This window comes from Pantherophis guttatus, chromosome 2 (genome assembly GCF_059756535.1).
Source record: "Pantherophis guttatus breed Tessera chromosome 2, ASM5975653v1, whole genome shotgun sequence".
Lineage (NCBI taxonomy): Eukaryota > Metazoa > Chordata > Lepidosauria > Squamata > Colubridae > Pantherophis > Pantherophis guttatus.
Window position 1 is genome coordinate 2,080,103 of NC_142064.1, and position 60,948 is coordinate 2,141,050.

The 60,948-nt window shown below is 47.0% G+C and overlaps 2 protein-coding genes and 1 long non-coding RNA gene across 4 annotated transcripts; 2 read left to right on the forward strand and 1 right to left on the reverse strand.

Moving 5' to 3' along the window:
* Positions 1-15,415: 15,415 nt before the first annotated feature.
* Positions 15,416-38,068, reverse strand: GALT (galactose-1-phosphate uridylyltransferase). The gene is made up of 11 exons (XM_034441951.3): positions 37,937-38,068; positions 37,270-37,439; positions 33,758-33,833; positions 31,402-31,450; positions 29,897-30,026; positions 29,323-29,379; positions 22,259-22,381; positions 22,037-22,169; positions 21,018-21,101; positions 19,187-19,341; positions 15,416-17,427 (listed from the first exon to the last, which is right to left on the reverse strand). The coding sequence occupies exons 1-11, from the start codon at positions 37,965-37,967 to the stop codon at positions 17,362-17,364; spliced, it is 1,074 nt and encodes a 357-aa protein (XP_034297842.2). The 5' UTR covers positions 37,968-38,068; the 3' UTR covers positions 15,416-17,361.
* Positions 38,011-44,792, forward strand: SIGMAR1 (sigma non-opioid intracellular receptor 1). The gene is made up of 4 exons (XM_034441954.3): positions 38,011-38,479; positions 39,038-39,238; positions 41,209-41,301; positions 41,390-44,792. The coding sequence occupies exons 1-4, from the start codon at positions 38,311-38,313 to the stop codon at positions 41,614-41,616; spliced, it is 690 nt and encodes a 229-aa protein (XP_034297845.2). The 5' UTR covers positions 38,011-38,310; the 3' UTR covers positions 41,617-44,792.
* An 8,261-nt stretch (positions 44,793-53,053) lies between these two features.
* Positions 53,054-60,580, forward strand: LOC132709767 (uncharacterized). 2 transcript variants are annotated; one of them, XR_015732016.1, is made up of 7 exons: positions 53,064-53,483; positions 56,157-56,330; positions 56,771-57,488; positions 57,784-58,204; positions 59,413-59,562; positions 60,105-60,170; positions 60,289-60,580. It is a non-coding gene; the product is annotated as an uncharacterized LOC132709767 (long non-coding RNA). The 2 variants fall into 2 exon arrangements; XR_015732017.1 differs by lacking the exon at positions 57,784-58,204 and having other exon boundaries at positions 53,054-53,483; positions 56,771-57,613.
* The last annotated feature ends 368 nt before the right edge of the window (positions 60,581-60,948 follow it).

Here is a 60,948-nt window from a genome sequence, read left to right on the forward strand (position 1 = left end):
TTAACCTAAGCCAGGGGTGTCTTAATTAGTATCTGAACAGTGGAATGCCAAAGCTGAATATTTCATTTAAATATATATATATATGAAACGAGCGGATGCAAACCACTTCCCTGCACTTGTGAAGAAAACGACATGGATGTCTCCATGAAATCATTGAGTTGAGCCAACTTTTTTCTCTCCTACTCTCAACCCCTGCTGGATTTTTCCTTATTATCAAATTTATTAGCAATCTCAAAGTTCGAAAAACAACTTTGAGTAGATTTACAGCAATATGTATGGATTATTTTTTTGTATCTGCCCATAACACTTGTATTTATACATACAGTAATCCTTGAATTACAACCGGCCAGCTAGTGACTGTTCAAAGTTACAAAGGATCTCCTTGGGGTACTTACAACTTGGTTCCAAAGTTCCAATGACAGCCCCCCCCCCCTTCGTGGACACACGACTTGCATGTTGGGTGCTTAACATCTGGCCTAAATTGATAAATGTTTGCAGCAACCCCCCGTCACATGGCTGCATTTTACAGATTAACAACCAGCCTTTACTTCCTGTTTTGGACAAAACCAGACCGTTGGTTCACTGAACGCCTGCCACATTCGCTTAATGACAGCCGCAAATCAGATCACCTTGTGGGTAACTTGATTTACAATCCTCCTGACTTGAGACCATGATTGGCAGCCTGAGTTGAGGGTTACCTGAATGTGTGAATGTTACATTAACAATTAGTGGAACAGAAGTTGCCACCAGAAGTTGTAGGTGCTTCAACACTGAAGGCTTTTAAGAAGAGATTGGACAGACATTTATCTGGAATGGCAGAAGGTCTCCTGTTTGAGCAGGGGGTTGGACTAGAAGACCTCCAAGGTCCCTTCCAATTCTGTTATTCTCTTATCTTTTATATAACAATATAACAAGTTATTAGTATTTGAGTAAACATTGCTTTAAGTGTAACTATGTTCCACTACACTGCAGCAGGTACAGGTAGTCCTCAGCTAGCAACCAAAAATTGAGCCCAAATTTTTTGTTGCTAAGTGAGATAGTTACGTGAATGTTTATTTTATTTATTTATTTATTTATTTTGTCGCATTTCTATGCCGCCCAACTCCCAAGGGAATGTGGCCCCATTTTAGCTTTCTTGCCACAATTATTCGGTGAATCACTGCAGTTCTTAAGTTAGAAACATGATGGTTAAGTGGATTGGCTTCCCCATTGACTCTGCCTGTGAGAAGGTCGCAAAAGGCGATCACGTGACCCTGGAATACTGAAACAGAAACAGAATAACAGAGTCGGAAGGGACCTTGGAGGTCTTCTAGTCCAACCCCCTGCCCAGGCAGGATACCCTACACCACTTCAGACAAATGGTTATCCAACATCTTCTTAAAAACTCCCAGTGTTGGGGCATTCACAACTTCTGGAGGTAAATTGACTCCCTCTTCTTTGTGGCAGCCCCTCAAATACTGGAATACTTCTATCATGTCACCCCTAGTCCTTCTTTTCATTAGACTAGACAAACCCAGTTCCTGCAACCGTTCTTCATATGTTTTAGCCTCCAGTCTCCTAATCCTCTTTGTTGCTTTTCTCTGCACTCTTTCCAGAGTCTCCACATCTTTTTTGCATCGTGGCGACCAAAACTGGATGCAGTATTCCAAGTGTGGCCTTACCAAGGCCTTATAAAGTGGCATTAACACTTCACATGATCTTGATTCTATCCCTCTGTTTATGCAGCCCAGAACTGTGTTGGCTTTTTTGGCAGCTGCTGCACACGGCTGGCTCATATCTAAATGGTTGTCCACTAGGACTCCTAGATCCCTCTCACAGTTACTACTACTGAGCAAGGTTTTTTGCCTAAATGTAGAACCTTGCTTTTTTCACCATTGAATTTTATTTTGTTCGATAGCACCCAATGTTCAAGTCTGTGGAGATCCATCTGTATCTTCAGCCTATCTTCCGGAGTGTTGGCTATTCCTGCCAGCTTGGTGTCATCTGCAAATTTGGTGAGTTCCTCATCTATCCCCTCATCCAAGTCATTGATGAAGATGTTGAAGAGTCCTGGACCTAAAACAGAGCCTTGGGGTACCCCACTGCATACTTCCCTCCATGTAGATGCAGTTCCATTGAGGACTATGTCAGGGGTGGGTTCTACTTACCTTTACTACTGGTTTGCAACGGGTCCGCATATACTTCTGCACATGTGCAGAAGCTTCTGTGCATGTGCAGAAAATTCCTGATGATGTCTGGGTCGGTGGGCAGAGCCTTCCGCCGGTTTTACTACCGGTTCTTGCGAACCGGGGGCAACCCACCACTGGACTATGCATTGAATGCAGTTGGTCCACCAGTTACGAATCCAGCTGGTGGCTGATGCTGTCTAACCCACACTTTTCTACTTTATCTAGTAGTAGGTTATGGTCTACTTTATCAAATGCCTTACTGAAGTCCAGGTAAATTATATCGACAGTATTCCTCTGGTCCACTAAGTTTGTCACTTTGTCAAAAAATGCAATAAGAATAGTCTGGCATAATCTGATACTGAATAAATATGAGTCAGTTACCAAGGGTCTGAATTGTAATCATGGGGATGCTGCAACAGACGTAAGTGTGAAAAACGGTCATGAGTCCCGTTTTTCAGTGCCGTTGTAACTTCAAACGGTCACTAAACAAACGGTTGTAAGTCAAGGACTAACTGTAACTCTGTCAGGCCCATCTGTGTCTCAGACCAGATTGAAACCTGTCAACCCTAAGCTAACATTTATCATCTATATTAGGCTGGGCTGATTCTTCTCATTTCATTTCATCCATTCATTCGAGACAAAAGAAGGATAGGGAGTTTCGACTTACCACAGAGGTTTCACTTAGCAACATAAATTTTGGGCTCAATTGTGGTCGTAAGTTGAGCATTACCTGTACCTGTACCGGCTATATTTTGGAAGCAGTCCTGTTCATTCAACCCCCTAAAATAAATGCTTCAAAAATCGAAGATAAGTTCATTATCTGGATCTGCCTTTTGCAAACAGGGGGTCGTAGCCATTCCCCCAGGCCAAACCTTTATGGGGAGCTGTGGTTTGTGTCATCCCCAAAATGCTTCCTGCTTTTCAAACCAATTTCCCCCACTGCCCGCCAGAATTAGACAACAATCTGGCACAACCTAATGGCAAATCAGCAGGAACAAAGCGTCCTGTCCAGGGGTGAAATGCTACCGGTTCAGACCAGTTCTCCTGAACCAGTAGTAAAAAATGCTACCAGTTCGGGCAAACCGGTATTTCTGATGATCAGCTATGACACGTGATTTATATTAGTTAGAATCATTGGATTTCCTGCTTTCTAGCTAATCTAAATTGTGCGGCACAGCGGATTCCCCCCCACCCCCACTGTTCTAATTACTTTTGCAGACTCGGAAGGCTTAAAAATGTTCCTTTTTTAGCGCTGCGCGGGTGCGCCACAGGAGCACGTGTGCACACAAAGCACATGGTTGGTAGCAGCCTTACAGAACCAGTAGCAGACTTCAGTGGATTTCACCACTGGGCCAGTCCATTAATTCTGGTACGATTCTTCTAACCTCAAAGACCATCCTTCTTTGTGAAGCAATTCAGGCAAAGAGAAAAAATGAATAGCAGAGAATATTTGTAGTTCAGGATTGATCTGTCAAGTCTTTGATGCTCTCTGAGTTTCGTGGGTTTTTTTGAAAATGTTATAAGGAGGAGGAGGAGGGGGGAGGAGGAAGATGACTGTGGGTCCTTGGCACTCTCTGAGTTTGGTTGTCTTCTTGCAGACGTTTCATTACCCAACAAGATAAGATCACTAGTGCTAGAAGGCGGAGGAGTTTGTAGAATGGAGGAGGGAGGAGGAGAAGGAGGAGAAGAAGGAGAAGGACTGCAGTGTCTTTGGTGCTGTCTGAGCTTGGTGGTTTTCTTGCAGATGTTTCATTACCCAACTAGATAAGATCACCAGTGCTAGAAGACGGAGGAGTTTGTAGAATGGAGGAGGGAGGAGGAGAAGGAGGAGAAGAAGGAGAAGGACTGCAGTGTCTTTGGTGCTGTCTGAGCTTGGTGGTTTTCTTGCAGACGTTTCATTACCCAACTAGATAAGATCACCAGTGCTAGAAGGCGGAGGAGTTTGTAGAATGGAGGAGGGAGGAGGAGAAGGAGGAGAAGAAGGAGAAGGACTGCAGTGTCTTTGGTGCTGTCTGAGCTTGGTGGTTTTCTTGCAGATGTTTCATTACCCAACTAGATAAGATCACCAGTGCTAGAAGGCGGAGGAGTTTGTAGAATGGAGGAGGGAGGAGGAGAAGGAGGAGAAGGAGATGGAGATGGAGATGGAGAAGGAGAAGAAGGAGAAGGACTGCAGTGTCTTTGGTGCTGTCTGAGTTTGGTTGTCTTCTTGCAGACGTTTCATTACCCAATGAGATAAGATCACCAGTGCTAGAAGGTGGAGGAGTTTGTAGAATGGAGGAGGGAGGAGGAGGAAGAGGAGGAGGAGAAGGAGGAGGAGGAGGAGAAGGACTGCAGTGTCTTTGGTGCTCTATGAGCTTGGTGGTTTTCTTGCAGACTTGGTTTCATTACCCAACTAGGTTACATCCTCAGTGCTTGTAGGGGTTTGCTCTCACGTTATGGTCTTCTACAACTTTGCATTTGTTCCCTGGTGACCTCAGCTCCTTGATGGGTAGCCTATTACATTTTATAAATAAAAGAAATAAATAAATTTATGTCGCCCAGGGATTCTTAGTTTAATTAGGGATTTGCCCTAATAACCCCTTATTCTGTCTCAAATAAATCCCCTCCTTAAAAAAAAAAACAAACCCAAAACTAGAGTCTATTATTTTAAGTCCCCCGAACTGGATCTCAAACTCACAACCACCCATGACCGATCTCTCTGTTCCCCACTCTCAAGGATCTGCCCCAACTCCCACTCCCCAGTTTGAAAACCCCATGCTCATCGAACCTATCGAGATGTTTTGAATTTTAATTCCAGTCTTCTGGAATAGCTCGTGTGTCATTTGCAGACTTGAAATGCATTCCCTTCCATCATCTCCTCCGAACAAATAACCCGCATGATTGAAGAGGAGGGGGCTCCGTTCACAGCCCACTCGCCACCCTGCCCGAATCACACGAGATTGATGAGAATAACCCATTTGGACGAGTTCTCTCATTTTCCCTCTCATTCCTCACCCTGCAACAGGGAGATCTCTGATTTATTATTATTATTTTTTTTCTGGTTTCTTTCTTTTTGTTTTGTTTTTTTAAAGACAGCTAATTTAAAAATGAAACACCGGTGGTGCGAAAACAACTGTAGTCATTTTTGTTTTGTTTTGATTTGGTTTTTTTGCAAAAATGTCGGGGAAAAATAACTTCCCGGCTTCTGAAGAAACGGCATGTCTTCCAGGCTCCTGATATCGGTCGGGTCAGAGAGTTATATATATGGAAATAAACATTGTGGGGCTCTTTTAATGGAGACACCAGAGCCGCAGCCGATTTGGAAATTCAGGAACAGCAGGGGCGCCGAACAGGTGGGGAAAGCATCGCACCTCAGCTCTGCAAAAGGGAATCGAGGCAGCTAAAGGTCTTTATACAAAGGTCACAACGCTTTTGTCACAATGCGGTATAAAACATTCGGCACATGTACACACGAACGCATACACATACACACACCGCTGCGGGATATAGGCAGAGGTGGGCAGCACATGAATTAACAACCAGTTCGCTCCAGCACCGAAAATGTGAACACATGTGCGGCCTACTGTGCACGTGCTTTCCTCACACGTGCGCTTGCACACATGCTCACGGCTTAAAAAATGCAGCTAAATAGGATGGCATAGCACTGGGGTGGGTGGACGGGATGGGCCCACCCGCAGGGCACAACTACCAGTTTTCCCGAACCGGCTGAATCCCAGCCCTGGATACAGGTAATCTTTAATGTGCAACCCACAATTGAGCCCAGAATTTCTCTTGCAAACTGAGACAATGATTAACTGAGTTTTGCCCCGTTTTATGGCCTTTCTTGCCACCATCGTTAAGCGAATCGCTGCCGTGGTTAAGCTGGTAACCCAGTTGTTAAGCGAATCTGGTTTGTCCCATTGACTGTGTTAATCAGAAGGTCGCAAAAGGGGGATGACGTGATCCCGGGATAGCCATCGTCATAAATACAGGTAATCTGCCATATACAGCAGTTCATTTAGCGACCATTCAAAGTTATGACAGAACTGAAACATGTGACTGTCGCAGTTTTCACAGTTATGCCTGCTGCAGCATCCCCGTGGTCACGTGATCAAAATATTCAGAAGCTTGGCAACTGACTCACATTTATGACGGTGGCAGGGTTCCTGGGATCACATGATCCCCTTTTGCGACCTTCTGGCCAGCAAAGTCCATGGGGAAGCCGGATTCACTTAACAACCAAGTTCCTAACTTAACAACTGCAGTGATTTACTTAACTATTGCAAAAAAAACATTATAAAACTCACTTAGCAACAGTTGCGCTCAATTTGTGGTCGTAAGTCGAGGACTTGCGTACATGCCAGCTACAAGCGTCCAAATTTTGATCACGTGACCACAGAGTTGGCTGCAACTGATGGTGAAAAAACAGTCATTTTTTTTTTCAGTGCTTTTGTAACTTTAGTCATTAGATGAAGAGTTGTATGTTGAGGACTAAGTGCATTTAATGTCCAACCCTAGAAAAATCAGCTGTTTGGGACCTGATTTAATGCAGCATCTCTATTTTCTGTCTTATGGGTCCCATCCACTCCATCCAGCCTGATGTAAATTGCCAACCGAGCACCAGTTGATGGTTTTAGATTATGGCCAATCACGATGGCCATTAAGTAATTTCCTCCACCCAGAAGAAATGGGTTGAGAGCTACATTTAACTCTCCCCATCCTCATTGAGATGCATTCTCCGTCTTCCAGTTAGAGGAGGAGAGGTTGTGCGTTAAGAGAGGGAGGGAGGGAAGCTTCAATGGTGAACGCAAAATTTCATGCATTCTCCTACAAAGGAAAAATGAAAGTTTTCTGACGATGAATCCTCTTCCATCCTCTGGACATTCGGGCGCGCAGTAGACGCACAAATTTGTGCGGTGCATTTTTTAGAAAGCAAAGACTCTAGAAAGCCCAGGAAAAGGAGAGAACCTGTTGTGGTTAAGGTGCTGGCCTAGAAACCAGAAGTCGGTGAGTTCTAGTCCCGCTTTAGGCAGAAAAGCTGGCTGGGTATCTTTGGGCCAATCACCAGGAGACTGTGAGTTCTAGTCCCGTCTTAGGCAGAAAAGCCAGCTACGTGTCTTTGGGTCAATCACTAGGAGATGGTGAATTCTAGTCCCACCTTCTGTTTGTAAGTTTGTTTGAGTGAATTTGGGCCCGCAGGGCCTGCCTGGAAATATCAAAGGTCCAGGGCCACAGTGGCCCATTTTCAGCCTCCCCGGCCTTCAGCAGCACTCTGCTGGCCAAAAATGGGCCATGCTGAGGCCTCCTGAGACCTCCGCGTGGCCCATTTTTGGCCGGCAGAGTGCTGCAGGAGGCGTCCCTCCCATCTCTCCCCCCCTCCCGTTCCCGACCCCGCCGTCCCCGCTGGCCCGCGGAGGAGAACTACAATGCTGATCTGGCCCTCAAAGAAATCCAGTTTGACACCCCTGCTCTATACCATTTCAGACAACTGACTGTCCGGTCTCTTCTTGAAAACCTCCAGTGATGGAGCCCCCACAACTTCTAGAGGTAAGGTTGATTAAATTCAGGTTAGTTATTCCCACTGCTAGGAGGTTTCTCCTTATTTCCAGGTTGCTTCTCTCCTTGATTAATTTCCATCCGTTACTTCTTCTCCTGCCTTCAGGAGCTTTGGAGAATAGCTTGACCCCCTTTTCTTTGGGGCAGCCCCTCAAATATTGGAAGACTGCTATCATGTCACCCCTAGTTCTCCTCTCCGTGAGACTAGCCATGCCCAGTTCCTGCAACTGTTCATTGAACAATTTCGGTTCAATTGGATGTGAACCCCAGAACCTCTGCTTCTGTACAAACAAGACTTCTGTCATTCCTCAATTCCTCAATTGGCTTCTTCACTCTGGCCAACAGCTCACTGGGGGTAGGGGGCAAGAGCAAGGACCCCCCCCCAAGACCATGGGAGGGACCTTTGGCTGATCTGACCCCCCCCCACCACCACCTGCTTCTGCTGGGCCTTTGCTGCCCCCACCGGTGTTTCCACACCCAGCATCTGGACAGGTGATCTTCAGGAGCGTAATCTCAATTACGAGCCTTTAAAAATAAATCTGACCATTTAGATGCAGAGAAGGGGAGAGAGAGAGACATAAAAAGCGGTGACTCCCATTAGCAGCCAGATGACTTCTAAGTACGCCGTTCACGGCCTTTGCAAGCTGTTGGCATAGCAGGATCAGGCCAGTTTGGGGAAGGGGAGAGGCAGGAGAGGACCTTGCAAGGAATCAGCTGGCAATTTCCATTCATTAGACCCCAGGGCAGGTCTTCCAAAAGCATTTTATTATTTATTTATTTATTTATTATTATTATTATTAAATTTATATACCGCCCTACTCCCGAAGGACTCAGGGCGGTGAACAGGCACAAAATAAAATACATAGATACAAAAGTTAGGAACATAATTAAAACCAGATTAAATAATTTAGCCCGAGACAATTAAAAATCCCAATAACTTAAAACAGATTAAAATTTCGATTTAAAAGAATTTTAAAACAGGGGAGAAAATTAGGCCAGGCCGGCTTGCTGGAATAGGAGAATCTTAAAGAGCACGGCGGAAAGTGCGCAGATCTGGGATCCTCCGTATCTCTGGGGGGAGCTCGTTCCAGATAGTGGGTGCCCCCACAGAGAAGGCCCTCCCCCTGGGGGCCGCCAGTCGACATTGTTTAGCTGACGGCACCCGGAGGAGCCCCTCTCTATGAGAGCGTACCGGCCGGTGGGAGGCTGTTTGTGGTAGTAGGCAGTCCCACAAGTACCCAGGTCCTGAGCCATGGAGCGCTTTAAAGGTGGTGACCAAGACCTTGAAGCGCACACGGAAGACCACCGGGAGCCAGTGCAGCTCGCGCAGGAGAGGTGTTACATGGGAGCTCCACATCGCTCCCATAATTACCTGCACGGCCACATTCTGGACCAGTTGGAGCCTCCGGGTGCTCTTCAAGGGGAGCCCCATGTAGAGAGTGTTGCAGTAGCATAAAGGAAAATATTTCTGCTTGGTTCTCCATAAACCTCCTTTGGGAAAAATGGACTTATTTCACCCTAAAGCTCAAGGCCTATGGAGATTCTCAGCCATCCAGGTCATGGTTGTCCCAAAGGTGCTTTTTCAAAAAGGCAACTGGACTTTCTCGGGGTTTTGGGGCAAAGGTCAAAAAAGCCAACACAATCTTAGACTGCATAAACAGAGAGAGAAAACCAAGATGACGTGAAGTGTTTAGGACTGCTTTATAAAGCCTTAGTGAGGCCACACCTGGAATCCTGCATCCAGTTTTGGTCGCCACGATATAAAAAAGATGTTGAGACTCTGGAAAAAGTGCAGAGAAGAGCAACCAAGAGGATTAGGGGGCTGGAGGCTAAAACAAATGAAGAACAGTTGCAGGAATTGGGTATGTCTAGTAAAAAGAAGAACTAGAGGGGACATGACAGCAGTCTTCCAGTATTTGAGGGGCTGCCACAAAGAAGAAGAGGGAGTCAAGCTATTCTCCAAAGCACCTGAGGGCAGGACAAGAAGCAACGGATGGAAACTAATCAAGGAGAGGAGCAACATGGAATTAAGGAGAAATTTCATGACAGGGAGAACAATTAATCAATGGAACAACTTCCCTCCAGAAGTTGTGGGTGCTTCATCACTGGACGTTTTTAAGAAGGGACTGGGCAGTCACTTGTTTGAAATGGTACAGGGTCTCCTGCTTGAGTAGGGGGTTGGACTAGAAGACCTCCAAGGTCCCTTCGAATTCTGTCATTCTGTCTGTGTGTGAATTTCTCGTCAAGACTTTCATTGACATTTGTTGCAGTCATCTGGTTGTTAGCACTCTTTCTGACAGTCTAAGCTGGGGGTTGGACTAGAAGGCCTCCAAGGTCCCCTCCAACTCTGACATTACATTCCGTTCCGTTCTGTTCCGTTCCATTCCATTAATTCCATTCCATCTATTCTATTCTATTCTATTCTATTCTATTCTATTCTATTCTATTCTATTCTATTCTATTCTATTCTATTCTATTCTATTCTATTCTATTCTATTCTATTCTATTCTACTCATTGAGGCCACTTGGAGGTCTATCTGGGCCCTCAGGGTCACCTGAATCAGAGTGCAAATGGGTGTGGAACTTTCTTGGAACTGCTGAAAGGACCGTGTTGTAAACAGGAGATGGGTGGTGTCCTATCCCGCCCCTCTGTTGAGAGAGGGCTGTTCAATTTTGACGTAGATGTCCACTTCGGCTCCTCTGTCAAACCAGCGGTCCTCTGAGTCCAGAATGTGGTCTTTACTGTCTTCAAAAGAGTGGGTTTTGTCTCTGAAATGTAGATGGATTGCTGAATGTTGTCCAGATCGGTTGGTTCTCCTATGAAGGTGTTCTGTCCCCGTCTCACACACGCACGCAAACAGACAGCCGGGGGTTAAATAAACGGGCAAACAACCAATTCTTCTGATAAGAGGCTTGGCTGTAACCCAGTAGCTGCTTGCCAAGAACTTTACTCATGAACAAAATACACACAGTCAAGAATTGTCCAGTTCGTAAAATAAATCCAAGGCCGATAATGTTGTTTCCAAAGATGCAATGTGACTCGATAGTAGTTAGTTTTGTCCGTCACAGAGTCTGAATGGCCACCTCACCCTCTTTTATACCCTGTGGGGTGTGGTCCAGTGACTCAGCTTAATCTCTGGCACGCCTTTTCTTCTGTTGCATGCACTTATCTCTGCGACGCTGCTGAGGATCCAGCCAAGACTCATTTCCCTCATCACTGTCCACCTGTGGCTGTGTGGACGTGCTTGGCCCCGGCCCTATCTCTTGACCTTCGGTGGACATCGAAGGCATTGCCAGAGAGGAGGGTCCTGGAGAGGGAGGCCTTGCCAACTCCTCTCCTTCACTCTCGGAGTCCTCTCCTGCCGATGACACAGGCTCAGGTAACAGAGCCACAACAGAAGGGTCCTTGGTGCTCTCTGAGCTTTCTTGTTTGCTTGCAGACGTTTCATTACCCGACTAGGTAACACCATCAATGCTAGAAGGCGAGGGGGTTTGCAGAGAGGAGAAGGAAGTTCTCTCTGAGCTTGGTAATTTATTTGCAGACATTTCATTACCCAAAATAGGTAACATCAGTGCAAGGAAGCAACCCAGCTCAGAGAGCACCAAAGATCCCTCATGTCAACCCTGAGCTACAAATATTCTCCTTTATTTGTTCTCCTGTGTTGCACCATGTGCTTGTGAAGTGGCTGTTTTGTTTCTCCAATGTACAGTTCTGCACACGTTCCACTGCATTGTACTGGATATACCACGTTGCTCGCTTTGTGTCTGGCTTTATCTATCCTAAAGCAGCATCCTTTCACACACCTGTTGACGATGAAGACTTTGTATGTTCTCTCTTTTTCAATTCTTTTCCTGATGGGAAGTGATGGGGGGGGGAAGCATGCCTGTGAAATATTCCACCTCCATTTGTGGAGATGACAAGCCGATTATGAAAAAAATCAAATTCACAAGAGCCTTTAATGAACAGAGGGAGCGAAAGTCTCTTTCAACAGAAGGAACCACACCTGAAGGCTGAACTCTGGACTCAGAAGGGCAGTCGGTGCCCGGCTCTTTTTAAACATCCTAGTAGTTTATCTTCCTTTCCTTTCCTTTTGTTCTTCTGGCTTTCTGCACCTGTCCTCTGTCCACTCCCCCATCACATTCCGGCTTTCCAGCTGAGCTGCTTTGAAGGAAGGGGCAGCGAGTGTTTTGGTTGGTCAGGTAGGATGAAATTCAGCTGCATTTGGGTTCCTGCCCAGGCACAATATGATAGATTTGGGGCATCCCAGTCCTGGCCCAGAAGCCAAATCTCTCTCTCTCCTTTCTCTTTCTGTTTCTCTTTCTCCCTCTCTCCTTCTATCCATCTATCATCTATCTATCTATCTATCTATCTATCTATCTATCTATCTATCTATCTATCTATCTAGCTATCTATCATCTATCTATCATCTAACCTCCATATCTAATCTCTAATCTCTATGCATCTACTAATCAATGAGGACCCAGTTTGTGGGGACAATAAGCTGACTTTGTATAAATATACAAAAGTATGAAGGCTATTGCTTAACACCTTGTAAGCCGCCCTGTGTCTCCGGAGAAGGGCGGCATATAAATCATTTTTTTTAAAAAAATTGATCTATCAATTTACCATGCAGCTATCCATCCGTCCACCCATCATATATCTATTTATTCATCCATCCATTTATCATGTATCTTCTCTCTCCCACCCACCCTCCCTCCCTCATCTATCGATCGATCGATCATCTATATCTATCTATCTATCTATCTATCTATCTATCTATCTATCTATCTATCTATCTATCTATCATCTATCTATCATCTAACCTCCATATCTAATCTCTAATCTCTATGCATCTACTAATCAATGAGGACCCAGTTTGTGGGGACAATAAGCTGACTTTGTATAAATATACAAAAGTATGAAGGCTATTGCTTAACACCTTGTAAGCCGCCCTGAGTCTCCGGAGAAGGGCGGCATATAAATCAATTTTTTTTAAAAAATTGATCTATCAATTTACCATGCAGCTATCCATCCGTCCACCCATCATATATCTATTTATTCATCCATCCATTTATCATGTATCTTCTCTCTCCCACCCACCCTCCCTCCCTCATCTATCGATCGATCGATCATCTATATCTATCTATCTATCTATCTATCTATCTATCTATCTATCTATCTATCTATCTATCATCTATCTATATCATCTATCTATATCTATCTATCATCTATCAATCATCTATCTATATCTCCTATCTATCTATCTATCTATCTATCTATCTATCTATCTATCTATCTATCTATCATCTATCTATCCATCCATTATCTATCTAATCTATCTATCTACAGTATCTATCATCTATCTATCATCTATCTATATCATCTATCTATATCATCTATCAATCATCTATCTATATCTCCTATCTATCATCTATCTATCTATCATCTATCTATCTCTATCTAATCTCCATATCCTCTAATCTCTATGCATCTACTGATCAATTGATCAATTTACCATGCAGCTATCCATCCATCCATCCATCCATTTATCATGTATCTTCTCTCTCTGTGTGTATGTGTACACTTTTGAGAGCAGGTAATAGAATTTCATTTGTAATGTGTGCCAGTGTGCCCACAGAAAATGACAATAAATTATTCTGTCTGTTTGTCTGTCTATCTATCATTATCATCTCTCTGTACTATCTATTTCTACCATTTATATCATCTATGTGTATCTATTGTCTATCATCTTTCTGTATCTATCTTTTATTGAAGGTTTATAAAGAAAGCAATATATAGTATTTAAAGGAGGGAGGGGAAGAGAAAGATAATTACAATATTTAATTAAAATTAAATATAATTAAAATTGTGGGGTTAGTGGCACCCGCCTCCCTTTCTTCCCTCCTCTGATTTTTAGCCTTTTTATTTTAGCCACAATCCTCGTTATTTTGATTCTGGCATTGCATCCATTCTGTTAACTGGGATCCCATCTCCAAGGCAATGGAAAACATCAATGGCGAGGAGCAAGCAAGGCAGCCTGGATGCCTTGGCAAGAACTCACCAGTGTGTTACATGACCATCTGCCCTGTTGCACTGTCTGGCACTGAATGCTGGGCACCAACAACAGGAACCGGAAGCTCTCTGCAGGCCATGGAAATGCGAAGGCTCCGTTGGATATCGCGCACCTCCCTTCTTGACCACATCACAAATGACACCATTTGACCGCATTTTGGTGTGGCAGCAATTACAGAGAAGATGAGAGATGGCCAACTCCAATGGTATGAACACGTCCCGAGAGCAGCACCTTCCACCGTGGCCAAGACTGCCTACCAACTAGAAGTCAATGGCCGGTGACCTCGCGGGCGTCCAAAACAGAGATGGCAAGATCCCAATAACAAAGATGTGCAAGCCAGGGCCAGCGCCCTGGAGACGCAGCTGTCCACACGGAGTGGCATTCAATGATCCGAAAAGTGGACTCTGTACCTACGGGAATATGCTAGGAGGTGGAGGTGGAGGTGGAGGAGGAGGAGGAGAAGAAGAAGTAAAAGAAGGAGGAGGAGGAGGAGGAGGAGGAGGAGGAGGAGGAGGAGGAGGAGGAGGAGGAGGAGGAGGAGAAAGAGAAGGAGGAGGAGGAGAAGAAGGAGGAGGAGGAGGAGAAGGAGAAGGAGGAGGAGGAGGAGAAGGAGGAGGAGGAGAAGAAGGAGGAGGAGGAGAAAGAGAAGAAGGAGGAGGAGGAGAAGGAGAAGTAGGAGGAGGAGGAGGAGAAAGAGAAGAAGGAGGAGGAGGAGAAGGAGGAGGAGAAGTAGAAGAAGGAGGAGGAGGAGGAGAAGAAAGAGAAGGAGGAGGAGGAGAAGGAGAAGAAGGAGGAGGAGGAGGAAGAGAAAGAGGAGGAGGAGGAGGAGGAGGAGGAGGAGGAGGAGGAGGAGGAGGAGGAGGAGGAGGAGGAGGAGGAGAAAGAGAAGAAGGAGGAGGAGGAGAAGTAGAAAAAGGAGGAGGAGGAGGAGGAGGAGGAGGAGGAGAAGGAGAAGATTGCATCCATTCTGACAAATTCCACAAGCTGCCTGTAACTCCCTTTCCCTTTTAGGCACATAAAATAGATCAACAACCCTGAGTTCTCTCTTAGGGCAAAACTGGCCCTCTACAAGGAGTCCTCAACCTACAACAGATTGCTTAGTGACCGTTCAAAGTTGACTGAAACACTGAAAAAAAGTTGACCTATGTCCGTTTTTCACCCTTACGATTGTTGCAGTGTCCCCATGGTCACATGATCAAAATTTGGGACGCTTGGCCACTGACTCATATTTATGACGGTCGCCATGTCCTGGAGTCACGTGATCCCCTTTTGTGACCCTTCTTACACAAGAACCCAACGGGGAAGCCGGATTCACGTAACAAACGTGCAACTAACTGAACCAGTGCAACGATTCAGATAATTGCTTTGCTCCTACGGCAAGAAACGTGGTGCAAAACTCACTTAACAAATGCCTCGCTTAACGACATCAGTTTTGGCCTCAATTGCAGTTGAGGACTACCGGAGAAAGCTGGCTGAGTCGGATGGATCCCACGGGGTTTCTCAACCCTTTTTGTTTTTTGAAAACCAAAAAGACCCTTTTTTAAAATAATAATAATAATGAAACATTTCATCCTTCCCTCCAGCCGGCCCCTTCCGATCGTTTTATCGCGAGTCTCAAAATGAATAAAACATCCCACCTTCAAAACAAAATCACAGCATTTATTACTCCAGGAGAAGGGGGGGAAAAAGAATATACATATTTAGATTCCCTTTTCGAATATGAAATATATTATTGACTTCAACTGTCCCCAAGTGAGCGCTGAGCTGAGAGGCATGGAAGAGGATGACCAGCCAAGTCTTCTCGCATTAAGTGTGATGCTGGGTGGAAACGCAACAGCCTTCCCAAAAGTGTGTTGGTGAAAATGAGACGATGGCACGCAGCGACGGTTCCCTCGCTTCCCATCACTGGGGGAGGTTCAACGAAGCATCGCAAATCCCATTTGCAAACGAGGTAAGAGCTCCAGGTCCTCTACCACCACACCCAGGGAGCTGAATTAATAGAAGTTCAGATGGCATCAAGATCACGCGAAGTGTTAATGCCACCTTATAAGGCCTTGGGAAGGCTACCCTTGGAATTCGGCATCCAGTTTTGGCCACTAGGATAGAAGAAAGATATTGAGACTCTAGAACAGGGGTCGGCAACCTTAAAGAGCCACAAAGGCCCTAACCAAGAAGCCCCCCCCCGTTCAATTCTGGAAGTCCGGCTACCTCCACCATAGTGTCTCCTCCTAGCGCAGTGTCCTTTTTCCTCTATCTATCCTAACTGAAAGCCCTATCAATTGTGGAGCTGACTGGCGACAGGGAACTGCAGCAGAGGGATGAAAGAGCCACAGGCAGCTCTAGAGCCGCAGGTTGCCGACCCCTCTCTAGAAAGAGTGCAGAGAAGAGCAACAAAGATGACGAGAGGACTGGAGGCTGAAACATAGGAAGAACGGCTGCAGGAACTGGGTATGTCTAGTTTAATGAAGAGAAGGACTAGGGGGGACACAATAGCAGTGTTCCAATATCTCAGGGGCTGCCCCAAAGAAGAGGGAGTCAAGCTATTCTCCAAAGCACCTGAAGGCAGGACAAGAAGCAAAGGGCAGGAAGTCCTCAGAGGGAGATCCAACCTACAAGAGGAATTTCCTGACGGAAATGGAATAGTTTGCCAACTGGAGTTGGGGGATGAAAAGAAAAAGTTTTCAAGAAAAAGGGGTTTTTTTATTTTTATTTAACAGAATAACAGAATAAGAGAGTTGGAAGGGACCTTGGAGGTCTTCTAGTCCAGCCCCAATCCCTTCTTCAAAACCTCCAGGGATGAAGCACCCACAACTTCTGAAGGCAACTTCTGTTCCACGGGTTGATCGTCAGGAAATTTCTCCTTCGTCCTAAGGTTGATGGTCACTTTGTTCCGTTTCCATCCATCGTTTCTCATCTTGCCTTCAGGTGCTTTTGAGAATAGGCTGACACCCCCCAACCCCACCCCTCCTCTTCTTTGGGGCAGGCAGCTCCTCAGATATTGGAAGGCTGCTATCCTGTCTCCCCTAGTCCTTCTTCTCATTAAACTGAACCTACCCAATTCCTGCCACCGTTCTTTGTATGTTTTAGCCTCCAGAGCCCTGTTCATTTTTGTTGCTCTTCTCTGCGCTCTTTCTAGCATCGTTTGAGGAGAGTTCAGAAAAAGAAAACAGCCTAGCCTCGGCCCGAAATATCCTGATTTAATAGTGCCAGCTCTCAGAAGCTGGGCAGAGCAGCCGTCCATCACGAGAAGCGGTAGAGACTTGGTGTTGGGGAGAGGGGTCCCCCACTTCCCCCTTCTCCAAGGATGGGTCTCGCCTCTTGTGTGCACACAGGACACGGAGCCTCCGGTTCTGCAGAGGACTTTTGAGAAGGGAAGAGGTCCTGGCTTAACTGGTCACCAGCATCACAGCCTTAGTGGAGCCGGGCAGCCGGACTGGCATTCTGCCTGAGGTCAGGCAATTCCTGAGGAAAGTTCTCAGCCGCCCCCAAGGACGGACCCCTTACTGTCCAGCTGGGATCGTTCTCCAGGCTCTCTTTGTCAGCCGCTAGGGGTTGTGCGACTGCCAATAAAGCCGCCGTCTGCCCTACGGTGCCTCCTTGGTCTCCAGCTTGTAATGGTGCTCAGGAAGGTTCCTCAAACGTTCAGCGGCCTGTGAGGAGAAAGCAGAGTGGAGGGAGAAGAAGGAAAGAGGTGAACACAGGGGCCTTCCTCCTTTCCAGGTCCCGGGGGTCTTTTGCTGAATGCTGCCCCCCCAAAAAAGGGAACAAGACTCAAGGAGTTCTCCCTTCCTTCCTAGCTCCTTCATTATTTCCACAGTCTATTATAGGGGGGTCTCCAAACTTGGCAACTTTAAGACTTGGGGACTTCAACTCCCAGAATTCCTCAGCTAGCATGGCTGGCTGAGGAATTGTGGGAGTTGAAGTCCACAAGTCCTAAGGCTGAGGGATTCTGGGAGTTGAAGTCCGCAAGTCTTAAGGCTGAGGAATTCTGGGAGTTGAAATCCACAAGTCTTAAGGCTGAGGGATTCTGGGAGTTGAAGTCCGCAAGTCTTAAGGCTGAGGGATTCTGGGAGTTGAAGTCCGCAAGTCTTAAGGCTGAGGGATTCTGGGAGTTGAAGTCCGCAAGTCTTAAGGCTGAGGGATTCTGGGAGTTGAAGTCCGCAAGTCTTAAGGCTGAGGGATTCTGGGAGTTGAAGTCCGCAAGTCTTAAAGGTTTGAAGAACTATCTCTTTCCCTTAGAGCAGAGGTGGGCAACTATGGCCCTTTCATGACTTGTGGACTTCAATTCCCAGAATTCCTGAGCTAACATGGCTGGCTCAGGAATTCTGGGAGTTGAAGTCCACAAGTCATAAAAGGGCCATAGTTGCCCACCCCTGCCTTAGAACTCTGCATTTGCTTAGCAACTTTAACAACCCAAAAGCAGCGTTTGGCCACCAGCTGTGAAGACTGGTAGTCACAGCCCAAAGGCCACATAAAGCCCCAGAGAACTGGAGGGTCCTTCCCTCTTCCAACCCTCAACCTTTCCCTGCCCATTCCCACCGATGAGGTCAGCCACTAATCGGTGAAATTTTAAACTTGAGAGCTCCTTGGTTCCCTCTGAGCTTTGTTGTATTCCTGCAGATGTTTCATTACCCAACTAACCCTGATGATGTTACCTAGTTGGGTTATGAAACGTCTGCAAGAAAACCCCCAAGTTCAGAAAGCACCAAGGACCCACAGTCCTCCTCCCCCTCTCCACAATCCCCACTCCCTTCTAGCACGGATGAGGTTACCTAGTTGGGTCATGAAACATCTGCAAGAAACCGGGCAAGGAGCCTGAGTGGCACAGCAGACTAATGCTACTGTTAAAGGTAGTATTTAACATCCAGCTGCCTGCAATTACCGCAAGTTCGAATCTCCCCAGGCTCAAGGTTGACTCAGCCTTCCATCCTTTCAAAGGTAGGTTAAATGAGGACCCGGATTGTGGGGGCAATAAGATGACTTTGTATAAATATCCAAAAGTATGAAGGCTATTGCTTAGCGCACTGTAAGCCGCCCTGAGTCTCCGGAGAAGGGCGGCATATAAATAAATAAAAAAATAAAAATAATAAAAATAATAAATAAAACCAACCAAGCTCAGAGAGCACCAAGAACCCCAGTCCTCACCACCATCACCCCTCCTCCTCTTCCCCCACCCCCTCCCTCTCCTCCTCCTCCTCCTCATAATCCCCACTCCCTTCTAGCACTGATGAGGATACCTAGTTGGGTCATAAAACGTCTACAAGAAACCAACCAAGCTCAGAGAGCACCCAGGGCCCCTCATTTCCACCCTGAGCTACAAGTATTCTGCTTCCTTTTAAACTTCTTTCAAAAGCAGGTGGGCCACAGCCCCTCCCAGCAGTTACAGCCCATCTCCTAGCTCCCCCTCACCTGCTCTGGAGTCAAGTCCCTCTGGGCCTGAGCCAGCATCTCGTAGCCCACCATGAACTTACGGATGGTGGCGGAACGCAGCAGAGGAGGGTAGTAATGGGCGTGGAGCTGCCAGTGCCTGCAGTCGGCCTCCAGGTACGGTCCCGTCGGAGCTCCTGTGGGGAAGAGGCGGCAAAGAGAGCAGGAAATCAGATTTTAGCCCAAGGGAGGCGAGTTGGGTGCCAGCTAGAGCGGGATTTGCTCCCTGGGGTGCAGAAAGGAAGGGGACAGCCAGGGTCAAAAGGGAATCCATGAGCCCAACATTCGTGAGCTGCTATGGCCCCTTTACGACCTGTGGACTTCAACTCCCAGAATTCCCCGGGCACCATGATTGGCTGAGGAACTCTGGGAGTTGAAGTCTGAAAGTCTTAAAGTGGCCAAGGTTGGAGATCCCTCCTTTAAGGAGCCAATATGCTCAATAAAATCTCAAACGTTGCCTGCTATAAACTCTGGTTGCCAAGGAATTCCTGCTGGTGGGGTCCAGGACAAGAGCCTTCTCTGCTGTGGCTCCTTCTGCCCTCTGGAACATCTTGCCACCAGAGGTGAGATCCATCCCCATCTTCTTGGCCTTCAGGAAGAGCCTTAAAATCTGGCTGTGCTGGCCGGCATGTGACCCCAACGAAGATGTAGGCTGGAGGTGGTTGGTAGGTTAACAGAGAAGGTGCCACCGCTGTTCTCCCCCAAACAGGCTTTTAGTCTGTTCTTAATCCTTTGTAACTTTAGTCTGTTTTTCATTGATAATGGTTTTTATATCGGGAGGTTCTATTACGTTGTAAGCCACCCACAGTTGCTTTGAGCTGTGAAGTGAGACGAATAGCCATGGAAGAGAGGGAGGGAGGGAAAAAGGAAGGAAGGAAGGAAGGAAAGAAAAGAAAGAAAAGAAAAAAGGAAGGAAGGAAGGAAAGAAGAAAAGATAGAAAGAGACAAAGAAAAGGAAGGAAGGAGAGGGCGGAAGATGAAAGGAAAGGGGATCTAGAGTGCGCAGAAATGGCTCTAGAGTGCGCAGAAATGGCAAAATTGACGAGCGACTTAAAAAATGAGGAGAATTCTAAATATTATGAAGTATGGGGAAATTGGTACAACTGGTTGAAGAACAAAATAAAAGTATGATCACAGGATATGACTTGTTATGCACTTGAATTGGACTTAATTGCGTAGAACATTGTATAGCTAAAGATGAACTTATCCAACGTATGATGCACCAAATTGTATAAACACTGTACCTCTGATCAAGATAGAGATTGTATACTATTTTTATATTTTGGAAAAATTCAATAAAGTATTTTAAAAAAAAAGAAAGAAAGGAAAGGAAAGGAAAGGAAAGGAAAGGAAAGGAAAGGAAAGGAAAGGAAAGGAGGAAGGGGAGGGGGAGGGAAGGAAGGAACGGAAAGAAGATGGAAGGGGGAGGGAGAAGGAAGGAAGGAAGGGGAAGGGAGGGAGGAAAGGAAGGAAGGAAGAGAAAGAAGAAAAAGAAAGGGAGGGAGGAAGGAAGGAAGGAAGGAAAGAAGGAAGGAGGGAAAGAAAGAAAGAAAGAAAGAAAGGAAGGAAGGAAGGAAGGAAGGAAGGAAGGAAGGAAGAAAGAAAGAAAGAAAGAAAGAAAGAAAGAAAAAAAGGAAGAAAGAAAGAAAGAAAGAAAGAAAGAAAGAAAGAAAGAAAGAAAGAAAGAAAGAAAGAAAGAAAGAAAGAAAGAAAGAAAGAAAGAGCCTTCCAACCCTGGGAAGGTATCTCCCCAAGAGAGCTGCTTCCTGTCTCCCCCGTGCCCAAGCCTGCTTGCCCTCTCCCCAATTCTCACCATGCCAACCCATGGAGTAAGGGAAGGAAACCTGGAAGAGGTTGTCGTATCGGGTGAGAAGCCTCTTCATGATGGAGGCCAGGCCTGCAAAAAAAAGGAGGCTCAAAGGGGTCAGCTGGTCTCCTGCAACCCCCAAGCCATCCCACACCCCCCACCAACAGCTGGGCTGGAGCCCCCACCCCAAACCTCCCCATTTGCACATCTCTGAAGGGGGCGGGGTTTGCAGAGAAGAGGAGGAGGAGGACGAAGACTAAAGGTTATGGGGTCCTTGGCGCTCTCTGAGCTGGGTGATTTTCTTGCAGACGTTTCATGACCCAACTAGGTAACATTATCAGAAATAAGCAACCCCAATCAGACGACCAACAACACTCCCACCAACACTGGCAAGGCAAGCCACTATAAACAGATAGCATTCCCTTCTAGCACTGATGATGTTACCTATTTGGGTAATGAAACGTCTGCAAGAAAACCACCAAGCTCAGAAAGCACCAAGGACCCCACAATTATCTCCTCCTTCTCCTCTTCCTCCTTATCTCCCTCCTCTTTCTCCCCCTTCGTCCTCTTCGTCCTCTTCTTCCTCCTCCCTCCTTCTCCTCCCGCCTCTTCCTTCTCCTCCTCCTCTCTTCTTCCTCTTCCTTCTCTTCTTCTCCTCTTCCTCCTCCTCCTCCCTCTTCCTTCTCCTTCTCTTCTTCCTCTTCCTTCTCTTCTCCCTCCTCCTCCTCCCTCCTCCTCCTTCCTCTTCCTTCTCCTCCTCTTCTTCCTCCTCCTCCCTCTTCCTTCTCCTCCTCCTTCTCTTCTTCCTCTTCCTTCTCTTCTTCCTCCTCCTCTCTTCCTTTTCCTTCTCCTCCTCTTCCTCCTTCTCTTCTTCCTCCTCCTCCCTCTTCTTCCTCTTCCTTCTCCTCTTCCTTCTCCTTCTCCTCTTCTTCTTCCTCCTCCTCCTCCCTCAGGCAGCACTGATACTTCCCACACTGGCCACCCAAGGACCTCCTCTCTCCATCGTCCATAAACGGGACACTTACTGTCTCTCTCGCTCTCCCGAAGCTCCTCCAGTCGGCAGACGTGTCTCCGAGGAAGCAAGAGTGTCTGGAAGGGCCACACTGCCCAATAGGGCACCACCACCAACCAGTCCGCATTTTCCACCACGACCCGTTCCTGCAAGGCACCCCCCCAGATCAGCCTCAGAGCCGGCATCCCCAAGCGGAGACCGGCTCCCTCTTCCCTAATGGGCCAGCGGTCCCCACCTTCCTCTCGGCCTCCAGCCGGGCGTAGTCCAGCAGCATGGGGACAGAATTGTCCTGGTAGTACTTCCGTTGAGACTGGTCCTCCAGCGAGGCTTCACTGGGCAGGAAGTTACTAGCCCAGATCTGTAAAGAAGGGAAAGAGAGTTAGGAGGAGAACGAGGTATGCCTAATGAAGAGAAGGACCAGGGGGGACCTGATAACAGTCTTCCAGTATTTGAGGGGCTGCCACAAAGAAGCAAGGGGGGTCAACCTATTCTCCAAAGCACCTGAAGGCAGGATAAGAAGTTTCAGTTGGAAACTAATAAAGGAGAGAAGCAACCTGGAATTAAGGAGAAACTTCCTAACAGTGAGGACAATTAACCATTGGAACAGAAGTTGCCTTCAGAAGTTGTGGGTGCTCCATCACTGGAGTCTTTCGAGAAGAGACTGGACAGTCACTTGTCTGGAATGGTAGAGGATCTCCTGCTTGAGCAGGGGGTTGGACTAGAAGACCTCCAAGGCCCCTTCCAGCTCGATTCTGGACGATTGATGCACAGTTGTATCAAGGTCCCTTCCAGTCCTAGGTATTCTATGTTCTACAATTTATAACCATACAAACCAGTGGCGAAATCCACATTTTTTTACTACTGGTTCTGTGGGCGTGGCTTGGTGGGCGTGGCTTGGTAGGCATGGCAGGGGAAGGATACTGCAAAATCCCCATTCCCTCCTCACTCCTGGGGGAAGGATATTGCAAAATCTCCATTCCCACTCCACTCCTGGGGGAAGGATATTGCCAAAATCCCCATTCCCTCCCCACTCCTGGGGGAAGGATATTGCAAAATCTCCATTCCCACTCCACTCCTGGGGGAAGGATATTGCAAAATCCCCATTCCCTCCCCACTCCTGGGGGAAGGATATTGCAAAGTCCCCATTCCCTCCCCACTCCTGGGGGAAGGATATTGCAAAATCCCCATTCCCACTCCACTCCAAGGGAAGGATATTGCCAAAATCCCCATTCCCTCCCCACTCCTGGGGGAAGGATATTGCAAAATCCCCATTCCCACCCCACTCCTGGGGGAAGGATATTGCAAAATCTCCATTCCCACTCCACTCCTGGGGGAAGGATATTGCCAAAATCCCCATTCCCACCCCACTCCTGGGGGAAGGATATTGCAAAATCCCCATTCCCACCCCACTCCTGGGGGAAGGATATTGCAAAATCCCCATTCCCTCCCCACTCCTGGGGGAAGGATATTGCAAAATCCCCATTCCCTCCCCACTCCTGGGGGAAGGATATTGCAAAATCCCCATTCCCTCCCCACTCTGGGGCCAGCCAGAGGTGGCATTTGCCAGTTCTCCGAACTGCTCAAAATTTCCGCTACCGGTTCTCCAGAACCTGTCAGAACCTGGTTGATTTCACCCCTGACACAAACACACCCAACAACCTGGACTAGAAAGCTTCGTGCTTGTGCCTTGTAGCTAAGAGCCGCCCATTTGCAGGCACCCACTGCCACCCTGTGGCTCTGTAAGAAACACAACCACAAAGCTCTCCGTAAGGCCTACAAGTCGGGGTCTACGACAACTCGCCCCAGCCAACCTCCCACGGACGACGTGCCATGGAGAATAGGATAGGTCACCATTGCAAACTCGCCACAGGACCAGAGTTACACTAATCTCAAAGAAACGGTGGAAGGGAATCATTAAAAGGAAGGATGCCAAAGGAGAGACAAGATGAAGTGTGAATGACAAAAATTAAAATAATTGTGTGGGGTTTTTTTTTTTTGTTTTTTTAAATAATTTTTATTAAACAGTTTTAGGTTTTTTTGAAAACAAAAAAGAATCTTTTTCAATTTTCTTAATTTCTTCCATATCCATTTTTTCTCCCTTATTTCTATTTATCCTTTATACATATAATTCTAATATTGATTTATTTACATATATATATATACATATAGATAACAGTCTACACAATTTCGTTCCTACGATCTGCATCTGTTTTGTTTCCTCGTTTGTTGCTGCATTTGTACTCCTATATCTTCCTCATTTGCTCTTTCCTTGCCTTTTATCCCTCTCCTCTAATCATTCATACCATTTCTCCCACACTATATAATATTCTGTTTCCTCCTTTTCTTGTATTTCCTTTGTAAGTTTGTCCATTTTTGCACACTCCAAAACTTTTCTAATCAGATTGTCTTCCGTTGGTATATTGTTATTTTTCCAATTTTGTTCATATATTATTCTTGCTGCTGTAATAATATGTATAATTAAATATTGCATTTTTTTTCCATAAGCCCCTGGGAGTATTCCTAATTAAAAATATTTCTGGCTTCATCTCTATAAGCTGTCTGGTTATCTCTTCTAATTGTATTCTAATTTTACTCCAATATTGTTTTGCTTTGGGGCACGTCCACCACATGTGGTAGTACGTTCCCTGATGTGGTTTACATTTCCAGCATGTTGATGGGGTTTTGGGGAACATTTTGGCCAGCCTTGCCGGTGGAAGGTGCCACCTATAGAACATTTTGTACACATTTTCTTTATAGGTTGCAGACATAAAATAATTGTTTTAAATTAAGTTTAACTGGCCTGCAACCAGTTGTCTCGTGGCGAGCTAACCGCAGCAAATTGTCCCATCCGGTCCAAATGTTTGCAGGCTGCGTAATTACAAGTGTGACCACTGAAATTGCCACAGAAAGGAAGGAGATTTAGGCTCCGAGACCACTCCCCGCCCATCACCCACCCCCACGCAAGATCACTCAATGGTCTCCCTAAGATTGTGCTCTCTCAGGCTAATCACAGTCTGCTATAGTCAATACTGAATCCAGAAATCCCAAAGGGTTTTTTTCCCCCAATAAAAGGCAACTGGATTTTCTTGGTGGTTTTTTGTTTGAAAACATTTCGCTTCTCATCCGAGGAGCTTCTTCAGTTCTAGCTACACAGTTAGTTACCTATAAACACACAGACACACACCATGGCAGCAGCAACACAAACAAAAAGAGCCTTGGGGGCGCAGCAGACTAAAGTGCTGTTAAGTAGCACTTAGCTGCCTGCAATTACTGCAAGTTCAAATCTCACCAGGCTCAAGGTTGACTCAGCCTTCCATCCTTCCGAGGTAGGTAAAATGAGGACCCGGATTGTTGGGGGCAATAAGCTGACTTTGTATAAGAAAGAACACCACTTAGGGGGCCCGAAAGCCCTAATAAGCAGGTATATACAAAAGTATGAAGGCTATTGCTTAATGCATTGTAAGCCGCCCTGAGTGTCCGGAAAACGGCGGCATATAAATCGAACCAATAAATAATAAATAAATAAAATAGCCACTTGATCGGCTCCGTTCGGGGCCTTTTGGAAAAGCAGCAGGGTGGGGACCAACTCTGCGGCCCCCGGAGGGATGATGTTGCCTAAAGAAAGGGGCACCACCGAGAAGGCCGTTTCGTGGTCTCGCCAGGTGACAATCCCTCATGGATGGGATCTGTAACCATGCTCTGCCTTCCCATTTTGGGGGTGTGTGTGTGAATTTTGCCCTCCCCCCCAGATCAGATCAGCCCCTCCGCTCCGATCAATACTTAGCCCACCACAAATGTAGATGACCGTGGGATTAAAGAGCAGCCCAAGCCATTCCTATTTTTTTTAATGGAAGGGAATAATTCAGCACACATGCACTTATGGACCTATAAGATTACTATTGGTGTGTGTGTGTGTGTGTGTGTGTGTGAGAGAGAGAGAGAGAGAGAGACAGAGACAGAGACAGAGACAGAGAGAGAAAGAGACAGCAAAAGAGAGAGAGAAAAGAGAGAGAAAGTAAAAGAAAAGAGACAGAAAGAGAGTGGAGAAAGCGAGATATGTAGAGAAAGAAAAAAGAGACAGAAAGAAAGAGAAAAAAAAGAAAGAGAGACAGAAAGAGAGAAAAAAGAGAAGAGAGAGTAGAGTAGAGAGAGTGAGATACCAACTCCAAGCAAATTTTATATATTTATCTATCTGGCTCTATGCTATTTACAATTCCAGGGTAGGGTGGGTTTTTTTTTTTTTTTTTTTTGCTGTTTTTGGTTTTTTTTAAAGTTGCTTTTAGGTTTGCTATTGGTTTCCATGTTTTTTACTGGTTTGAATGTATTTATTGTCCTGAAATGTTTAAAATTTTGTTTACTCATACCGTAATATATTTCTGAACTATAAACCCACCAGAGGCATTGACCAAGATGGGATGCCATAGAAATCTAACAAATCAATCAATGTATAAAATAAACGAGCCCCCCCCCCGGTGCTCTCTGAGCTTGCTTGTTTTCTTGCAGACATTTCATTACCCAGCCAGGTAACATCATCAGTGGTAGGTAAATAAAATACAAAGTCTTCGTTTAGTGACTGTTTAAAGTTACAACGGCACCGAAAAAATGACTTATGATAGTTTTTCACACTTCATGACCATTGTAGCATCCTTGTGGGCATGTGATCAAAATTCAGATGCCTCATATTTATGACGGTGTTCCAGGGTCACACGATCCCCTTTTGGGACCTTCTAACAAGCAAAACCAATGGGGAAACCAGACTTGCTTAACAACTGTGTATCTAACCACGGTAGTGGTTCACTCAACAACAGAGCACCGACCCTCTGGAACGGGTTGCCCACCGGGCTTAGGACAGCCCCTGACCTCCTCTCCTTCCGCCGCGAACTGAAGACGTGGCTCTTTCATCAAATGGGCTGATCCGTTGGGGGATTTTTACACTGAAATAATTTTAATTAATTTTTAATTGGATTTTAATTTTTATGTAATTTTCGAATTTGTTGAATGTTTCTTTGTAAGCCGCCCTGAGTCCTTCGGGAGAAGGGCGGCATATAAATTACATACATACATACATACATACATACATACATACATATATACATACATACAAACAAACAAACAAACTGTGGCAGGAAAGATAATAAAAATGGGGTAAAATTCCTTTAATAAACATCTTGCTTAACGACAGAAATGTTGGGCTCGTTTGTGGTCGTAAGAGGAGGACTAACTGTAAATAAAAAACGATTTGTCTAAGAGAAAACTTCCTTACATCGATATTCTGTTTCTTCTTCATTGGTGTTGTGCTAGACTGGGCTTTTATATTCTTACTTTTCAAAATTTCCCAAGCGTGTTTTCTCCTTGAGGATTCTTATCCATGGCAGGGGGTTGGACTAGAAGACCTCCAAGGTCCCTTCCAACTCTGTTATTCTATTCTATTCTAGTCCCCTTTGAAAAGAGCAGACCCCTCGGAAAAGAATCCTTGCTTCCACCCTCTCATTTCAGCACCCGCTACCCTCCCCAACTGACCTCACCTGTCAGGCTTCAAAAAGGAAGGAGAAAAAAAAAGAATCTGCTTTGAAGTCTCTTGATCAAAGGCCTCCCCCAGAGAAGCATCACAATCAAAACCGCAAAGATATGGAATTGAACAAAACCCTCTGAATAATCCCAAGAATAATTTATGCCCTGTCCTTCCACTTCTGGATAGTTTAGCTTCAAACTTCGGCAAACCAGAGAGGCTTGAATGACATTTTTTTAAAAAATAAAAAATAACGCCACCGTCAAATGTCCAGATAAGTTTCTTTTTAAAAAAATGAAAGATTTGGTAGTGGGCTTTGACCCAGGGGTTGGGGACTGTTAAGAGTTTGCAGCAATCCAACCAGCACACGAGTAAATAATTCAGTAGGATTCCTCTATAGAAGAAACTTGTTTATATACAACAATAGAAAGCATGATGCATGTATACAATACCCATGCAGCAGAACTCAGAATCCAGAAGTACAGAATCTATACAACCACAGAAGCACTAAAGCAATAAAATCCTTTATATATATATATATATATATATAATCCCGAACCGGTAGTGGAAATTTTGAGTAGTTTGGAGAACCAGCAAATACCACCTCTGGCTGGCCCCGCCCCTGCCCGCCAGCTCACCGCTCACCCCACCTGCCTGCTCGCACCGCTCACCCAACCCCACCCTATATATCTTGCCTTCGCCATGCAGCCCAGATAATCTCCGTGCCTCGCCTCTGTGCCTCATCCACTCTGCTCACCAAAGGTAAGCATGCCGCCGCTTCTCCTTCACCTCGGGTCGGGGCCCAGGGACGCACCATTCCCCTGTTCCGGCCTTGCCCAGAGCCTCCGCCCGCTCACCGTTCGCCTTGGCTGGGTTGGAGAATGTGCCATTCCCCCGCTCTGGCCTTGCCCCGGGCCTCTGCCTGCATGCCGCCTCCCCCACCCCCGGCCTCAAAGAAAGCCCCCCCCCCCAGGCCGAAGCAATTTATTTGGCTTGCAGCCTGCCACACTAGGCTGAAGGGCCATGGGGGGGTGGGGCAGGACGACCAAAGCAGTTTGGATTATGGAACAGGCGGTTCTTCTTACCTGCAAGAAGTCCCACCTGGAAAGCGCTGCAGCGGAGATCTTGTAGCCGCTTCTTCCATCCCTTGCCGATCCTCAGTCACTCGTGGAGACACTCCATGTGCTCTCCGGGTCGGCAGCTGCTTTTCTCCGCTGCTGCTCTTGCTGGGAGAGAGTGTCTTGTGCAATTTAGCAGCTGTGAGCCACCGCTTTCCTCTAAGTCCCATCCGGAAAGCGCTGCAGCCGAGAGAAGCAGCAACCATGTTGAATATTGTTTCTCTCAGCTGCAGCGTGTTCCGGATGGGACTTAGAGGAAAGCGGTGTGTCTCACAGCTGCCAAATTGCACAAAGACACACTCCCAGAAGTGTGGAGAGAAGCAGCTGCTGCCCCGGAGAGCAGAGATGGAGGTGAGCACGCATTGAAAGGCTGCTTGGTCGAGTCTCGCCTTGAGGTGGAAGCCGTGCACGCGCAGAAGTTGCATGCGTGCGCGGAAGCCATGTGCGTATTCATGCGCAAAAGCCGTGTGTGCACACATGCACGTGGTTCTCATTTTTAACAAACCGGTGGTGGAATTATTTGAATCCCCTCGCTGTATCCCAGCTCATAATTACACTGACAGGGACCCCTGTTCAAGAGCCCAGAAATGTCCTTCAAAAAACATCTCCTGATCATCAGACCTCGGGCGACAGCTCCATTGCTAAATTCAGGGAGAGAACCTCTGACCTTACCTGACAGTGAGGGTGGGAATTCGAACAGCCCATCATGGCTCCCTTGTTCTCAAAGATCTGAAACCAACATAAACAAGGAGACAAGGAGACAAGCCAACAAACAAAAACAACAGGATTGTGTTTTGTTTTTTTGTTTGTTTTTTTTTTTTTAATTTGATTTATATGCCGCCCTTCTCCGGAGACTCAGGGCGGCTTACAATGCATTAAGCAATAGCCTTCATACTTTTGTATATTTTATACAAAGTCAGCTTATTGCCCCCACAAACTGGGTCCTCATTTCACCTACCTTAGAAAGGATGGAAGGCTGAGTCAACCTTGAGCCTTGGAGAGATTCGAACCAGCAGAAATTGCAGGCAGCTGTGTTAATAACAGGGTGCACTAAACCACTGTACTATCAAGGCTCTGTTTACACCAGAGGTTTCCAACCTTGGCCACTTTTAAGACTTGCGGACTTCGACTCCCAGAATTCCCCAGCCAGCCAGCAAGTGAAAAAACACTGGACTACACTGATGCAGGATTTAAACTGGGCCCGGCAGAGGAAAGGCGGGCCACGATTCCTTGCAGGGACACTCACCTGCACCCAGGTGTAAGAGGCACCCAACTCGACTGCTATCTCTGCCCACTTGTCAATCACCTTGCGGATGTCAGCAAGAGACATCAGGGGCAGGGTAAGGTCAGTCCAGGGATGAAAGCACATGACTTTGCTGGGGAGAAGAGAGGAAGGAAGGCTTCTGGGATGATCCGTACAGGCCACAACAGAAAGTACTATCCCTGAATTCCATCTAAGTAGATGACCCATATCCTAAAGGAGAGAAAGCTAAGTAGAAAAGGGGCACCGATCCATCCCCAGGATGTTTGGTTCCTGTGGGGGTCCTTGGTGCTCTCTGAGCTGGGGGTTTTTCTTGCAGATGTTTCATTACCCAACTAGATAATGTCATCAGTGCTAGAAGAGAGTGGGGCTTGCAGGGAGGAGGAATGATCTGCCTGCCTGCCTGCCTGCCTGCCTGCCTGCCTGCCTGCCTGCCTGCCTATCTATCTATCTATCTATCTATCTATCTATCTATCTATCTATCTATCTATCTATCTATCTATCTATCTATCATCTATTTGTTTATCTATTTATATCTATCCTTATATCTATCTGTTTCTATATCTATCATGTATATCTACAGTATCTATTCTCTGTCTCTATCAGCTGTCTGTCTCTGCCTGCCTGTCTGTCTCTCTCTCTCTCTCCCTCCCCCCCTCTCTCTATTTATCTGTCTATCTATCTATCTATCTATCTATCTATCTATCTATCTATCTATCTATCTATCTATCTATCATCTATCTATTTTTCACAATAGCACTTGCAGCCCTAAGTAAGCAGTTTACATAGTCAGCCTATTGCCCCCCCCCCCCCAACAAACTGGGTCCTCATTTTTCCCACCTAGGAAGGCTGGAAGGCTGAGTCAACTTGGAGCCCCGAAAGGCTTGAACTCCAGTCTGTGGGCAGAGTCAGCCTGCAATACTGCACTCTAACCACTGCACCATCGTGGTTCAGAGATAGATAGATAGATAGATAGATAGATAGATAGATAGATAGATAGATAGATAGATAGATAGATGGATGGATGGATGGATGGATGGATGGATGGATGGATGGATGGATGGATGGATGGATGGATGGATGGATGGATGGATGGATGGATGGATGGATGGATGGACGGATGGACGGATGGACGGATGGTCAGACAGATAGAACTTAGCACTAGCACTTAGATTTATATACCGCTTCACAGCCCTCTCTAAGTGGTTTGCAGAGTCTGCCTCTTGCCCCCAACAATCTGGGTCCTCATTTTACCCACCTCGGAAGGATGGAAGGCTGAGTCAACCTCGAGTCTGGTGAGATTTGAACTGCCAACTGCAGGCAGCCGGCAGGCAGCAGAAGGAGCCTGCAGTACTGCACTCTAACCATGCGCCACCGTGGCTTATGTTATAACATAATAAAAAAGAAATAACAGTGGAAAGCAATTCCGCTCCCACCTCCGGGGGTTAATGAGACTTAGCTCAGAACAACAAGGAGCAGGCTAGACTTACCACACGCCTCGCGCTGACGCTGAGCGAAACAAGGGATGGTCATTGGCCTCTGCAGGAGAATAATATTCGTCAGTACGAAAGAGAAGGAGGGTATAATTAAGAGAAAAAAAGGCAGGTATCCACGGTCCGACTAACGAACGCAAAAGAAGTAAACAGTCTCGGGATATTTGAACTCCCCAAAAGTATAACTTTATTGGACACACCATCTCGGAACTTCAGAAGAAAAACCAGCTCTAGTTTTTCCTGCACAAATGCTCGCTTAGTGAAAACGATAGATTCCCTTTCTCCCACCCCTGGGTGATTGTCCGATTGTGAGACGTCCTCTTGTTATGGGAACAGTCCGTCTCTTTCTCCAGCACCTGCCGTGGTGACCTTGATGGTTTCCAGGCTCTCACGTTCCACACACACATTCTCAGCATTCCGTTTCCCCCTTCCCTCCTCCCGCTTGAATGACAAGTTGAAGAGCGACGGAAGCTCAGAAGAAGCGATTCAATCTTGACTGCAGGATGCGGGTCCCGTCAAACCGATTATTCCGTCTGGCGGGGTGCAGGAGAAGGGGCTTCTCTGCTGTGGCTCCTGCCCTCTGGAATATCTTCCCTCCCTCTGCCCCCATGTGAGTTTGGTCTCAACCCTCCTATCTTTTCATAAGGGTCTTAAAGACCTGGTTGGTTGGCTCCCCAATGGGGGAACGGCGCAGTGGAGGGGATTGATCGAGTAACGACAGATCCCACCTCTTCCCCGCCCCCCATTCTGCCCCAGCCCTCCCTGCGTGTCCTCAGATTTTAATGATTGGGTTTTAATTTATTCATGTTTTAATGAGGTGTTTCTCAGCCTGTGCATTTGAAGCGGGATGGACTTCAACTCCCAGAATTCCCCAGCCATGCCGATTAAAACTACAGAAGTTGAGAAGCACTATTCTAATATATATATAGGTATAGATACACTTTTATGACTGTAAGCCACCCAGAGTTACCCATTGGTAAGATAAGATGGGGGGGGCAATATTTATTTGTTTGCTTGTTTGTTTGAAAACAAACAAACAAATAAATACATGGCAAATGTTTGCAGGTGCTTAGCCTTAAATCCCAGCCTTAAGTGTCTCCCAAGGAAACCTCCACTTAAAGAGACTGGCTGCTCTGATATACATTTCGGACAACGGAAGAAATAAATAAGCTACGGTTAGTTCTCAACTAACAGCCATTCATTTATAGTGACCCTCCTTCCTCTCTGACCGCACGCAGTCTGTGTTGGCAGGGGGACAGAGGTCGACCCCGAGGCGCCTCGCTTGGGGAGTGCCACAAGGGTCGGTCCTCTCGCCCCTCCTGTTCAACATTTATGTGAAGCCGCTGGGCGAGATCATCCGTGGTTTTGGGGTGAAGTTCCATCAGTACGCTGATGATACTCAGCTGTACATCTCCACCCCAGACCACCCCAATGATGCCCTTGACGTGATGTCCCGGTGCCTGGAGGCCGTACGGATCTGGATGGGGAGAAACAGGCTCAGACTCAACCCCTCCAAGACTGAGTGGCTGTGGCTTCCGGCATCCCAGTATAGCCAGCTGGCTCCATTGCTGACTATTGGGGGTGAGACCTTGGCCCCCTCAGAGAGGGCTCGCAACTTGGGTGTCCTCCTGGATGCACGGCTGTCTTTAGAAGATCATGTAACGGTGGTGGCCAGGGGAGCTTTTTATCAGGTTCGCCTGATTCACCAGTTGCGTTCCTTTCTAGTTCCTTTCGGGACTCCTTGCGCACGGTCACTCATGCCCTCATCACTTCCCGTCTGGACTACTGTAATGCTCTCTACATGGGGCTCCCCTTGAAGAGCACTCGGAGGCTCCAACTGGTCCAGAATGCGGCCGCGCGGGTGGTTATGGGAGCGACATGGCACACCCATGTAACACCTCTCCTTCACGAGCTGCACTGGCTCCCGGTGGTCTTCCGGATGCGATTCAAGATATTGGTTACCATCTTTAAAGCGCTCCATGGCTCAGGACCTGGGTACTTACGAGACCGCCTTCTGCCACTGATAGCCTCCCACCGACCAGTACGCTCCCACAGAGAGGGACTCCTCAGGGTGCCATCGGTCAAACAATGTCGACTGGTGACCCCCCAGGGGGAGAGCCTTCTCTGTGGAGGCACCTGCCCTCTGGAATGAACTGCCCCCGACCCTCTAAAAGGATGCAAATGACCAGCTGTCTGCAAGGAGTATCAATCCTTCCATTCCCCACCATCCAGTCAGAGCTGAAGAAGCTTCTTGGACGAGGAGCAAAACGTCTTGAAAGAAAAACAATGAAGTCCAATTGACTCATGAAGAAAAGTACACCTTTGGCTTAGCAAAGGCGAAAGGAACTCTTACCAGGTTCTGGAGCATCTGGTTGCAATGCAGGGAAATCATTGTCAAAGACGAACGTGCTCTCGTAGTGAGGATTTACCTACATGAGACAAATCAAGAGAGATTAATAAGGCATTAATTACATAACGAACTGTTGGATTCCAAGATTTTTCCTCCTTTTTGGATATGATCAAGGTCTCCGAAGTAGTCCTCGACATACAACCTTTCATTTACTGACTGTTACTTACAATGGCACTGAAAAAAGGACCAGTTTTCACCTAATCATTGCAGCATCCTTGGGTTCAGATGCTTGGCAGCTGACTCATATTAATGACGGTTTACAATGTCCCGGGGTCACGTGATCCCCTTTTGTGACCTCTTTCTTAAGCAAAATCTTTCTTAATTGTTTTTTTTTTTACACTGTTAGAATTTTTTATTCATTTATCAAAGTACAAAATGCAAAAGGAAAAACAGCAGTGGAAAACTAAGAAAAGGGGGAGGGAAAATAAAAGAGAGATTGTGTAAAGGGAAAAAAGGAAAGAAAAAGGCACCGACTTCCAACTCTCTTTAACACAGTAGAAAATAACACAATGACTAACCACAACTTTTTGCTTTTACACAACCGTATATACAAGCCATTTCTATAACAATAAGCCTGTCTAGTTAACAAAAACAAAATCGAAGTTTCATTATTATTTTTTTCATTGGCAAGCACAAAATCCGGAAGCAATTTCAGAATAAGAACAAAGTTAGATATATTCTCTTCTTTGGATAAAAGTAAGCAAAGTAAAATCAAACACAATAGGGAAGCCAGATTCACTTAACAACCATTTTCCTAACTTCACCAGTGCAGTGATTCACTTAACAACGAGGGCCAGAAAGGTCGTAAAAATTGGGGGCAAAACTCACTTAACAATTTTGTTTAGCAACTGAAATTTTGGGCTCAAATGTGGTCGTTAGGCCGAGGACTGCCTATATTTTCCTTCTGCTGGAAAAAATATGTTAGGGACAAAAGTGAAGAAACGTACTGACGTCCGAGGAAGCCAGCATGGGGTATAGAAAAGAGCTACACTGACTGCAAAATCGAAGGTGAAGCTATGTTTATTTTAGATTTTAGAGAATGTGTTGTTCCCAGCCGCAAGTTATCCAAAGAGGAGCTCAGAGAATGTGGTGGAGCCGAGAATGATGGAAGGAGGAGGAGGAGGAGGAGGAGGAGGAGGAGGAGGAGGAGAAGAAGAAAAAGGAGAAGGAGGAGGAGGAGGAGGAGGAGGAGGAGGAGGAGGAGGAGGAGGAGGAGGAGGAGGAGGAGGAGGAGAAGAAGAAGAAGAGGAAGAGGAGGAGGAGGAGGAGGAGGAGGAGGAGGAGGAGGAGGAGGAGGAGGAAGAGGAGGAAGAGGAGGAAGAGGAAGAACAAGAGAAGAAGAAGAGGAGGAGGAAAAAGAAGACAACAAGAAGAAGAAGAGGAAGAAGAAAAAGAATTATTCTTTATTGGCCAAGTGTGATTGGGCACACAAGGAATTTGTCTTTGGTGCATAAGCTCTCAGTGTACATAAAGAAAAAATAAAAATATATCTGTCAAGAATCATAAGATACAACACTTAGTGGTAGTCATAGGATACTAATAAGCAATCAAATCATACTAGGAAACAATAAAAATATAAATTGTAAAGATACAAGCAACATGGTCATAGTCGTAATTGGGAAGTGACAGATCCTAGGAAGGATGAGAAGAATAATAGTAATACAGTCTTAGTAATAGTTTGACACTGTTGTGGGAATTATTTGTTTAGCAGAATGATAGCATGTGGGGAAAAAAAACTCTCCTTGTGTCTAATTGTTCTGGTGTGCAGTGCCCTATATTGTTGTTTTGAGGGTAGGAGTTGAAACAGTTTATGTCCAGGATGTGAGGGGTCTGTAGATATTTTCCCAGCCTTGCCTGACTGAATTGTGGATTTCTACAGTCTTCAGGTCAGGCCAAAATTGCTCAGCTGATACTTCTCAGCTTCAATGGGATAACTTCTCTCTCTCGTTCTCAAGAAAGTAATAATAATAATAATAATAATAATTTTATTTCTATACCGCCCTTCTCCCGAAGGACTCAGGGCGGTGTACAGCCAATTTAAAAACACAAGACACAACAATAATTAAAAATTAAAATAATTAAATAGATTTGGCCGATTTAAAACCCCAAAAATTTAAAATACCCCAATTTAAAATTATTAAGTTGATAGCCCGGCCTGGCGGAACAACAGGGTCTTCAGTGCGCAGCGGAACACCCGGAGGTCGGAGATCTTACGTATTTCCGGGGGCAGTTCATTCCACAGGGCTGGGGCTCACACAGAGAAGGCCCTCCCCCTGGGTGTCGCCAGCCGACATAACTTGGCTGATGGCACCCTGAGGAGACCCTCTCTGTGGGAGCGGACTGGTCGGTGGGAGGCTATTGGTGGCAGAAGACGGTCTCGGAGGTACCCGGGTCCTATGCCATGGAGCGCTTTAAAGGTGGTAACCAACACCTTGAATCGCACCCGGAAGACCACTGGGAGCCAGTGCAGCTTGCGCAGGAGGGGTGTCACGCGGGCACAACGAGTTGCGCCCATAACCACCCGCGCGGCCGCATTCTGGACCAGTTGGAGCCTCCGAGTGCTCTTCAAGGGGAGCCCCATGTAGAGAGCATTACAATAGTACCAACATGCATGGCAAAATCATCATCGTACAGATGTGGTTTGGGTGGGCTGGCTTAGAAACCAGGTGTCAGCACTTCAAGCTGCATTTACTCTAGTGCTGACATAAGAAGGAGAAGCGGAGGCGTCTGGAAAGGGACGTTTGACTTTTCACCTACTTATTTTCTCTGGAGATAATATCCCCTAGGAGATGGATGGGAGGGGGGAAATTCCTTTGAGCTGGAGCAGTAGATTAGGGGTAGAGTGACTTGGAAGATGGCCAATGAGTGCAGAGGAGTGGGGAAAGGAATAGGAGGGTTTTGGGTCAGGAAGTCAGTGTTGGCTATGATGGAGTCGGAGTTAGAATGTCGTGTTTAATAAATGGAAGTTTTCATCAAAGACTTTGTTTGAAATGCAATTTATTTGAGACGACCTCGAAACTTGACACCAGGAAGCTATGAGTTCTAGTTCTGCTTTAGGCACGAAAGGCTGCTGAGTGACTTTGGACCAATCCCTCCCTTCCAATCCAACCCACCTCACAGGGTGGTGGCTGTGGGACAGATTATGGAACTATGGGGCTGGACAAGAAGACCTCCAAGGTCTCCGCCAGTTTTATAATTCCACGATTCTATTCGATATGTTCACCACCTCCAGTTATTTATCGAATAATAAACACGGGATAAAAATCTACCTAACAGATCGAATACAAGCTCCGAAATCCTTCAGGGGGCTACTCAGGTGCCAGGATTGGGTCCTCCAAGGAAGGAAGCCCCAGAAGGAGAAAGGGGCAAGCAAACTCCGGGCACAAAATCGAGGGTTGGGGTGAGGAGGGAGCAGAGACCTGGACCCTACGGCCTCTGTTCCCCAGGCTGCCCACCTTGCCGTTCGCCCGCGTGGCCCCAGGACACAAAGGGTTGGCCGGGTCGTGGCGTGGGGGGTCCTCCTCGGGGGGCTTCTCCACCTGCCCTTGCCAGGGGCGCCGCATGCGGTGGGCAGAGACCAGCACCCAGTCCTCCCGCAGAGGGTTGTAGCGCAGGTGTTGGTGCTCTGGGGAAGAGATGCGGGTGGTGAGGCTGGAAGGGGTCCCACCAGGTGATCAAGGGCCCTGCCGGGGAGGGGGGAGAGTGCTCCTCCCCAGCAACAGGCCCCACCCACCCAGAATGCCCTGCCCGCCCCCAAGAACCTCTGGGCTAGTCCAGCCCCCCCCAGCAATAAGCACCACCCCTCTGGGCTAGCCACGCCTCCACAGAAACAAGCCCCGCCCCTTCACCCAAGCAAGACCCCCCCCATCCGCAAAGGAATACCCTGCCCACAGGAAGACCACACTCCAATGGGCCAGCCCCTCCTCTCCAGCAACAGGCCACGCCCCTCCATGATAGCCCCTCCTCCCAAGCAACAGGCCACGCCCCTTCCTCGGTCTCCTCCCCCTCCTGCTCCTCCACCTATCAACAGGCTCCCCTTTCATGGGAAGCCCCTCCCCCGCCTGCTCGCTTTAGAAAGAGCCCCCCCACTCGCAGGCGGGGGGGAGGGGCGGCGTTGGTTACCGCTGGGCTGGAACTTGGCAGCGGCCTCCATGCCTTCCGCCTTCCCGCGATCACGTGACCGGCGCCACGTGACCTTGAGGGAGGGAGGGAGGGGGAAGTCGACGGAGGAAGCGCGAGGTCACCGCCTCGCGCTTCCGATTGGCGGCCCGGCGTGACGTAACCAGCGCGTGGCGGGGGGCGGAGCCGACCGCCGCCGGCGCCCGCGCTCATTGGCTCCGCCGGTGGACGCCAGGGCGGCGATTGGCCAGGACCCCGCAGCGCGCGCGGCGTGTCCTTGGCCCGCCCATCCCACCCCTGAGGCGGGCGGCCTTGGCCTTGTCTCGCGTCCCCTCAGCGGCGGCTTCGGCGGGAGAGGCGAGAGAAGAGGCGGGAGGATGCGGTGGCTCCCCGGGCCGGGCTCTGGCTGGGCCGGTCGGGGCCTGCGGTTGGGGCTGGCGGTGGCGGCGGCGGCGCTGCTGATCCAGGCGCTGCGCGGATGGGCCTCCTCGCGGCGCTTCGAGTTCGAGCCTGAGGAGATCGCGCGCCTGGCCAAGCACCACGCCGGTCAGTGCGGGGGAAGGGGGGGTGGACTCCGGCGACCATGGTGCTCAGCGTAGCCTTGGGAGGGGGTGCAGGTGGGCTCCAATGTCCATGGTGCTCTGCAGTGCCCTGGGGAGGGGGAGCGGACGAACTCCAGTGTCCATGGTGCTCAGCGGGGGCTCTGAGGAGGGGGTGCGAGTGGACTGCAGTCCCCATGGTGCTGTCCGTAGCCCTGGGGAGGGGGTGCAGTTGGACTCCAATGTCCATGGTGCTCAGCGAGGGTCTGAGGCGAGCGTGCAGGTGGACTCCAGGCCCCATGCTGCGCAGCGTAGCCTTGGAAGGGGGTGCAGGTGGACTCCAATGTCCATGGTGCTCAGTGGAGCCCTGGGTTGGGGGTGCAGGTGGACTCCAACGTCCATGGTGCTCTGCAGTACCCTGGGGAGGGGGAGCGGACGAACTCCAGTGTCCATGGTGCTCAGCGGGGCTCTGAGGAGGGGGTGCGGGTGGACTGCAGTCCCCATGGTGCTCGTCCCGCCTCAAGCACCTCTCCTTCTCTCTCTCTCTCCCCCCCCCTCCTTGCAGGCCTGGACCACGAGCTGGCCTTCGCCAAGATCATCGTGGAGCTGCGGCGGAGGCACCCGGGGCACGTGCTGCCGGACGAGGACCTGCGCTGGGTGTTCGTCAACGCCGGCGGCTGGATGGGCTCCATGTGCCTCCTGCACGCCTCCCTCTCGGAGTACGTGCTGCTCTTCGGCACCGCCGTCGACACCGGAGGCCACTCAGGTGAGCCCCCTCGCCTCCAGGCCAGCCGGAACTCCAAGATCCGTTATTTAGGGTTTTTCTTGCCGGTATAATACACTGAGTCCTCCACTTACAACAGTTCGCTTAATGACCGTTCAAAGTTACGAAGTAGAACAGAATAGAATCTGGAAGGGACCTTGGAGGTCTTCTAGTCCAGCCCCCTGGTCAAGCAGGAGAACCTGTACCATTTCAGACAAGTGGATGTCCAGTCTCTTCTTAGAAACCTCCGGTACACTGCAAAAAGTGACTGATGACCAGTTTTCACACTTACGACCGTTGTAAGCACCCCGGGGTCACGTGATCAAAACTCAGAGGCTTGGCAACTGACTCATATTTATGACGATTGCAGCGTCCCAGGGTCACGTGATCCCCTTTTGCGACCTTCTGACAAGCAAAATCCATGGGGTAGCCTGATTCGCTTAACAACAGTTTGACTAACTTAACAGCTGTAGTGATTCATTTAACAACTGTGGCAAGAAGCATCGTAAAATGAAGCAAATTCACCTAATAAATGTTTCACTTAGCAACAGAAATTTTGGACTCAACGGTGGTCGTAAGTGGAGAACTACTTGTAATTGTATATTATTAATATATGTTGCTAAAGTATATTGTGAGGAGCATGAGTCCCACCCACCTTGTTTTGCATTAGTTGTGTATTAAGATTAATAGCAAATAGGTACTATTTTTACAAAACGGTGAACATATCTTAATCTTAATTCTTCCTATTTTTCCCACAACAAGTCTGAGGTGGACTGAGCTATGAGAATGACTGGCCCAAGGTCATCCAACTGGTTTTCATGCCTAAGGCAGGATTTGAACTCCCGATCTCCTAGTCTGGTGCCTTTACAACTAGACCAAACTGGCCTACTAGACAGGATACAGAAATATATCCCTGTGTTCAAAGTCAAGCTCTCAGGTGCTAAACCAGAAAGTCATCCTAGCTTAATGAAGTTCCTAGGACAAAGCCTGTTTACCCATCAGTGCCTTTAAAACATTTAAGCTGTGTCGTTGACACTATGTCGTTTTTGAATTGATCGTCCTCTCTATAAAATTAAATAGGAACAGCTAGAACTTGGAAGCTAGCCTGCTCAGTAGAGCAAGACCATCAGCCAACTGCAAAATGCAGTTTCCCTTTCTGCAAAGTAAGCTCCCTTGGGTTGCACCCCATGTATGCTTCCAATGCTCATTTATAATTCTTGCATCTAGACCGGTTTGGCTTTTTTGGCAGCTGCTGCACACGGCTGGCTCATATCTAAATGGTTGTCCACTAGGACGCCACCATCCCTCTCACAGTTACTGCTATTGAGCAAGGGACCACATATACTGTACCTGGGCATTTTGTTTTTCTTGCCTAAATGTAGAACCTTGCTTTTTTTCTCCGTTGAATTTCATTTTGTTAGATAGCGCCCGATGTTCAAGTCTGTCGAGATCCTTCTGTGTCTTGAGCCTATCTTCTGGAGTGTTGGCTATTCCTGCCAGCTTGGTGTCATCTGCAAATTTGATGAGTTCCCCATCTATCCCCTCGTCCAAGCCATTGATGAAGATGTTGAAGAACCCTGGGCCTAAAACAGAGCCCTGGGATTCCCCACTGCATACTTCCCTCCGTGTAGATGCAGTTCCATTGAGGACTACGCGTTGAGTGCGGTTGGTCAGCCAGTTACGAATCCATCTGGTGGCGATGCTGTCTGACCCACATTTTTTTAGTAGATTGTGGTCTACTTTGTCAGGTTGCTCTTGTCATTTCTATTGCAGTGTTTTTCAACCTTGGTAACTTTTAAGATGGATTGGCCTTTGCATCTTAAAGTTCACAAGATTGAAAAACACTGGCTTATGCAGTGTTAAACGGGTGGTCGATGACTGCAAGAAAAAAGGCGGAAGCTGTTAGAAACTCTCCTTGGCCACTTTGCCTGTACCTGGGACTAGCGTCTGGATGTTCTTTCTCCCCACGGCAGGTCGCTATTGGGCTGACATTTACGACACTGTCATCTCAGGGACCTTCCGGCAATGGAAAGAGGGAACGACTAAAAGTGAGATTTATTACCCAGGTGAGTTGCAGATTCCTCACCTGGAGGCTGGCATGAGAACGGGAACCCCATGTTGAGATTCCAACTGCTGCCTGTTTGCCTCCTGCAGGAGACACCATTGTCCACAGTTCCGGAGAGGTCACCTCCGTGCAGTGGAGCGCCGGCACGTGGATGGTCGAGTATGGCCGAGGCTTCATCCCTTCCACCCTGACCTTTGCCCTCGCTGACACGATCTTCAGCACTCAGGACTTCCTCACCCTCTTCTACACCCTCCGGGTTTATGCCAAGGCCCTGGTCTTGGAGGCTAACACGTACTTCAGCAGCACGAGTCAGTGAGTCTGCCCCCCCCCTTCAAGCCGATGAAAGGGTCACCCCCTTCCCCCCCTCCCATCTCGTGTGCTAGCAAACCTGGAGCGGCTCCCGGCCTTGCACAGTTGGGTGCATCGCACATGTGTCAGGAAGCAGAGGTGGGTCCACGTCCTTCTCAGTTGCCCATCCATGGATACCTGAATGTCCAGCTGTAAATAGGTATCCATGCTGCTCACAAGGTGAAGATTCAGTCTCTCGTGGAGACCGGATATTCAGAGTATTTGGGAGCCACACAGAGAAAGAAAAAAAAGAAAGTCCCGGGTGCTTTATGGAAGGAGTGGTGCCCACGTGCAGTGGCATCGGTGTACAATTGACCCAAATAATGCCATTTGCATGGTGGCATGTATCTTGTCATGGTGGCATTTGCCAGGCGCCTTTGGAAAGAGACGTTGCATCCTCCTTGCATGCTTTGAATAGAGATACCTCCTACAACATTGTCACCAAGCTCCCTTGGTCCTTCTCTGCTTTGTTCCAAACGGGCCTCTTGATCCCCACAAATTCAATAGGCAGCTGAGAAACGACAGCAGAACTTTTTGGATTGAGCCCTTGAGAGTATACATTTGCACTACCGTTTAAGGCAGACAAATACTTCCGGGCACTTCCTTTTCCTTCCTTCCTTCCTCACTTCAATTTCTCAGATGGAAAACGGGTAATTTGGTTGAGCAATATCTGCGTTCACAGGTTGGAAAACACCCATGCAGACTGGTGTTTTGACTGGGCTTCTGGAAAGTTCTTTCCGGCAGACTCGCGTTGTTCCCCTTGGGATCTCTGTGTGTGGATCTTCCACGACTCTTATCTTGCTTCTCACCTGGAAAAATAGTTTGGAATTCCAGTTGTGTTTTCCTTAGGTCTTTCGTGAACCTTTTTCCTCTCACCACAAATCAGCCAGCTGATTGTCCTTTATGGGCAATCAATTCATCCTTCCTTACCCGCTTGCAGCACCCAATTTCAGCTAATTTCCTCGTCTGTTTTAGGTCTTCCAAATCATTTCAAAGGAGACTGGGAGGGGAGAGGTATTTTCTCGTTCCTATCATATTCTCCTCCTCCCATCCTAGAGATAGAAAAAAAACAACTCTCAATGGCTTGGTGATTATTATCCACACGTACCTCATCCATTTCAGACTAGACGCATTTGGAGCTAAATCTAGCCTCCTCCAGGTAGTAGGCTGGGCCTGTTAGCTCCCTTGTGGAATTTGCACGTTTCTATTCCCCCCTCTTCTCCGTCCATGGCCCAGTGAACCACCTCATACAAAACGGAGCTTGTGGTTTTGAAGAGATGCTATTATAATTAAGCAGTAGCTGCTGTGTAGTAGGACAGTTAGCATTTTAGCTGCCTTTCGTGACTGGTTCTTCCTGTATGTCTTAATGCCTGGAGCACCAATAACCAAAATGTCTTTTGCAGCCCTTCTTTTCTCAAAAAAAAAAAAAAAAATGGATTGTAGACATTTTCAAGATCTCATCCAGTTTGGTCCTGTAATAATGCAGAACCGCCATCCGTCACCCGAACCATACGCCTTATTCTCTTGAGCTATGCACGTGTGTATGTGTGTGTGTATTTATATATATAGATAGATAGATAGATATATACCTCCTGTTGTTGATGATATCTGGCTGAGAACCAGGCGGTCATGGACGTTAAGTGACCTCTGGAAGAATGGGGCCAGGGATCCAGGGTGGCTGAATCTGCTTGACTCAAAAATGGACCGTCTAGAGTTGCAGAAATAGGCAAACCCTCAATGTTCAGGTTTTTGACCTGAAATTCAAGCAGTGGGACCAAACCCAGGATTGTTGATTCTCTAGAACAGAGGTCCCCAAACTTGGCAGCTTTAAGACTTGTGGACTTCAACTCCCAGAATTCTCCAGCCAGCTGGCTGGAGAATTCTGGGAGTTCAAGTCCACAAGTCTTAAAGTTGCCAAGTTTGGGGACCCCTGTTCTAAAACAAACCAAGGCACCTCTTCTTCCTTCTCTCAAAATATCCCAAAATTGCAACCATAAAAAAAAGGGGTGTCTTTACTTAACAATGAAGTTCCTTTTCTTCGTACCCAGTATTATTAACCAGAAGATCCTGTTTCTGTAGCATGGAAATTAGGTTTATAGTATTGGTGGTCAGTTCTGGACTGTCCCTGGTTCCAGAACGCCCGAGAGAGAGATCCTCATCCTGAATGCTTCATTCTTCTGAAAGAGTCCTCCATCTCCCTCAGAACGCTCTCGAGATTGGTAGATTGTCAAAACTTGGCTCAATTTTGGCCCAGACTGGCTCCAGTCTGGATCCTTCCTTTCTCCTCAGCTTAGTTTTGCCTAGATGGAAAGAGAGGCTCATCCCTTCTTGTGTGGTGTTGAAATCCTTTTCCCCCACCTCTTTTCATCATTTGGCTTTGTCCTTTTTTTTTCCCCCTCCTGAAAGGTGGGCGGAAGTTGATATGCAGAAAGTGCCAGTAGATGGCAATAATGGTTTGTCCTGGCCATCCCCAGTGTAGTTGGGGAGAGGGTCTTTGAGGGTCTCTGATCCTTCCTTGCAACAGCCATGGGAAACCTGTTGAAGTACTGTTCAACTGACCCCCATGGCTGCTGCCTGGAGGGCTGGTATGGTCCAGTAGCCAGATTTGACGGCAAGTTGCATTGGCTGGAAAGTTTCCTCTACCCATGAGAGAGCCCAAACCCTTCCCTTCCCCCCCCCCCCCAAAAATAGGGGCATCCTTGGCAAATTTACAAATTTCTGCTTTTTTTTTCCCCCCTGGGAGTTGAATATTACAGTCTTAAGCGCACATTTTCCCCCCCCTTTCCTCCCACACTGAGCTCAAGCCGTCCTTTGTTCAGGTCAGATCAAAGGCAGTGACGCATTGCAGAAACTTTGCCCGGCACCGAGGTCTCCCTCCGCGCCTCTCCTTCCGCCGGCCACTCTCTCTGAAGCCGTCCTTCAGTGAGGCTGGCAGCTAGCTGGCACAGACAGGCCGGAATTTGCAGTCTGTTGGAACCCTCGGTCAAATATATAAGCATGTCTCCGGTTTCTGTTTCTCAGTTACTGCAAACGTCTCATGTCTGATGTTCACGAACAAGTGTTTGAGAATCCGTGTGGGTGTGTGATTGTTATACTTTGACTAAAAAAAACAACAACCAATACAATGGACTGTGATTAAACCTGGCGCTTTGTGTGTCTCTTTTTCTTTGTCGCTGGGCATGGTTGCAAAAATAGGCCTTTACGAACGACACCCTTTGTTCTGCCCCAGCTACGGATCCCAAAGAACGCAGCACACCCAAAATCCGCTCAAACCTTAGTTTACTAAATAAACCAGTCTTTTATAACAACGGCTGTTAATTAACTTTCTTAACAGCCTACAAGAATTCAAAGAATAACTGAAAGCTTACTGTGGTTGGCAGAATGCCCAGAAGCAATTTGCAGGAAGCTGATAAGATAAGCAAGACACAGGTATGTGAACTAAGTTGTTCCCTGCAAATTGCTTCAGTCGGCGTTCCTCCTTAAATAGGTTAAGGGAGTGGCCAATTAGCCCCAAGCCTTACTCTTGAGGAGACCTCCTCCTGAGGAGCCACTTCTGCCTTTTGGCAGCTCTGCGCGCCCGTGCATCGAGAAGATGCTTATCCTCTTCACTTAAGGGAGCTTCTGAAGGCCCTGGCTGAATCCCTGCCTCTGGCACCACATCTTCTCCAGCCTCCTCATTGTCTGACTCGAGCGCCAGCTGCACAGGCTGCTGGCGCAGCACCACACCAGCCTCCTTGCTGTCAGAATCAGCTACTAACTGCACAGGCTGCGTACGGGCCATAACACCCTTTTACACATTGGTTCTGTGTGAATTCCCTGCAGGGTTGGCCAGACTGGAGATTCAGGCACATTTGACCCTGATTACATATGCACAACTACTTGTGCATATGTAATCAGGGTCAAATGTAAACAGTTGTTTTACTGACCATTCGAAGTGACAACATTAAAAATAGGGACTTATGGCTGCTTTTCACATGGCCGTTGCAGCATCCCCCCCCCATAGTCATATGATCAAAATTCAAGCACTTGAGAATCGACTCCCTATTTATGACGTTCCCAGTGTCCTGAGGCTCACGTGATCTCCTTTTGCAACCTCCTGGCAAGCAAAGTCAAGGGGGAAGCTGGATTCACTGAACAACCGTGTTGCTAGTTTAAGAGCTGCAACGATTCACTTAACAATGTTGGCAAGAAAGGTGATCAAGTGGGGCAAGACTCACTTAACAACTGTCCCGCTTAGCAAGAGAAATCAGTTGTCGTTGGTGAAGGACTCGCCGTGTCGATATAATTTCCATCGTTTGGACTCCTGCAGAAGCAAAGGTTACGTCCGTCTTCTAACTCTCGGCAGCAGAGACTTGGTGGGCTGCTTCATGGGTGACCCTCTGAAGGGGGGCTTACACCCTCAGTTTACAGTGAAGGCATTGAAACAACCCAACAGAAGGAAATGCACTTTTCCCATCATGCTACACCCAGAAACGGTCAATCGTAAATCAGCGTAACTAGTAGAGTTGCAGGAGGGAGCCTTTGTGTTTGAGGGAATTCTGCCTGGGGAGACTCAGGCTACAGGAAGTCCTCGACGTAACGACCACAATTGAGCCCAAAGTTGCTGTTGCCTAGCAGAGACAGCTGTCAAGTGGGTTTTGCCCCGTTTTATGACTTCCCGACACAAGTGAATTACTGCAGTTGTTAAGTTAGCCACACAATTGTTAAGTGAATCCGGCTTTCCCCATTGACTTGGCTTGTTCGAAAGGGGATCGCAGGACTCCAGGGCACTGCGATTGTCATAAATGTGAGTCAGAATGATAACTGAATTTGGATCAGGTGACCCTCGTAAGTGTGAGAAACAATCGTAAGTCCTTTTTCATGCCGCTGTGACTTCGGCCGCTAAACGAATGGCTGCAAGTCAAGGACTGCCCTGTGTTGAGTCCTTATCGATTTCCCGAAATGCCATTTCCACTTTTTGACTCCCTTTCTTAAAACCCAGGAGGTTTGGCGCCAATCCGATTCCAGGAAGAATGTTTCCCCCCAGTTCTGAGACAGATGTGTTGCATGTTCACCACCCGCGAAATGGTAAGAGGGCACCGAGGACCCCACCAACGTGAAGACATTCCACAACCCCTCCTTTGGCCGGCCTTTACGTGGAAGTTAATTCTTACATCCTCAAAAAGAGACGGCTGGAACAAGACATGGGTGGAAACCGTCCCCTGCCCTAAAGAGAACCGGTTGGCCATTTGGGCACAGTCGTTGGGGAGGGGGAAAATGTGAGAGCAAACGGGATGGAGATAGTTATAAACAAAGCTTGTTCATACGGCAGTTGCTGGAATTGTTTAACAGGGTTTCTGAGCTTTTCAAGAATAATAGTTGCTATCCTGCTCGTTTAGTTGCCTCCGGTGTAACCTGGGAGGAAAAGTTTGTTGAGGAATTCGCAGAGCAACCCTTGAGTAGCAAGGTTGTGCACATGAAAAGCGATTGAGAGTAGTTAGGAAATAACACAGCCAACTCAGAGATACACTGAGTTGTGTTTACTTTCAGGAAATAGTAAGGCACAGTCCAAATAACAGACCAGGTCATTCACATATAAAGCAGTAGATGGTTAAACAACAGTCCAGGGATAATCCAATATCAAAGTCGTCTTACCAGTCGTCGTCATTCACCTTAACAGTTGTTCTGGATTTGCAAACTAGCATACAGAGATATCAGAGAGCAAGAACAGCAAAGAGAAACAAACCATGTTTCTAGCTCCCTCTTAAGGACATTGGCTACAGAGCTAACCAATCAGGACATAGCATGATGCAATACAGCAGTCCTAAAGCTATAATGATGGTTTATATATTGCCAACCCAAGAAGTTAGGTCAGTGATGGCTAACCTTTTTGCCATCGTGTGCCAGGAGAGAGGGGGAGGGTCGTGCACGCAGGTGCCCATGCGCATGCATGTGCAACCCCCTCCCCCCTCCCCCCCCGCTCCTGGCACATGATGGCCTGGTAGGCCCATTTTTCTTTCTTACCTGGTTCCAGATCCTCTCTGTGTATCTGGGAAGGGCGAAAACAGCCTTTCCCACTCCCTTGGAGGCCCTACGGAGGCTGAAAGGGCCCATTTCCCAACTCCCGGTGGGACAGGAAGTGACATTTTTTGCTGTCCCCAGCCTCCAGAACCTCTCTAGGAGTCTCTAGGAGCCTCTCTAGGAGTCTCTAGGAGCCTCTCTAGGAGTCTGTAGGAGCCTCTCTAGGAGTCTGGAGGCTGGGGACAAGAAAAAACGTCACTTCCTGTCCCACCGGGAGTTGGGAAATGGGCCCTTTCAGCCTCCGTAGGGCGTCCAAGGGAGTGGGAAAGGCTGTTTTCGCCCTTCCCAGATACACAGAGAGGATCTGGAGCCAGGTAAGAAAGAAAAACGGGCCTTCCCGCCCCCCCAGGCCCTCCAGAGGCAGGAAACAGCCTGTTTCCCTACTTCTGGTGGGCCCAGAAGGCCCGAAAATCAGCTGGCCGGCGTGCGCATGCCCCCCCCGAGCTGAGCTGCCGTACCCATTGATATGGCTACACGTGCCATAGGTTCGCCATCATGGAGTTAGGTAAAATCATTTCCTAACAAAGCTGTTATGCCCTTTCATGCCACAGTCGTGAAGCAAATCCATTGTTTGCCATGAGTTGGTTTTCTTCAGAAACGGAAGTAAACCCTGGTTTGCAGTAAGGACATCAAGCACATCCACCTGACTCTGGGGTGCTACAAACGGCCATAATAAATACAGGCTAGCCGAGGCTCAAGATGCAGTTGTGCCTGGGGAGGTGGAAGGCGGACTTTGGAAACTGGGTCCTAAGTCCCATCTTGGAGGACTGCTATACCTCTGAATGGTCGCTAAGCGACCAGTCGTAAGTCCTGGACTGCCTGTAGCTAAAAATTCCGCCTTTCCGCTGCAAATTTTCCCTGCTGCTCTACTCCCAGTTGTTCCCAAAGCCCACCAGGGGGCAGCAGCCACCCACCTTTGCACAAACTGTATTTTAACAGTTGGAAGGGACCTTGGAGGTCATCTAGTCCAACCCACCGCCCCAAGCAGGAGACCTTACACCATTTCTGACAGATGGCAGCCCAGTCTCTTCTTAAAAGCCTCCAGGGATGAAGCTCCCACAACTTCCGAAGGCAACTTCTGTTCCATGGGTTGATAGTTCTCACTGTGAGGAAATTTCTCCCTATTTCCAGGTTGAATCTCTCCTTGGTCAGTTTCCATCCATTATTCCTTGCCTGGACTTCAGGTGCTTTGGAGAATAGCTTGACCCCCTTCCTCCTCTCTGGGGCAGCCCCTCAGATATTGGAAGATGCTCTCCTGTCTCCCCTGGTCCTTCTCTTCCCTAGACTAACCATGCCCAGTTCCTGCAACCGTTCATTGTATGTTTTAGTCTCCAGTCCCCTAATCATCCTGGTTGCTCTTCTCTGCACTCTTTCAAGAGTCTCAACCTCTTTTTTATAGTGTGGTGACCAACACTGGATGCAGGATTCTAGGTGTGGTCTTACTAAGGCTTTATAGAGGGGTATTAGGACCTCCCTTGACCTTGATTGTATCCCTCTGTTAATGCAATTTAGGATTGCATTGGCTTTTTTGGCTGCCGCCACACACGGCTGGCTCATATTTAACTGGTTGTCCACTAAGACTCCAAGATCCCTCTCACAGTCACAGCTATTAAAAAGTCTGGTTTCACCCAGTCTATATGGGTCCTTTTGGTTTTCCTTGCCTAAGTGTAAGACTTTACTTTTCTCTACATTGAATTTGTGAAGATGATTCACACCAGGCCCTTCATTATAAGAAGTGCTTTATTATTAGTATGGGAGAAAATCAGAGAACAACATTACTTGAAGATACCAGTTTGGCTTTCGACAATGAAAGTATTAATACATCCAAATATTATCAATACGGGGAATATTGTTAGATACAAAGATATTTTGTCATAAAAGGGGGAACTTAAAATGAAACAAGAACTGGAAAAGCAGGGGATTGATATGGTTTGGTATACACAACTGCAAATACAATCTAGATATGAAAAAGATGCTAAATTATATGGTTTTTATATGGAACTGTCAGAATTGGATAAGATATTAACAGGAACAGAAGAGGGTGATAAAAAAATTGTATAGTTATTTACTGTGTATTAAATTAGAAGAAGAACAAGTTAAACAATGATAGCATGGGCAAAAAAAACTTTGGACATACGATAGAGTTAGATAAATGGCAGCAGCTATGGGATAGAAATTATAAACTTAATAATGTCAACTGCATACAAGGAGAATTTGTACAAGATGTTTTATAAATGGCATCTGTCACCTGGAAGATTGACAAAAATGTTTAAAGACAAATCAATTAAATATTGGAAATGTCACCAGATACTGGGGTCGTATTATCGTATGTGGTGGACATGTATAGAAGCAAAAAAATTTTGGGCAAGAATTCGTGTGTGGTTGGATAAGATGACACAGCAGCATATTGATCTAAAACCTGAGATATTCCTGTTGGGGATTTTACCAAAAATTTATAGCAAAGAAAATGTATATTTGATTATTCATGTAATAACTTCATCTAGAATTGTATTTGCACAAAATTGAAAGGGCGAAGAGATCCCTACAGATGTAAGTGTGATTAAGAAAATACTAGTATGTGCAGAAATGAATAGATTAACACTTGCAATTAAAGGAAAGGAAGAATTTGATTACTATAATATATGGGATTTATTTTCTCAATGGTTAGAGAATAAATATGAAAGCAATGTATTGTAAACTTAAATAAGTTAAGAAAAATGTTACAATAATAGATATGTTGGGTATTAGTATTAAAATAAGAGTAGATATAAATAATTAATGTGGTAAGCTTTATGACACACACAAAAATTGTACCCAGATGACACACTGTTTAATGAATGATGAAATGTTTATATTAAAAGAAAATAAAACTATATTAAAAAAAATACTGGACAACTGCTATCATGTCGCCCCTAATTCTTCTTTTCTTTGGAAAATAATGGCTTCTAATTTTGGTAAATGCCCCAAAGTGGAGAAAGGCAGACCAAAAAGGCATAGAAATATCAGTACAGGTAGGTCTCAACTTATAACCGGTCGTTTAGTGTCCGTTCGAAGTTACAATAGCACTGAAGAAAGTGATTTACGTCCCTTTTTCACACTGATCACCGTTGAAACATGGTTGATTTCCAACAAGCTAAGCTGGTGCTTGACTTATGACCACAATTGAGCCCAAAATTTCTGTTGCTAAGTGAGATATTTTTAAGTGAGTTTTGTACCATTTTACGAACCATTCTTGCCACCGTTGTTAAATGAATCATTGCAGTTGTTAAATAAGTAACAAGGTTGTTGTCACGAGTGTTTCCAGGATTGCTGTGGCTACTTGCCTACTCACAAACAGTATGGTTTCAATCAAGCCATCTCCTGTTTGTAATTACCTGCAAGCCTTCCCCACCCTAGTTAATTGCAGGTTAACTCCCCATATAAGCAAGGACCTTTTCGCTTGCTATTTGGGCCTAGACTCCTGGTTTAGGCCTAAATGCACAGCTCCTGCAGGAAGCTCAGTGCAACGCCGCAGATGGGAGAAGAATGCAGATAAGGACTCCAGACGCCGTTGCAGAGAAACTCCCACGGATGCTTGCCTTTTGCTGTTTTGAAGCACGCAAGCTATCATCGGGACTGTTGCTGGACCTTTTTCCTCCCACAAGCTTCAAGCAATGTTTGCTTTTTGAACTGTTTTAGCTGTGAAGTTTGTGCTGCCCCTACCTTGATGATGTATCGACGCCGAAGCTGCTTACCTTCATGCTAGCTTTATTCTCTTGTGAGCTGTTTCGGTATTGTGGAGAGGGATCTAGGGAGATAGCCTTGCTTCACATACCCAGATAAGACTTTGTTTTTAATGTGCTTTCTTAAAGACATAGTGCTTTTTAAATGTTTTAAAGTAAATTATATTTTTACACAAGACGCCTATGTCAGATTTATTTCAGTCTCAGAGTGTTTCCTCATGAGCTGGTTCACAGTCCTGGGTACCCCTCAACCCCATTTCATAACAGTTGTTAAGTGAATTGGCTTCATTGGTCAGATGGTCGCAAAAGGGGATCACGTGACCCCGGGACACTGCAACCGTCATAAGTACATGCCAGTTGCCAAGCATCTTGAGTTTTGATCATCTGACCGTGGGGATATTTCAACAGTCCTAAGGATGAATGGGCCACTGTTTTTACTGTTTTCACTTCAAAGCATCACTAAATGAATGGTTGTAAGTCAAGAACTGCCAGATATTTAACCCAGGTAGTCCTCAACCTATGACCACAATGGAGCCCAACATTTCTGTGGCTAAGTGAGACATTTGTTAAGTGAGTTTTGCCTCATTTTACGACCTTTCTAGCCACTGAATCACTGAAGTTAAATTAGTCACACCATCATTAAGCGAATCCGGCTTTTAAGAAGAGATTGGAAGCTTTTAAGAAAAGCTTTTAAGAAGAGATTGGACAACCATTTGTCTGAGATGATTGTAGGGGTGAGCTCGGGGTTGGACTAGAAGACCTCCAAGGTCCCTTCCAACTCTCTTATTCTGAAATAATTGGAGAATTCTACTCAGTTCAAAGTTCAACTGATTAAGACAATAGCTGTGACTCATGGAAACAGCAGATAACTATGTTCAGTGAAGGCATTCGAAATACGCAAAGACATTATTAATAGGGTATATCTCTCACAGACGCTGGGACCCCGAACGTAACACGATCTCATATTGTTGTTTGACTTATTAGCGTTTATTTCGTGTCTGAAGTCTCTTCCAGTAATGAAACTATTTTTGTCCAATCCAGAAAATGTACAGCAAGTGAATGGCAGCTCAAATCTCTGGAGAAACAGGAGACACCTTGTGCCGTGTAACCCCCGTAAGAAAGAAGGAATGGTTAGGTGCAAAACTGATCAAAACTTTTTCTTTTAGCATTTTTTTACCACCCATCAGCTGTGAGAAAATCAGCTGTGCCTGACTGTCTATGAGGTTCCTGCTTGTTGCAGGGGCCATTTTGTGTGAAGTCCAGCTGCTTTTGAGTCAGTTGTGCAGCTTTTGTGTTATTTTTGTGTAAAGTGTGATAGTTTGTTTTTGAGCTCTCTGTGACTCTGTGAGGTTCCTGTTTGCTGCAGGGGCCATTTTGTGTGAAGTCAAGCAGCTTTTACATTGTGTGTGAGTCAATTGTACAGCCACGCCCACCCGGTCAACTGCCCACCAAGCCACACCCACCCGGTCAACTGCCCACCAAGCCACGCCCACCCAGTCACATAACCACCAAGCCACGCCCACCCGGTCAACTGCCCACCAAGCCACGCCCACCCGGTCAACTGCCCACCAAGCCACGCCCACAGAACCGGTAGGGAAAATTTTTGAATTTCCCCACTGCTCCAACTTCCAACTGGGTCATTCTGGGAAAAGCACCTTTGGGTTAATTCTGGAGACCCGCTGCTCCTGGAAACCTCCCCTCCCTTGATCCGTCCTGGGGTCCCTGGCACTTCCGGTGGCGCAGAGGCCCTCCGTGAGGGACGGCCCACTGAACTCTCAGCCACGGAGGGTGCGGTGTGGCTTGCCAACTCCTCAGCAGATGTGGCAGGGGAATGGCCAACGTTTTACCTGCCTGGGCTTCCTTGGAAAGCAAACTTCGGGAGTGGACCAGGGTTTCCGTGCTTCGGAAGGCTTTCATTGCTGCAGAGAAAAAGCTGCAAAGGCCCAGGAGCAACGTAGGCTTCCTGCCATCAGATCAGTTGGCAACCCTGGCTCCTTCACAGGGAGATACCAACCCAGAGGAATACATGGGCGGTCCTCGACTTACGACACAAGTGAGCCCAACGTTTCTGTTCTGAAGCAAGACCGTTGTTAACTGGATTTCCCCCCATTTTATGAGCATTCTTGCCACGGTTGTTAAGTGAACCACTGCAGTTGTTGAATTAGAAACAGTTGTTGAGGAAAGAAGGAAGGAAGGAAGGAAGGAAGGAAGGAAGGAAGGAAGGAAGGAAGGAAGGAAGGAGGAGAAAGAAAGGAAGGAGGGAGGGAGAAGGAAGGAAGGAGGGAGGGAGGAGAGGGACGGGGAAGGAAGGAGGAAGGTAGGAAGGAAGGAGGAAGGAAGGAGGGAGGGAGGGAGAGGGGGAAGGAAGGTTGGAGAGGGAGGGAGGAAGGAAGGAAGGAAGAAAAGGGAGGAAGGAAGGAGAGGGAGGGAGGGAGGGGGAAGGAAGAGGGAGGAAGGGGGAGAGGGAGGGAGGAGGAGGGAAGGAGGAGGAAGGAGATCGGAATGAGGGAAGGAAAAGGAGGGAGGAAGGGAGGGAGGAAGGAAGGGGAGGGAGGGAAGGGGAAGGAAGGAGGAGGGAGAAGGGAGAGGAGGGGAGGAAGGGAAGGAGGGAGGAGAGGGAGGGAGGGAGGGGGAGGGCAAGAAGGAAGGAAGGAAGGAGAGGGAGGGATGGGGAAGGAAGGTTGGTGAGAGGGAGGGAGGGAGGAGAGGGAGGGGAAGGGGAAGGGAGGGAGGGAGGAGAGGGCAGGAGGGAGGGAGGAGGGGGCCGGAGGGAGGGAGGAGGAAGGAGATCGGAATGAGGGAAGGAAAAGGAGGGAGGGAGGAAAGGAGGGAGGAAGGAAGGAGAGAGAGGGAGGGAAGGGGAAGGGAGGGGGAGGGAGGGTGGAAGGGAGGGAGGAAGAAGGAGATCAGAATGAGGGAAGGAAAGGGAGGGAGGGAGGAAAGGAGGGAGGAAGGAAGGAGAGAGAGGGAGGGAAGGGGAAGGGAGGGAGGAGGGGGCCGGAGGGAGGGAGGAGGAAGGAGATCGGAATGAGGGAAGGAAAAGGAGGGAGGGAGGAAAGGAGGGAGGAAGGAAGGAGAGAGAGGGAGGGAAGGGGAAGGGAGGGGGAGGGAGGGAGGGAGGGAGGGAGGAAGAAGGAGATCAGAATGAGGGAAGGAAAGGGAGGGAGGGAGGGAGGGAGGGAGGGAGGGAGGAAGGAAGGAAGGAGAGAGAGGGAGGGAGGGAGGGAGGAGATAGGAGATGAGAATGACATTTTAAAGATATTTTAGGACTTTTCTTGTCACATTTGTTAAGTGAATCACTGCAGCTCTCAAGTTAGAAACATGGTTGTTAAATGAATCTGGTTTCCCCACTGACTTTGCTCGTCAGAAGGTCGCAAAATGTGATCGCTTAACTTTGAGACCTAGCAATGGTCATAAATCTGAACCAGTCTGATGCTGGAAAGGGTGAAAATGTGGCATGTGGCTTTTTTCAATGCCGTTCTTCCTTTGAATGGCTAATATATATATATATATATATATATATATATATATATATATATATATATATATATATATATATATATATATATATATATATATATATATATATATATATATATATGTCTTCTTAAGTTTTCGCGGGTGTGCATATGCAAAAAATTAAAATCTCGGGTGTTTTCCCGCGTCATTGTAAATAAGTCGGTTAAAATATTTAAAATCCTGGTTAAAATCCTAGCTTAAAATCTTCTAAAAATCCTTACAGAGCACTCTGCAAGGTCCTTTAAAACCTCAGCTAAAATCCTACCAGTGACTTTAAAAGTTTTTCTTAAAGCAACGTTTTGACAGGCTCACACCCTGTCATCTTCAGGCTCTTATCTAGTTTAGAAGATGACAAGGTTGTGAGCCTGTCAAAACGTTGCTTTAAGAAAAACTTTTAAAGTCACTGGTAGGATTTTAGCTGAGGTTTTAAAGGACCTTGCAGAGTGCTCTGTAAGGATTTTTAGAAGATTTTAAGCTAGGATTTTAACCAGGATTTTAAATATTTTAACCGACTTATTTACAATGACGCGGGAAAACACCCGAGATTTTAATTTTTTGCACATTTTTTGTGTGTTTTTCCTCTAGCCAGGTTTTTCCTACATAACCAAGGTTTTTCTACTGAGTTAGGGCTGCCAAAAAACCTTGGTTACATAGGAAAAACCTGGCTAGAGGAAAAACATACATATACATACATACACACACACACACACACACACACACACACACACACACACACACACACACACACACATATATATATATATATATATATATATATATATATATATATATATATATATATATATATATATATATATATATATATATATATATATACACACACACATATATATTTGCATTAAAGCAGTTCATTTGGCCATCAGTTTTCTAATCCTTTCTTCCGTTGGGGGGGGGAGGAGAGAGAGAGGAAGAAGAAGAGGCAGAGGGGGAGAGAGAGGGAAGGTGAGAGAGAGGTGAGGGAGAGGGAGGAGGGGGAGAGATAGAGTGAGGGAGACACAGAAGGTGAAAGTGAGCGAGAGGAAAGGTTACAGGGCAGAGGAGGAAGGGAAGGGGAGAGTGAGAGAGAGAGAGGGAGGGAGGAGGGAGGGAGAGAGAAAGAGAAAGGGAGAGCAATGGAGGGAGAGAGAGGGGAGGAAACCAGTTTGTCGTGATTTGGTTGACTTACGTCAGGAAAATATTTCAACAGGAGAGGAATTAGATGGATCGCCTTCAAGGTGCCTAAGGGGGAAATGGAGGGTCCGGAGAGTTTCCTTTGCTACCGTCTTCTGTGGGTGACAAGCGCAGTTGATGACCGGCATGAAAACTGGCCCTGAGATGTTCTTCTGGAGGAAGCAGGGAAAGGAACGAGCAACTAAACACGGTAACTGGAGTTCTCTGAGTCTCGCAGCGATCATGACAAACACAAGAGAAGCCCACAGAGCAGAGAAGAAGAGGGTTGGAGGTCTTCTAGTCCAACCCCCTGCTCAAGCAGGAGACCCTAGACTCTGCTGGACAAATGGCTGTCTGGTCTCTCCTTGAAAAGCTCCAGTGATGGAGCAGCCACAACTTCTGGAGGCAAGTCGTTCCAAGGATTAATTTTTCTCACAGTCAGGAAATTTCTCCTTAGGTCTAGGTTGTTTCTCTCCTTCATCAGTTCCCATCTGTTTTGTCTTGTTCTGCTTTGAGATCTTCTCCAAGAGGATCTACTTGATCCTTCAGATCTTCCAGGGGTGCACCCATCTTTGTAGAAGAGACACCACTCTAGCTGAGTCCATCCTGTTCCTGATGATTGTCTTCTTCTCCTTCTTCTGTCCTTCCCAGCCTTGAAGACTTCCCAGAGAGTGAGGCCACACCTGCTACCACCTTGGAAGCCACTCACTTCCTGCCCCCCATCTCTTACCTCGAAGGGGTGCTGAAGAACATATCCCAGTCCTCTCACGCTAAAGATCTGGATGAGAGGATACGGCTGAATCATCCATTCCAGGAGAACCTCGAGAATGTCTTGCGTCATAAAGATGTTTCCAACTTCCGGGTGATACAGCAGCTGACGAAGAAGAGTAGAGATATGGAGCATTAGCCAAGCCAAGGACGGGAACTTCCCTGAGAGCCTCTACTAAGAGATGCCACTTTCAGCCATTACAGGGAGAGAAAAAGAAAATACAGTCCTCGTCTAGTGACCCCTGAAAGTCACAATGGCACTGTGGCACAATGACAAAAGTTACACGTCGATTTTTCAGACTTTCAGACCATTGTAGCATCCTCACGGTCATGTGATTAAAATTTGGTTACTTGCCGCTCCATATTTATGACAGTCGCAGTGTTTCGAGGTTACGTCATCCCCTTTTGTGACCGTCTGATAAGCCAAGTCAATGGGGAAACCAGATTCACTAATTCACCAGATTGACCACCGTAAGAACTGCACTGCAGCGATTCACTTAACAACTGTGGAAAGGAAGGTTGAACAATGGGGCAAAACTTGCTTAAGAACTGTTTCGCTTAGCAACAGACATTTGGGGCTCAGTTGTGGTCATATATTGTGGTCATAAGAGCCTTGGTACTACAGTGGTTTAAAGCACCCTGTTATTAACACAGCTGCCTGCAATTTACTGCTGGTTCGAATCTCTCCAAGGCTCAAGGTTGCCTCAGCCTTCCATCCTTTCTAAGGTAGGTTAAATGAGGACCCAGTTTGTGGGGGCAATAAGCTGACTTTGTATAAATATACAAAAGTATGAAGGCTATTGCTTAACGCACTGTAAGCCGCCCTGAGTCTCCGGAGAAGGGCGGCATATAAATAAAAAATAAATAAATAAAATAAATAAATAAAATATATTGAGGACAACCTTTAAAAAAAATCACTAACCCCGCCCCTAACTGCCTTATCTTCCAGCTGAGGGCTGATCTCTCCGGGGCAGCCTTGAGAAGCAGCTGTGGGCTTGTAAAGTACTCCTTTAAATTAAAAGACTTTGAAAACAATTTCAACGGGGGCTTAGGAAGGAGAAAAGCAAAAAAATGGACGATTAAATTGGCCACGCACACCCAGTCATATGACCTTGTAGCCATGCCCGCCCACCCAGTCTGGTCCCCCAACAGTCTGAGGGACTGTGAATCGGCCCCCTGTTTAAAACGTTTGAGGACCCCCGCTCTACAACGTCAGACAAATGGCTGTCCAGAATATTGGGGTGCATCCCAAGGTCTCCTCACCTCCGAGAAGAAAACCATCCCGATGGTCTTCTCTCTTAGATCGGGATGGTGCAGGTATGTGTTGGTCTCTCTGAACAACCCCTTGAGCTCCTGTTTAGAGGAATAAGTTCCTAAAAGAATAAATATGGAGAGATCAGACAAGATCTGCTGGTTAGGGAGAAGAAAATCACCAAGCTAGAGAAATCATGATCTGAATTATCGATAAATGAATTACTCAATGAATTACTCCATTTAGAGAATTTCTCACCCTCCCTCTCTTCCTCTCCCCTTCCTCTCCCTTTCTTTCTCTCTGTCCTTCTCTGACTCCCCCTCTCTCCCTCTCTTTCTCACCCTCTCTCTCCCTCTCCCTCTCCCCTTCCCTCCCTCTCCTCCCCTCTAACCTTTCCTCTCTCACACTTACGCCTTCTGTGTCTCCCTGTCTCCCTCTCTCTCCCTCTCCACTCCCTCTCCTATCTCACACCTTCTCTCTCACACGCACCTTCTCCCCCTCTCTCTCCTCCTCCTCCCTCCCTCCGTCTCTCTATTTCTCTCTCTTCTCACTCTCTCTCTCCCTCTCCTCCTCCCATCCTTCCCTCTCTCCCTCCATCTCTCTTTCTTCTCTCTCTCTCTTCTCCCTCCCTCTTTCTCCCTCTCTCTCTCTCTCTTTCTCCCATAAAGATGGCCTGGGTACTATCTGCAAAATTCTAATTTTATAAAAATCTTAGAAATAGCTCAGCAACAACTCTTTTGTGCTCATCTAAAACTGCATAAGCTTGCGGATGATCCTTGAGCCCTTCTAGAGAGCTGGAGAAGTGCCAGAGGAGGTGGACGAGAAGGAAGGTTGCCCCTCTCTTCAGCTTCACCAAACCAGGTGTCCGCCTAGAAAATCTACAACACCACACAGCCTATCTAGCAAAATGCCCTAGATTGGTCATCTAGATTGGTGTTGCTTGATCTCAGACACTTTAAGATGTGTGGACTTCAACTCTGCTGGCCTGAGAAGTCCAGAAGGAGCTGCTAAGATTGAACAACACTGGTCTAGATCAGGATTTCTCAACCTTGGCAACTTTAAGAGGGGAGGACTTCAACTCCCAGAACTCTCCAGCCAGCATACTGGAGTTGGGGTCCCCATCTTTGGGGCAACCATGACCTGGATGATTGATCATCTCCATGGACACTGAACTGGGAATAGGTGTGCTCTGAACTTGTGTGTTCTCCTTCAAGAAGCTTCTGAATGGCTATTCTGCTATTGGAGGGACTAACCTGTCTCTCTTCCTTCGTAGGACGACATCGAACTGAGGAATACCTCCATCACCATTTTCGGCATGCTCCTGAAAGGACTGAAGGAGATACGGAACAGTAATATGGCCGAAAACATCCTGAACAGCCTTGTTCCTCTAGTCATACTACTGTCAAATGATCGGACGAAAGAGGTGAGTTGAAGGGCTGCGTAACCTGAGCTCCTGCTCTGATCATGCTACCTTCTCAGTGAGACCACCCCGTACCCCCATCTTCATTCAGAGCAACGTGGTTGTACCACGTGGACACTCTGCAGAATGCAAAGACATTCTAGACAATCCTGAAGTTGTGGGGTCCTTGGTGCTCCCTGAACTTGGTTGTTTCCTTGAAGACTTGTTTCATGACCCAACTATATGACAGCATCAGTACGTTGGAGGGCAGGGCTTGATCTCTTCTTAATCTCCTATCATTTTGATCTTGATTTTGATCTTGGGGATGTGGCAACGCTTGTAAGTGTGAAAATCAGTTGTAACTTACTTTTTTCAGTGCTATTATAACTTTGAATGGTCACTAAATGAACTGTTATAAGTCGAGGACTACCTGGCCTATATCCCTCTCTATTGTATAGGCAACCCCACAGTAGTGTTTTTTTGTATGAATTATGTGTTTTTTTCTTGAATCAGTCGATTTAGCCGTCTCTGCTAAGCCCACCAACGTTTTCTTTTTATGCGCCTAGGCTGCTGCACGCAATACATGCAACCGGATGTGGTGACTTCAAAACAAATCGAAGAAGTTTTCCTTGGTGAGTTTCAAAGTTCCCTCACTTGAACCGGTGACTTGTTCTCCGAAAGCTCTTTCGCTGATCAGGGTTGGTTCTCATGTAGATCCCAGAAATCATTTGTTTTCTGGATTCGTTTCAGGTCTCCGGGATCTGCAAGGCGATCGTGAAGCCTCGGTGGCTCAGGCTGCAGCTGACTCAATGGAAGAAATCTTTCGGCAGTGTGGCCATCGGATCAATCCGGATCTTATTAGTAGTCAACTCCTCTCCAAGGTCATCAGGAGGATCTCCGAGACCAAGCAATAATAGTTTAATAGTTTAATAGATTTCTTTATTGTTATGGCACCTCATAGAATGAAATTAAGTGCCATCCTCACTGTATATTATACTTTTTAAAAACCCTATGAAAATAAAACAAAAACACACCTCCTTCACACTGTATGCAATTGAATTGAAAACCCCTGATATTGCATTAATATTGCACTCTACAGTAGAATTCAATACAGTTACTGCTCTGGGATAGAAGCTGTTTTTCAGCCTTTTTGTCCTTGTTTTTATTGTCCTGTACCGTCTCCCAGATGGTAATAGTTCAAAAAAAACAGACCCCAGGATGAAATGGATCCTTAAGGATGTTTTGAACTTTCTTAAGCCAGCGGGAGCTATAAAGCTCTTCCAAAGTGGGGAGGGGGCAGCCAGTGACCCTCTGGGCACCTGCCTTTCAGCTGGTATTTGGGGAAAGTGAGGAAGCGCGAAGAGAATTCTTACATCGTGAAGGAGCATGAAGGAACGTGGTGAAAACAGG

Coding starts and splice junctions, on each gene's coding strand:
- SIGMAR1 (XM_034441954.3), top strand. CDS start 38,311: ATGCGGTGGCTCCCCGGGCCGGGCTCTGGCTGGGCCGGTCGGGGCCTG. Junction 38,480..39,037: donor CCTGGCCAAGCACCACGCCG/GTCAGTGCGGGG, acceptor CCCTCCTTGCAG/GCCTGGACCACGAGCTGGCC. Junction 39,239..41,208: donor CGACACCGGAGGCCACTCAG/GTGAGCCCCCTC, acceptor TCCCCACGGCAG/GTCGCTATTGGGCTGACATT.
- GALT (XM_034441951.3), bottom strand. CDS start 37,967: ATGGAGGCCGCTGCCAAGTTCCAGCCCAGCG. Junction 37,440..37,936: donor TGCCAAGTTCCAGCCCAGCG/GTAACCAACGCC, acceptor TCTCTTCCCCAG/AGCACCAACACCTGCGCTAC. Junction 29,380..29,896: donor CCTCTTACACCTGGGTGCAG/GTGAGTGTCCCT, acceptor TGTTGGTTTCAG/ATCTTTGAGAACAAGGGAGC.